A 57,245-nucleotide genomic window follows, 5' to 3' on the forward strand; every position below is an offset into this window, starting at 1 on the left:
ACCCATTACCCAACGGGTATGAAATAAACTTTACCCGTACCCATACCCGTTTATCTAACGAAAAAAAAATTGTACCCATACCCATACCCAATAAACTAACGAAAAAAAACCTTACCCATACCCGTCTTATCGAATACGATACGGGTAGAGTAAACGGGTGTCATTGACACCCCTATCTACATCCGCTTTCCTAAAAATGATGAACTTTTTTTCATCTATTCGGTGTTCTGTTAAGAAATTGAGTAACATTCCTGTTGTTAACAAAATAACAAAACATGCTCACAATCTAAATAAATTTATTTACATATGCAAACACTTCTGCATCCATTATAGACATAATTCTACTTTCTATTTTATTTTTTAACAAAACTATTTTTTTTGTAGGCAAACAGTAGGCAAACAAAACTATTCTTATAATTCTCTATAAATAAACAATAAGCATGACAAAATACAAAAGACGCAACAAAGGATGTGACACCGTCCACACGAGTGATACCACAATATAGACAATTCCCCGAAATTTTCATTAATAGCATAAAAAAAAAACCTCTATCTCAATTAAAGGGGTCTGCATAGCTAATATGTGGTCCAAGATTGGAGTCCCCAGAGCTAATTTGCAGCCCCAACTATTTTTTTAAGAACATTTATGAATAAAAAAACAAAAAACTTTGGTTTTTGTAACCTTCAGCCTGGGGATGAATGTGAAACGCAATCTTCCAAGCTTTTGATTTTTCAAACTTTGAGATATCTCAGAGGGTGGGAATTTCATGTAAAAAACCCACATAAAAAAAAAGTTGGCATCACAGATTGATTATGCAGACTCCAAGTCTGAAGTCACAGATTATCTGTGCATACTCCATTAATTAAGGTTGCAGACTAGCTCTACGGCTTGAGTATTCCTAAAATTCTCCCAAATTCATATTGTTTTTTTTTTCTCTTTTTATGCTATAAATAAAAATTTCGGGACAATTCCAATCAAATTCAGAGTTTCTCAGTATTCGAGAAATATAAATCTTTTGATTATGATCAAACAATCTAAATAATAATATGTTGTCGTTATAGTTATGTCGGTCAATTTAAATATCTAGTATATAAGAATTCAATAAAAATGTACAATAAATTAACAATAATATAATATAGCAGACATGGTTTAATATTAAAATTTCACGATCATCCAAATATTTTTTATGGAAAAGGAACATGTTAGTAGAAACTATCCTCAATTTCGTTTAAATATGCATATATTGCCGCTGAAATTTTAAGAGGGTGTTAGTAGGCATAAGAGAGAGGGCGAGAGAAAAATTTTAATTTAGTAAAAAGTAGTAAAAGAGAAATAGCTGCTTGCATGGCTGAAGGCCCAGAGACTAAAGCTCATAACAGCAAAATTAGTGGTTAAGTTCTACTGCAAGAAGTAAAAGTACGACGGAACTAGAAAATTTTGATAGAGATTGAAAATAAACAATGTAATGAGTGAGATTTATACTCAAATTATATTAATTATAAAATAAAACTCAAACTACTAAACTACAAATAAAAAAACCAACGCCTAATATGTGTCCATTAGAGCTCTATTTTGTTACAAAATTGAAACCTTTTATTTTTCTTGTTGATACAGACTTCTCAAGATTGAGGTCATGGTGTTATGCAATGTGCAACTTTGTTAGTGACATGAATCTATAACTATATTTTCAAAATTTAAACAGTTAATTCAAACTATCTCACATAAACTTCATTCATATGAAAATGTATCTACCAATAAAATTTTAAATTCTCTTCTTAACTATTTTTCAAACAGTTAAAAAAATCACCATTTTTGGATGGTCCAAAATCATTAGATCATTGAGGTAAGTTTCTATCTATTTAAAAAAAAAATAGCAAAAAAATTCAAAGAATATACAAATTTTGCCTCCAAGTATATTTTTGTATTAAGATTATATTGAAAAATTTAGATTGATTATTTGAACTTTATCAACGAAGATATAAATTTATAATACGGTCATGTATGCATTGTAAAGCAACAGAGCCTAACTTTTCTTGTCAATTAAATTTACTCTGTAACAACTGTTCTACATATTTTGCTTCCTTATAGTTGCTTATCTCTAGAGTGGAAAGAAATATCCCGTGTTGTGTTGTGACTAATACGTCGTGATTTTGATTTTGTGTCGTGATTAAGTTAATTTTTTATCTACTGTATTGTGACTAAAATATCAAGTGGTGGTCACTGCACGCAAATGATAATGCCACATGAGTCACGCTGTGATCAAATGTGAATCGCATGATTATTTGATCATAATTTATGTTAGTTTTTTCAATAATGATTATTTGATCAAGATCTACCGGTTCTATACATGACCACGTGCCATACCGTGACTAGATCTTTCGCGTAACGTGTCATGCCGTGTCAAATTTTCAAAAAATAATCATAATTTTGAACACGCGAATCACATTACATAATCAACACGCATGCTATACTGTTCAATAATAGAACCGACTCAACCGTGTCATTTTTCCACTCTACTTAATATTTCACCATCCATTTGTCGGAAAACCTCACATGACACGAGGAATGATGGAAAGAGGTACCACATGAGGGATTCAAATCTGCTCATTTTCTTAAGAAAAGGAGCATCCTCCTATTCCTCCATTCGAGCCGTTCAAAATTGATCGGACGGCTTCAATTATTTTTTCATTTATATCAATATAATATATTAAAATAAATCAGATGTAATTGAAGCCGTATGATCGATTTTGAACGGTTCAGATGAGGAATAGGAGGGTGCTCCTTTTGAAAAGAAAATGAGCAGATTTGAATCGCCACGTGAGTACTTCATAACTACTTTTATGGCTCATAAAAAACCAATAAAAATATGAAAAGTTAAGAGGGCCACATGGGTTCATGGGCATGAGAAGGAAGAAAAATGAAGAGGAGGATCAATTAGAAAAAGACAATCCAGAAGGAGATCAGAGATTGGGACCCACCATGTGACGTCGTTCGACATTCTCCCCTCGTGTGTTCGCCTCTATTTCCAAATTTTAATTTTATCCATTTATTCGTTCTGAATTCTGATATTCTAATGTCCATACTTGTATTAAACCATCATCCGCATAGAAAGACGGTGATGGTAACGTAACGTGCTCCTCTCTCTTTTAAATCTCTGTCAATCATCCATCCATCATAGTTGGCCTTCTTCCACGAAGCTACAGTAACCGCTCTTTTTTTAAATTGAAAGTACACACTATTTTTGCATCTACCTTTGGTAAGTACGGTCAAATCTTGATTCACCATTAATCGGTCAAACACAGAGTAAAAACTATAATTTACACTAGGAATCGAGTGAGGCTATGGTAATATAGGTTATAGTCAATCAGGATATTTAAAATATGATCTTCATATGCATAATAAAAAATATAATTAAGACCGAATTATATATTTTTTTTAGATAGCAAAACAAGTTACTGCTTTCAAATAGCTAGTCTATTTTTTTTTAAATCAAGTGATTTTTTTATTCACTAAAAAGCAATTCAAATCGACTGTTCAGACTTCAAAGAGAAAATATAAATTCATAACACAGACCACTCTATGTTTCCTCTTATATTAAGCATGTTAAGATAAAAAAAATCTCCAATTGTGATTTTATTCGGCAATGCATTGGCATTAATTGTGTTGAAATATACATTTAGTTTTATGAATACTCGCTATAGTAATTTTCTCCTGACAATTTCTTCAAATAAATGTTGTCATAAAAGCATTAATTGATGACATTTCTTTCTTTCAATATATGTTACTGATTACAACAAAATAAGAAAGTAATTAGCATTACCTGATAGTCACTATCGGGGTCACCAAAAAAAAAGTAATTAATATGTTTACTCCTTAAATATTTATTGCCTTCCTATTTAACAGAGCGATAAAAACAAAATAGTTCATTTTATTATCGAATAAAGAAAAATTATAAAAAAAATATTATTAAAGATGAAAATATATAATCTGATTTGCTTCTATTTTTTTATTTTCTCTTTGAATTTTGAATCCGTTATGTTTGCTACAGACAAAATAAATGTTATTTATCATAACCTCACTCAGAAAATCTTACTTCATAAAATTTAATAGATATAAAAAGTTAATTCAAAAAAACTTGCGAGACTGATTTAGAACCCTCTTGTGTGATACTTGTGGCATGTTTATGTACTGTTCTAGTTCTCTTTCAATCATATAATCTGTGAATCCGTGATATCTTTAATTATTTGTAACATAAATCCTTATCTTAATAGAATGTCTACGGTTTTTTCGATCCGAATTTGCTGTAATCTGAGACCAGTGAACAGTGATTCTGAAATATTTACCGTTCAAATTCAACCGTCGAACTGTTTTGAAATATGGGCACGGAAAAATCATATATTTCGAAATGTGTTTAAGAAAAAAATTCAACCGCTATATTCGAAATTGTAGAGATTTCAGGAAATTGTTTGCAGCATATCTATTTTCCGGTTTTTTTGCCAAATAAAAACGAGTCAGACCTATTCACCTTGCTACTAGCCTACGACACCTCCTCGCGTTATTTTAACAATATTTTGTTTTCTCTAAAAAATAAAAATGAATTAAAAATGAATATTTTATTCAATCTATTCCAGCCCGTCATCGCTTTTTTCAAGTTCATTTTGTCAAGCCCTCTCTCTCTATGACTCTTATTTTGTAGTCATTCATCTTTTCTTTTTCTTTTTCTTAATTTTAAGTACTGTACGCAGATCTCAAACTACCCTACTTAATTTGATAATATAAAATGTTTATATATACTTTAGGACACCTAGTTACTGTGTCGTATATATCTAGATCCTTTTCTTCTATAGGTTTTACATGTTACATTACACCAACAAATGCATACAACGTAGTTGATTTAAATTGTTTTCCTTGTGGTTTTTCATAATTAATTTAATCAGGGCAGTTTCAAGATTTTTATCAGGAGTTTATTTGGGTTAAGAAAATAATGAATCAGGTTAAAAAAAAACTGAATGGATTGAAATTCATTAACTAATCGGATATTAAATAAAAAATAAGAGAAGAATTAAAGAAATTTATTCTAATTATATGTTTATACTTTAACTTCTAATCAGAATTATCAATCAGAATTAAATAAATTTATTCTAATTTAAACTTAAAATTTAACCCAAATTACAAATAAAATTCCAGAAGAAGACAAAGTTGATCACAATTTATAAATCTTCATAAAAACTCAAAATTCAGAAGAGGGGCAACTCCATAAAAACACAAAATCTAAAAGGGTCCGCTCAATGTAGGTTCGTCGTTGAATATAAATATCAATTATATTATCAAATTAAACTCATTTAATGTTTAGGTACATTTTTATTTTTTCAACCTAACTTTTGATATTTTTAAACTTGAATTTGAAATAAATGATTCAATTACTTCAAATTGTTCCATAAAAATGAGTCCGATGTCGTTATCACGGACAACGAGAGGAAGAGCCTAAGGAAGGCTAGCTGCATGCCATCCCCCTCGAAAGATTGAAAAATAAGGATCCCAATCTACTGCTATTCTAATGAGAATAGCAGCATCCTGTTATTCATTTCCTCTCTATCTCTCTCTTTAAAGAAGAGAAGAGAGAGAAAGAAGATCACGTGAGAGAGAGAGTAAGAGGAGAGAGATAGAGAGAATAGTATGGAAAGAATAACACTGGATCTCATTCCGAAAAATAATACCTCGTTTTCCATTAAATGTCGTGACATTTGCAACTGCAAGTACTATCAGCCGCCCTTATAAGATTAAAAAAATACATATCATCTCACTCTTTCAGCCTCCTTATTTTAACCATCAGGCTTTGTCTAAATAAGAAGCTATGTTTACCTAAATAAATATATTATATAATGCGACATTTGATTATTAATTGGATATCTCGGGATTAAATACTTTTAGTTTGTTAAGTCATAATGATTATTACATTGATGTCCTCAAAATAAACTTTCATTTTCCATAGGTTTGTTGCGTCATTTTTAGCGCTCATCAGCTTTTGGGCTGAAAAAAGTAAAAAAAAATATGAGATGAAATCGCCGTCTGTGGGGATCGAACCCACGACCACGTGGTTAAAAGCCACGCGCTCTACCACTGAGCTAAGACGGCTTTCATGAGTTTTAAATAGCAACTTTTTTATTAGCTACTAACCAAAATTAAAAAATGACTTTCCGTTGGGTCTATTTCTCTATGACCAGTTTTGATCAGATTGATATAGATGTTTTATTATTCACTAAATTTGATTGCTGGGCTACTTATTATTCCAACAACACATCTGTGTTACAAATATATATTAGTTTGTACTTTTCAACTTCAATTATTCAGAAACACTGTTATTAAATTTATTTAACAATAAATAAATTTAATGCATTCTAAATTTCTAATTAACGGATATTGCGGAAAAAAAATGTACTGTTTTTTTTTTTTTATAAAAAGGCCGGGGCTTCTTTCATATATTGAAATCAGTTAATTAAATTTAGAAGAATATTTTGTAAAAGAGAAAATCCCGCGCATAAATCCGTGGATACATTTGATGACATTATCAGGTGATATGTTCGTTTCATATATTGAAACTTTATATAAATATCAAGTTTTATGAGATTATAAATTCTTATAATGAAAATTGAAAATTAAATATAAGAATGAAAAACTATACGGTAGGGGAAAATAACGAAGGGGAGAAATCGTGAGAATTGAGTTAATGAGATCACAAGGATATTTTGTTCAAATACTTAAAAGGAAGAGATTTTATTCCAGCTTTTGTCGTAGAAAAATATTTTGTAAAATTCCTCACATAAATCCGAGGATACATTTGATGGCATGCTTGGATTTTAATAGAGGTGGGAGTACTTTCTTTTTTTTTAAATAAAAATTAGAGATCAAGTTATTTAATTATTTAATATCTATAAAAGATTATTCTTTTAGGATTTTTAACTTATGATCTTTAACGTAAAAAATATTATCTTTTTTGCTAGACTAAAGTAGTGTTTGGTAAACGGGCCGGACCGGGCGGTCTGGGCAAAACCCGGGCACGGGCACAGGCGTCACGGGCACACGGGCAAAACGGGCCGGGCATCACGGGTTTTTTTTTCAAAAATCTTGCCCTGCCCGTTTAATACCCGTGCCCGTCACGGGTTCGGGGGCAAGACGGTCCGGGTACGGGAGGCCGGGCGGTCCGGTCCGATCCGTGTCCGGATCCGGTTTTTTTTTTTTTTTTTTTCTGTTTTTCTTATTTCTGTTTTTTATTTCTGTTTTTTTATTTCTATTTTTTTTATTTATGTTTTTCTTATTTCTTTTTTTTCTTTCTGTTTTTTATTTCTGTTTATCTTATTTCTTTTTTTCTTATTTAAAAAACAGAATTTAAAAAAACAGAAATAAAAAAATAGAAATTAAAAAAAAATAAGAAAAACAGAAATAAAATTCAGAAATAAGAAAAACAGAAATAAAAAACAGAAATATGAAAAACAGAAATAAAAAAACAGAAATGAGAAAAACAGAAATAAAAAAGAGAAGTAAAATAACATAATTTAAAAAACAGAAATAAAAAACAGAAATAAGAAAAACAAAATTTAAAAAACAGAAATTAAAAAACAGTATTTAAAAAACAGAAATGGAGGGAATTTGGGTTTAAATTTTTAATTTTAAACCAAAAGTAAAAAAAAAAAAAAAAAAATCTGCCTCGGGCTCACGGGGACGGGCGCACGGGTTCACAGGTTCACGGGCACGGGCGTCACGGGTACGGGTACGGGGGTCCGGGTTCTCACGGGTATTTTTCCAAAAAACCGGGTCCGGCCCGTTTAATACCCGTGCTCGTGTACCCGTGCATACCCGTGGCACGGGCACAGACGGACCGGTCCGGGTTGGGCCCGGGGGCATTTACCAAACACTAGACTAAAGACTGGTTCGAAGTGAGAGAGGTTGTTGTCTCTATTTTTTTATGTGATTTTATACTATTAAAATGGGCATAATTACATAAATTGTTCATATCAGACATTGTGGAATCATATTTCCTAAATATTTTCTTAATTTATACATACAAAATTTAATAAATAATGCAATCTTTCAAAATATTTTATTATATATGTTGCAGGCTGCCGAAAGTTTAAAATTCAAAATTAATTGTGTTACGACAAAAATCCTAAGTCCAATCATTACTTAAAATAAATATATTTTTTATAACACACCGCTTCTTCCTGAATCCTGAATTGAACAAAACTCAGTCAACAAAATCAAGTCTTTCTCAAAAAAAAAAAAAAACAAAATCAAGTCAAAGATAAAATATATGAGCGAAGGACGTACGAAAAGAAGAGAAAAGAGCATTAACAAGCAAAGATTGGCTAATAAATGAGACGCATGAGGCTATAGGTACTGGACTACTGGCATATCTAGCACTAGCCTGCTACGTCCCTCTCTGCATGCCTATATAGCTGTATCCATCCACCTATAGCTATACTACGCGCATCATCAATTACAAGCATTTAAATAAAGAATAGCTTGCCAGCTTGGATGTAGCTTCTTCCATAACTCCATCTTCAATTTTAAGCAGAGCATCTCATCAAAAAAATAATAATAATAATAAGCAGAGCCCTAGTCCTACAATTGGAATTTACAAATCAATCCGTTACAGTTAGATGCTTCGATGGCAACAATTGAGGGAAAAACGGCTCAATGGGAATACATTTGCTTAAATTTGATGATTAATTTACCTTCAATTCAGACTTACATGCAATACTCTATTTATAATTTTTTTTTTTAGAACTCGCTAAATAATATTATGTGTTATATATGCTTAACTTTGCATTTAGTGTAAGAAGAATTTGATGTCACACAAGGGCGAAGTCAGACTTTTAATATATGACGGTCAAATATGAATGAAAGCAATTATATTTATAGAAACTTCCATATAACAATGAACTATGGGTGTTAAATTTTCTTCATAAGTGATTCATTTGTATGAAGTTTTGTAAAAAATTTAGTTCATTTCTAAAACATTAATTAGTAAAAAAAGAAACAACACTGAACTATTGTCTAATAGAACTAACGAATTTGCTCCGTTTCAGTAATAAAGTTACTCACATCCAGGTGCTGATTATATGAGCCATTATTCCTGGTAGCTTCTACCAGCATTTTTCAAAAAAAAAATATATATATTTGATGGAGTGAATTGAACCAATTAAAAATTTTGATAATTCAGCTAAAATATATTATAATTAATAGAAGTTTTAATTTAATAAAAAAATAATAATTTAGGGACTAACTAATTGAACTTGAAATAATAATTCAGCAGACTAAACCATACTTTTCTCTAATTTTATTTACTTGACCATAATTTTTAAAGAAAATCCTCCTACAATCTAATTAAAAATGGATTGTAGAGAAGAACTGCTAAAGTTTGTATAGATTTTGATGAAACCAGAATCAATAACATTTACCTCTCCTCTATCCCATCCCCTTCCAATTCCATGCATGCACACCTAAGTACCTACTACCTACCTACGTGTATTAACACACACACACACGCACACACACTCTCTCTCTCGCTCAGTAGTCGGCTAGTCGCTACTATCCAGATGAGGAGAGAGAGTGCCTGGGGAGGAGGAGTATGTCAAATCGCCGTCTAAAGAGATCTCTTTTGGAATGATCTAGCCTCTCTTGGTACACTAATAGGTCGCTATCTTTCCTTTGTGTTGTGTGCCCCATTTTATTTCAATATACACAGCGTGTCAGACCCTATCCCCCCTTCCCTACTTCTTAAACGCCCCCAAAGTCAAAAGGAACCTAGCTTGGCAGTCAATACCTTATAGATAATTTTGTAATCCCCGCTGCCGACTAACCTTCCTTCATGAAAAATTGTACGAGGCCTCGTGTATACAAGCTCTTGGGGTGAATATATTGACAGACTAGTTTTTGCTCCATGCAGGACACGGTGTCATATGCAGAGTTTCTTCTATTCTGTTGTTCGTGCACTGCATAAAGAAAAACTATTCTGTCAGTATTTTTTACCCATGTCCCCGGGATTATCTAGCTAGCTAGCTCACATGAAGTCATATGAATATAGAGGAGGGTTCAAATGCCTCCATTTTTTGTGCCTCCATCATGCCTCCATTTTTAAAAACTTTAATAACTCAAAATTTAAATCTTAAAATTCAAAATAAAACCGTTGGATATGAACTATATTATTTTATCTATGCACATGTAAAAAATTATGGCATTTCAACTTTGTTTTGATTGTCATCTTGAGCTTATAAAAATGTATACAAATGTGGATAATTTTTAGACGTTGATTTTTCAACTTATTGATTCATATAAAAGCAAAATCAAAATGTGATAATTTTTTATGGGCACATAGAGAAAATAACATAAATCACATCTAACGGTTTTATTTTGACGTTTAATTTTTAAACTTTGAGTTATTTAAGTTTTTAAAAATGGAGGCATGATGGAGGCACAAAAAATGGAGGCATTTGAACCCTCCTCATGAATATATAATGCATCTGCACGCTAGGCCTAACTTGTTAGCTTATAAATTAGGTACATATATATACTTTTTGTATATTATTGTTCTTTTAAAGAAAACAAAATATTTTTTGTCTTGTTAGTTGTTATAATAAGAAAATATATTAGTAAGGAAATTATTTACTATATATATATGTGTAATCTTCAAAACTATTTAGAAGAATTTAAATCGTAATCAGAGTAGATTTAATTTCAGCTGCCTCATAACTCGGAAAGAGACACATAACAATCTACAAATAATATTTTATGGCTGATATAGTACAATTTAATTAATTAGATTAGCTTATTAATTATTGCTTGGTATAGTCATTTGGACCACTTACTTTTTTTCGACCCAATCAGTTGCCTAAAATTTACCATCTTAGTTCTACCCCGGTTTAATTCATTAATTATTTGTTGGATTTACATGCCCAACGAGCTAATTACATATAAGTTTACAATTTTACATTAAATCGGATTAAGAGAAAAATTGATTAGACTACTGATGTGACGGTACCAACTTAATCATTAATGCATGTGCAATTATCATATTAAGTTAAGGGGAAAAACTGGAAATGACTACAATAATCTACTCAGTGAAAAAAAAAATAGAAACAATGCAAAAGCAAAAACATAAATGAACCAATTAAATAATACAAGAAATGGGACCGCACACATTAAATTAAATCCACCAACATGCATCCAAAGGTAGGGGATGACAGAGTATATTATCTGATTAGGAGATCTACTTGAGGTTGAGGAGGCATGTGATGTGATAAACTGACCTCCTTTTTATTTTTGTTGCTCCTATTGACATTACTCGGATTCCAACCTCCCCCTCATAATTTTCATCCAATAGAGAGATGCCCATGTGCTACCTTAACCAAGCAACCGAATCTCCTGTGGCACATGACATAAGGTTTCTTGTATGACTAGCGATATATTTGAGTCCATCTTATTTATGTCGCTTGAAAATAAGTAACAAGTATTAATGGCGGGAGGACTTTTATCAATGGCAATATAATAGTCTCAATTTCAAAGGAGTTGATCCAAAAAAACTAATTAATTTAAAATTTACAAGATACTTTTTTTAATTTTCTGTAAAATTATTTGATTTCGTCTTATTTATATAGCTAAAATCACTGAAAAGTAATATCTATATTGTCATAGTTATTGTATGTATAAACAACGTATAATATGATCAACATTCATATATGATTTAAGAAAAAATAATCTTGTTTTTTTTACAACAAGCGCAACTAAGCATTTAATAGTATATATGTGAGTTCTATAGTCACAAGATTCACGAATAATTCATTTTTTGGTGATGTCGAACCGAACGCTGAATTATTCAGTTAACCGAATTTTTCCCAAATTTACGAATTGCTAGCGAATTTTTCCCAGAACATTTATTCTTTTGTTATATTGCAGGACTAAGATCTCTAATCCGAATAATTCCTGAATTATATCCGAATTATTCCTGAATCACGAATTTTTGGCCTCACCTCATAGAACCCGAATTTTTGAGGTTCCTGGCATGACTAGTGATGCATTGAGTCCATCTTATTTATGTTGCTAGAAAATAATTGCTTGGGTTATCAACCTGCACAAGTCGCTACATCCTGTGCGCCGCAGAAGATTTAGATTCAATCTAAAATTGTACCCTACTTGTTTTGCTAATCATTTTGTTCTATCTTTGTAATAGTTGCCTCACGAATGATCAATAATCAATTAATCAATTATTATTGGCGGTAACTGAAAGAAACTTTTGTCCATGTATTATGTATAATACGTTCGTCAGACGAACATCTATGATTGGTAGAAAATAAGCAATTTATTGGGTGAAACGTTTTCGACGCAATTAGTAGAGTAGAACTCGGTGTTCTTAAGTTCACTAAGCTCTTTGATGAACTCAAATCAAAAATCTGTCAATTTGATTTCAAATGATAAATTCGGACTGTTGAAACTCATCCACCTTATGAGTGATGTATCTACATGTAAAAAATTTAGTTTTCAAATTAATTTTGCATATAATCGTAAGGTAAAAATAGTTCAAAAAAATGAATGCATTTAAATTAATTTATTAACCTTCTAATTTTGACCGCTTGACGTTATACTAAATTAATTCAAATGTTTAAAATTTTCACATGTAGACACATCACTCTTATAGTAGGCGGGTTTCAACAGTTTAGATTCGTCATTTAAAGTCAATTTGATGAATTTTAAACTGGAGTTCACCAAAAAACTTGGTGAACTTAAGAACACCCTAGTTCTACTCCAATTAGTATATAGTGATTTTACATTAAATTACTCCGCTTTCATATGGTCGTGGTGATTGTTTGAATTGAAATTTGTAAATCAGAAAAAAATTATCTAAGGTGGAAGTCTAAAAAACTCTGGTTAAAGAATTGCTAATACCTTTTTCTTTCACAAAGCTGCTTTAGGAGGTAAAAATATGATTCTATGTCTAATTATAGTTGAAACATAGTGTAATGATCTATCTTATGCAAAGGTTGAAAATAACTTTTATGAAATTCGATGCTATTGTCATATTACGTCATATTACGCCATAACGGAACGACTAAAAATTCAATGTTATTGCCATATTACGTCGCTATAGCGCTAATAGTACCATAACTTTTATGAAAACGTTACAGCACTGCTATATATTTAGAACTCTGATCTTATGAGAATCTCATGAATGGCCTTGAATTGACAAGTATAATCTGAATTTTGATATTTAAAGAGAGTAAGTTGCATAGGGGATTGTATAAGGTATCAGTCTGTTAACAGGTGCCGGTCAAAGAGTTGTTGTGACAATCTTTTTTTAGCTCAAAATAATAATTTTGATGCTGAGGTTTTAAATTGACCTTGAAAGGTTTAGACTTCTTGAGTTTTAAGGATATTTTTAAAATTGAGAGTTAAAAGTTTACTTATTTCATAATTCATATGGCCAATTCTTTGTCGGTATTAAATAGTTGGGTGGTTTATTTTTTTTTTTGCAAATGAGCCTGTAGGCATAAAATATTTTTTACTTAGTTGGAATTAATTCCTCTTAATCAACAATAAAAAAAAAGGTTGCAAATGTTATGTAATGTAAATTGGGTTCTCTTCCCGTTAAATGATTAATTATTTAGAGTTTCACATTTAATAAACATAGGGAAAATTAAAATATATTTTAAATTAAAATAGGATAGTTGAGTGATTAGATAAAATAAGACAAACTATAATATTTAATAAGTATACCCATAATTCACTCTAAAATATAACCATAAATTATATGTCAATACACATTCTTATATATATATTACATTGCATAATATGATAATTGTGTTAGACCTTCAAAATATATAAAAGATTCATTCAATGTAAACTTTTTAGATGAGTTACAAAAGCAAAACTAGGTGGTGTGATGGACTCATCAAGAGAGATTGGTAAGCACACCTCCAAATGACTATTGGATTGACTTCAAACTACAAATTTAAACCATTGAAATTCAAGTACTTTGTGAGTGATGTATATCCATGTAAAATTTTTAAAGTTTCGAATTCATTTAGTACATTGTTAAACGGTCAAGAAAATAATGAAAAATTAATACATAAAATAATTAAAAAGTTAACTTATAAAATGTTTATTGTTTTGACTGCTTGACCATGTGCTGAAAAATATTCGAAATTTGAAAATTTTTACATGTACATACATCACTCACGAATTACTTAAATTTAAACGGTTTGAATTTGTAATTCAAAATCAATCCGATGGTGTTTTAAAGGTGTGGATTAGTGAGTACATCACACTCTAGTTTTCCTCCAGTTCCAATTCTTCATTTTTATCTTGTAAATTCAGAGATTAGGTAACAACTTTGAAATTATGGCTAACAGTCACAGACCGACAACACCGATCCGGAATTTTAGCACATTTAAAATATATAAAAGATCCATTCGATGTACCAAACACGTTCAAACAGCAAACGGTACATGCGCACAGAAGCAGAGGATTCTTTAAAGAATTATATACATATAATATATATTAATAGTAACATTTTTTTTTTCAAGGGAATTTGTGGGGTTTGATTTGACAAAGCAGTACCCCTCGACCTGAAAAATCTCACAATCTTTGCTCTGTCTCTCAGTCTCCCCTCAAACTTGGTCAAAAACATTGCCTTGAAAAGGGGAGTCCAAGAAATATTTTAGATTTTTTAAATTACGGAACACATGGTAGGTTCTTTCACGAGAATATTTTTTCTAAGTAAAAAGTATATGCTGTCATTTCTATCGCTCCCTGAAATTCATTCCTCTGCCTTAGCTGCAGTATCACTGTTCAAAATAAATAATTTTCTCATTTCAGTAAAGCTAGCACCTCATCATCATTTTGGCGTTTACAACACTAAAAATAATCAAATTAGTTTTAAACGAACGAATTCAAACCTTTGTCAAAACGTTAAAATCGGTCTACTTTATGAGTAATGTGTGATTATACAAATTTTTTGAAACTTTTGAATTTATTTAGTACAAAGTGAAATGGTAAAACAAATGAAGTTTTATAAGTTATTTTAATGCCTTCATTTTGTATAAATTTTAAAATTATGCATGAACACGCACCACTCGTAAAGTATATCGATTTAAACAGTTTGAATTCATCAATTGAAACCAATATAATAGATTTTTAAAATCATGCTCATCAAGCATCACGCGCTAACTTTGTTCTAAATATTTTGTTGCCACACAAAGTTATAAATATCCCTCTCAACTGAATTTTTTTTATGACCCACAAACAAATGAAATACATGAAATTATTCATTCACTGGTTAAATAAAAATAAGATCACGATCGATTCAAGAGTGCTATAAAAATTATTAAGTTTTTCCTTTACATTTTATAGTTTTTATAAATGTTAATTGTTTTAAATCTTCTAATAAAATGAAATTCCACAACAATATCTTATTCAGTTATTCAATATTTTTTTTTTGCGCGGATTATGTAAACATTCAGACTCAAATTAGAAAAGATAGTATTCTACTTGTCTAACTTTAGAATGTGAAAATGTCAATATAGACACATTGAACCGAAATTTTTATTTATGCCATAATAAATGACTTTGATTACGTGCTACCCGAATAATGGCGTCTACATAACCATCAGGTTTCAACCAGACACTACCACACAGTAGTATCTATAGAACTTCGATCACGCACTACAGGTGGAAGCGCCTACATAATTGTCTGGTTTTAAGTTTAAGACTCAACATAAGCTACCTACAAGTAGCACATACAAGACTTAATCATGCGCTACTAAAAAATAAACCAAAACACTCTCGTTTGATCAGAACATAGACTTCCTGCGGCTCCAAGTTGAGATCCACAGAACCAATTTGCGACCCCAATTTTTTTTAAAGAAAATTTATTAACTAAAAAATAAAAAATGGCACATAAAATGATTATGCCGACTATTCTCTTCCAACGCTTTAATATTTGTCACAGAAAATGATTTGTTTTTTAGTTAATAAATTTTCTTAAAAAAATATGGAGCCGTAGATTGGTTCTGCGAATTCCAATCTGATGCCACAGAGAGCCTCTGGAGATTCCAGTATTTGAGTCCGCATAATAGTTTTGCGGCCTGAGTCATTTTAGAATTTTCTCAAAATCATTTTTTTTTATACTACAAATAAAAATTTCGGCACATTGAAACCCTTTAAAATTGGATGCGATTATTGCCAGCTTCACTATTTTGAAGCTGACAACGCCAACGTTCGTCCTATTTCTGTAAATAGTGTGTCCGAAACTCATTTATTTAATTATTTTTTTGTGCCATAAATATTTAAATTACTTTAATTTTAAAACATTGATATCTGGATATTGTATATACGATACATTTAATTCAAATTAAAGAAAAAATTATTTGACGTTTTTTAATTTTGATAAATTTTACCGTTATAAAAAAATATAGTTTAATGTTAAAATTCAAAATTATTAATATGATTTACACATTTTATATTTGATACCCATAAAAATATAATCTGATGCATCTCGTGATGTGTATCGCATACAAGTATTAATTAAACTTTGAGTAAGGCTCAGATGCTAAATATAGCATAAGGTCTTCCGTGCTGCGGCTTCAAAAATCTAGCGTATAAATTTCAAACTTCGATCTAAGTAGCATAATAAATTGGTTATATAATGAACTTGTAGAAGCCAATTTTTACTATTTTTGAAAAAAAATATTATTACTTTTTATGATTTATGAAAGATGACAAAAAATGACCTAAATTATTGACAAATTTTTATTTTATTTATAAGCTATTTTTTGTCATCTTTCATAAATCATAACAAATAATAAAAAATTCTAAAAAATAATAAAAATTAATATTCTACAAGTTCATTATATAACCAGTCTACTAAGTTATTTAGATCGAAATTTAAAATTTATACGTTAAATTTTTAAAACCGTAAGGTCCGTAACACAAAAAATCTTATATTTTTTTATAGCATGTAAGTCTCACTCTTAGACTATTTAATTTAGTAATTCTATATTTCGATTTTGCCGCATTTAAAGTGACTTGTTCCGTTATCCGGACTTTGAGAGGGTCTAAAGCCTAAACGACAACATTTTTTCAATTTTTTTTTTTTTTTTTGTTGTTGCAGAAAAGCGACAATACTTAAGGATGGAGATGGAAAACAATACAAACATAAATGTGATGGAAAATTAATAGACGATTGGAGGTCTGAGGTTGTAAATTGGGTTAGGAATGGGTACACCGTACACATTGATTGATACAGTACACAATTTGATTGTGCACGTTGTATCCAAATATTAATGCATTTTCCTTTTATTATTTTTTTTGCTTTCAATAGCACAAGTGATAAAAATACTAATCATTTGCAACACGGTTCTCTTTTTCATGATATCAATTCCAAGAAAAAGTAAAACAAAACTGTTATGCGGTTTGTTGATTGCAAGGTACCATTGTAGTGGGGTAGAAAATAAGAAGAAGATAATTAATATTATTTTTTTATTCTCAATCTATCTCGTTTTATTCTCTGAGAATTGATATTCACTTCACACAATATTTTATGTTATAAACACAACAATAATTATATTTTTTAACCGGTGCACAATTATAACTTTACTTAGTTGAATCTAAAAACAATAAAATCTATTTATTAGGGCCTGTTACAATTAGACGTCTAATATAAAAGCTTAATCTTTTATAATGATGTTGGAAAAAAAATATTGCAAACAACTGAGCATAATTAACAAAAAAAATCAAATGAATTAAATGAAATATCAAATAGTAAATAATTGTTAATTAATCAAACAAATTTCATAATACAAGAAATTAATTATACAAGCACAATTACAACAACAACAACAACCAAGCCTTTAGTCCCAAATAAGTTGGGGTAGTCTAGAGATGAAACCCAATCACAATCATAAAATAAAGATAAGTAGTAATAAAGTAGTAATAAAATAAAAATAAAAGTGAAAGTAAAAGTGAAAGTGATAGCAATAATACTAATACCAATATTAATATCAATTATATTCTATCTAAACTATCAATCGTAAAGATCAAAGTCCTAAACTTACATCCTTGACACCAAATTTCTAGATCCATAATACTATCCTTAAATAATCCCTAACTACCACTAGGTCATGGTTCTGATATGTGGATTGTTAGCTTCCACGTGCTCCCATCCGAAGCCCACTCCTGAGGTACATTCCACTCCTTCAAGTCCTTTTTTACTGCTTCGTTCCATGTCAATCGTGGCCGACCTCTGCCTCTCCTTGTGTTTTCGATATGCCTTATAATTTCAATATGCACCGGTGTTTCAGGAGGCCTCCTTTGGAGATATCCAAACCATCTCAAACGGTGTTGGATGATATTCTTTTTGATCGGTGCTACCCCAAGTCTGTCACATATATCATCATTTCTAATGCGATCCCGCATTGTATGACCATAACTCCACCACAACATACGCATCTCTACTACACTTATCTTCTGAACATGTTGTCTTTTAGTAGCCCAACATTATGCACCATATAACATCGCAGGTCTGATAGCCGTCATGTTTTTTTTTTTTTTTGATAAAAGGCTTAAAGCCCATTTCATTCAAGAAACCAAAATTCACATACTCGCAGACTTGAGAAAACAAAACAAAACATAACCGTCCCCCCTACTGGGTTATGCCAAAGCAAACAACAAAAAACATACTACTGATAGAAGGTTCTCATCTCTCCCTCACACATATATTGCAAAACAGGTGAATAAATCTAAGTAATCTAAATAGATGCATCAGGATTGATCAGTACTGCTGGAAGAGGAACCTTCGCCAGATGGTTGAAATAGTACCAATTAAGTGTCTTCTGGGTCCCATATCCTCAGTGGTGATAGCCGTCATGTAGAACTTGCCTTTGAGTTTTTGAATCAATCCTTGATATCAGTACACTTCGTATAGTTTGAGTTTAGAATTACATTGATACGGACTATGTCCTGATAGGACTTGAGGTCCGTAATGAGCTTTGTGACTCGGCATGTACGTATGTGTTACGGCCCGTCTCGGAGAGACGGTCCAGTATTTCTAAGTCGGGGTTTGGAACCCGAGGGTGTCTAAGTCGGGTTTTGAACCCGAGGGTGTCTAAGTCGAGGTTTGGAACTCGAGGGTAGTTGCGAGACACTATAACTCTACCCTATGCCGTGTCTTAAGTAGTGAAAGTGCCCCCTCTATTCAATGGAACTGTTCACCTTAAATAGCCTCCTCCAGCTTTGACATTCCGCGTTGTCAGAACTGCCAAAGGGGATCCTAAGTCGACTCTGGGCCAAGCCTTGGATCAGAATGCTCTCATCTCGGGTTGGGCCGTGTAAATAGTCCGCCTATATTTATTCCATCCTGGACCTTTTGTTTGTCCTTGGGTTGATCTCATTGAGGTGGCTTTCAACCCAAGTTCTCATTTGTGGCCCAAGATTGGTTCTATAAGAGCCTTGGCACATGGCCCTATCATACATATTCTATAAAAAAAAATGTAAAAAAAAATTTCTAACAAATTTTCTATGTATTTTCGGAACACTTACATTCTAAATTTTCTCATAGATTAAAAGATCTTGGAAATTCACAAATTGATATTCTCATTTTCAAATTCAAAAATTCTCATCCCCACGAAAAATCCCATTATCAGTGTTGTAAATAACAGTATGCGGTCGTTAGACAGATCGGATACTGCCAAGCGATTAATCGAAAATAATCGGCCAATTAGTTAGAAAATTTTATGACAGTTTGATCACTGTCAAACGATTAATCGGCCTAAATAGACGTTTTTTACAACACTGCCGAATAGGTCCTAAGTAATGTTGTATGAAGCGAAAACAATGTCACAGATATCTTTATCTTGACAAAATGGCTCTTCCAATTTTCTCTTTTGAATGGATAGAGTCAAGAGATAGAATCTTAGTCCATGGATGTAATTACAGCCGTAGAAGAATTGCAAATAAATCTGCTGTGATTCTAAAGGGATCGCAGGAACTGTGATTTCATATCTAACCTTTTATTTTTTTAAATACACAAATCTCTAGACAATTAAATGGATGGATTTGAAATAACAGGATCCTGCGATCCCTTAAGATTTACAGCAGATTTATTTCCAGAAGAATTAGATATGCTTGGACCTGAAAGAACCATGTTAATCAGACGGTGAGGATTTACCGCACGCAATCAAATTAAATTCTGCACATTAATTGGTCGCACACCCATCCAAAAGAGGATGTGAAGCCTTCATCACTCATCAGTGCAAGATTGTGACACACACACTCGTGCGCACCAAATTCAAATCTGATAAGTGATAATTATTTGGCTTCGTGTATGGTTTTTCTTTCGACACGTATGGTAAGAATGTTGAAATCTCAGCTTTTATTAGATTATAAATGCATTTGGGATTGTAGGTATCAAATTAATCACTTTTAAAAATAAATAAGAGGGCATATTTATCTGAACTAAGATATATCTGCAGAGATGAGAAATTTGGAATATATATTTTTCCTCCAATTTCATAGGAATACCAAAACCAAATTTGCTTCTCGTCTGTTTGCTGATATTTTATCTTTTACCGGTCTGATTTGGATATATGAATAGATAGCTTACTTGTATTAAATAGCAAGTTAAATGCTCAACTATATGTAAAAAAATTGGTGAAAACTTTCCTTTTATAAAAATTTGGTTTTTAAAAAAGAATTGAATATGAAAGTGCGTGTGAATGTGTTGATTTGATGGAAATTTTGGTTGAGTAATAAATATTTTAGATATTAATTAACTGTTAGATATAAATGTAACTATTGCTCCATCTATTCCCATGCAATTTCTCTCCATCGTTTGGAGTTAATTAATGATTAATAAATTGCATTAATTTCTGGATGAAGAAATGAAAAAGAAAGAAACCTTACCCACGTGGGCCCCTTCTCACTACGAGAGAGAGAGAGAGGAAGAAGACAAAAGAGGCGCTCGTGCGATCTTGATTTGATTGACAAGCCCTTTTACTCAACGCAAATTGCATTATTCACTAACTATATTTTTTATTTTTAGAAATAAAAATATAGAAATTATTAAAAACAATATTGATTATTTTTTATTGATGGAAAATAGAATCAAATATGGTTCAGTGATTCAGTCGAACTGAATTATGTACTTTACCATACTAATCATCCCACGGTATAAAAATAGAATTAATCTTATTTCTAATATTTTGATTTATTAATTTCTAAAAAAAAATTGCACCAATGACTTACGCCCTTAATTTTTTGTTTTGTTTTGCAAGCTAAAAAACATAAAAAAATTCGTATGATACATGAATATTGATATTTTTAACACAAATATGGTCAGATCAAATGAAAGAGACTAAATTCATTTAGCTATTTTGCAAAATCCTCACTTGTTTGAGATACCTAATTTGCAACCGACAAATATTTTTTTTTTCTGCTTATTCAAATTATTCTCGTTACGTTGGTTAGTTTAAGAATATTTTTTTCATGCAATTTTTTCTACAAATATTCTACAAGCTCTTCTATATTAGCAGTTAATTTCATTTCGAATTTATTTTCGTCTGTCTTTCGGACCTCGTATCATTTGAATTTTTAAGCATATTTAAAATTTTTTTTTTTAATGTAAATAAAGTGTGTATAGCACAGGTCAATCACACAATAACATACTAACATCCGATTTTCCTCCACCAGCACTTCCGTATTAATAAAGAATTGCAACATTGCAACCAATTAAATTGCAGAGATAGACAATGGGGATTCAACAGGCCTATATATAAAGGAGGCGTATACCATTCAAAGCAGAAAGAAAAGGTAGAGAAGAGGAAAGAGATAGAGGGAGAGAGCTCCACTACTCAATTCTGTCTCATCAGTAGAAGCTCTGTTTCTCTGTATACTAAACAGAGAACAAGTGGCACACAAGAGGGAGCAAAAATGGTGATTTTTGGAATCATAGTTGGTCTGATGTTTGGTATGTTGTTGCTTTGTACCTGTTTGCTAAGATGGAATGAGCTGAGATATCGAAAGAAGGGGTTGCCACCCGGTACAATGGGGTGGCCTCTGTTTGGAGAAACAACAGAGTTTCTCAAGCAAGGTCCTTCTTTTATGAAGGCAAGAAGACTTAGGTGAGAATCCATGTAAATGAATATTTGTGTAATATTATGAGTTTATTGGACTATTTTTCAATTTTTGCTATCCTCCGTTAAGAGCCTTTTCATGGCAAAAAATGAAACAGAAAAGGTTTTTACAAATGCTTTATAGTTCATTTTTGCAGGAAAATTACGTACATTTAAATTGAAGTAAATGCATGTGTAATTTCTAGTTACTTCTTTCCTTTTTTTCTTTATTTAATTTTCTTATGACTGGAATAAAATAAAAAGGGAATATATAAATTTGCAATAGTTTTAAATGGGATTATCATGGTCTTTTAGGTTGTCCCTCCATGTCAAATAATAGATAATCTGATCTAAAAGAAGTTTCTACTAATTTACTTTTATTTTTTTGCAATCGATGGTATTTGATTTGATGAAACAAATAAATATTTTTTGTTGAGCTGGAAAGGGTAGAGGCCAAAAGGTGTGCCTGGTTTAATAGAAAGGTTGTCTACCAAAAGCCCATCTTACCCCACTGTTCCAGCTTGGATACCTCTCTTCTTTTCTTCTCTTTTTACAATTTTAACCCCGTATCATTCATCAATTTAATCATTGACCCCTTTATCCATCATTCCCTTTTTTCAATGTGCTCTGTTTTTATCCTAGGAACCCCCCAATAATCAATCTTGCACATTATATTAATTATCCATGGTAACAGTGTTTTTTATATTTTTTTATTGGGTTCAAATGTTAAATTGAGAAACCATACATTTTGAGATTATTTCCTCATTCTAACAACCTTTTTAATACTACTGTTTGTTACAGGTATGGGAATCTATTCAAGTCACACATATTGGGTTGCCCAACTGTAGTATGCATGGATCCGGAGGTAAACCGGTACATACTGTTGAGTGAAGGTAAGGGGTTTGTACCGGGCTACCCACAATCAATGCTTAATATTTTGGGGAAGTGCAACATAGCTGCTGTGCATGGGCCCACACACAAGGCCATGAGAGGTGCCATGTTAGGTCTCGTAAACCCAACCATGATCCGAGACCAGCTCTTACCAAAGATAGATGAGTTCATGAGGTACCACGTCAGCAACTGGCATGGAAAAGTTATCGACATACAACAGAAAACTAAGGAGGTACTTCTGTTATATGACTTTTTTTTTTCAAAGAATATTCTTCTGAGACATGGCGAATACAAGTACAACGAGGATGGTTGAGATAGTAAACAGAACACTGTTTGCTCTGTTTAGTTAGCACAGGTCAGACCATAGAAACAATGAGAACCAATTAAAAATAGAGAATCTCTGGTGTGAAGAAACAATTGAGGAACTGATTGAACTAACACCTGTTCTCGGCAGAGAGGGTACTAGGTGTAGTACTATAGGTTTTGTACTTCTGTGTTGTCAATGATGTAATACCAGAACAGAGAGTACTATTTTCACTGTTTTAATTGAACCAATCTTTATTGATTTTGGAAATAACAAATATGCTTTTTGTAGATGGCAATGCTATCAGCACTTAAGCAAATAGCTGGAATAGAGGCTGGCCCTTTGTCTGATGCACTAAAAGCAGAGCTATTCAAATTAGTACTCGGTACACTATCTCTGCCCTTCAATTTCCCTGGTACTAACTACCACCAGGGGTTTGAGGTAATTAAATATTAAAAATGATAATAACATTTTTTTTCTCTTAATTTTATTTGATTATTATGAGTATTCACTTTTACTTTTTTTAAATGGTAGGCAAGGAAGAAGCTTGTGGGGATGTTGAGAGAGATAATTGAAGAGAGAAGGGCTTCTAACTGCCCCAAAAATGATATGCTTGATTCCCTTTTGGAAATTGACGACAATTCAAAGGCAAAATTGACTGATGAGCAGATAATTGACCTCATAGTTGCTCTTGTTTACTCTGGTTATGAGACCGTTTCTACTACTTCTATGATGGCTGTAAAATATCTCTCAGATTACCCAAGCGTTTTACAAGAACTCAGGGTACATATTGCTTAATTACCATTTTAACTTCTTTTGTATATATGATTGTATAAACAATTCAATGTGTTGAAGATTTTTTTTTTAATTATTTTTCAGAGGGAGCATTTGGAAATCAGGAAACAAAAAACCACTGATAGCAGAATTAACTGGGAGGATTACAAGTCGATGCGATTTACTCGTGCCGTTATTTTTGAGACTCTTAGGATGGCCACTGTTGTCAATGGAGTTCTTAGAAAAACAACCAAAGATGTAGAAATAAATGGTTAGTAATTAACACACTGTTTACTTTTACATCTTTTAAATGTTAAGGTGAATATTATGAATTGCATTGATCGTTTGCAATTGTTTTCAGGTTATGTGATTCCGAAAGGTTGGAGAATATATGTGTACACAAGGGAGATAAACTATGATCCTTATCTGTACCATGAACCTCTTGCCTTCAATCCATGGAGGTGGCTGGTATGCATAAAAAGTTTACCAAGTAAATATTTTGTTACCTTCAGTTTTATTTGATGCTTTAGTGATCTAATGAATTTTTATTTTACTAAATTATAAAGGGTAAAAATGTCGAGTCGCATCCCCATTTCATGTTGTTCGGTGGAGGGGGACGGCTGTGTCCCGGAAAGGAGCTCGGTATAGTCGAGATCGTAACATTTCTGCACCACTTCATCACCCAGTATAGGTTTGCTTTTTCTTTTTTTTTGTGCCTATATATGTCTTTTATCATTTTATAACAAATATTGAAATTGTGCAAATTTGCTGAATTATTATCTCTCTTTTTTTAATGCAGATGGGAGGAGGTTGGAAAGAATGAGATAATGAAATTTCCAAGAGTGGAAGCTCCAAATGGGCTCCACATAAAAGTATGGGAGAATTAGAGAAGGAATTTTGTTGGGTATTTTGTACATAGGTTTAGAATTTAGATAGGAGCTTACGTACTAACAATGATAGAGCAAGCATGGTGATGGTGGATGGCATCTTATAGGTGCCTTTTTGTAAGAATTATTAATGTCTCAGCATTTCTTGCTTTCCCTTTTTGTAAAGATGTGATTTCTAAGAAATTCATGTGCCAATGGAAAGCAAGTATTAAGTTCACCAACCGTTTAATTAAATTTTAATTTGCAAAAATCTTTGTACTTGGTACATATATACCATATCATGTACGGTCATCAGCAATGCTTCTAATCGAATATTAGTAAATATTGTAATCTGATGGGGTCAATTCGAAGTTTCAGCTGGCAACACACGTGCACGACACTTATCTTAATGCAGGAAAGCTGTTCGATGAAATGCCCTTTAAAGTATCTGCGGACCCGTAAACCATGGGCAACACCTTAGCAGGGAGGGGGTCACCACCGACCTCTTCTCCTCATTGGACGCCTACAGTACTATTGATGTTGTCAATGGTTACATATCAAAGCATGGAAAAACCATGCGCACGAGGTGCTCGATGAAATACCTCTGAGACCAATGGCAATACTTACTCCATGTGCCCGCACGACCTTACGCTGACAGTGATGCGACGGACCAGAGCCGTCTCAGTCTCTGGCACGGCTTCGTTGGCTTGGGCCATGACAAAGAAAATCATATCTAGTTAGATATTTTTTATTTTATTTGTATTATCAAAATATTATTAAGTTGGAAGAATATTTATTTTGATTTTGTTTAGGACTTCTTAAATTAGTGAAAATGAGTTTACTTTATTTCCTTGAGGAAAATTAATTTTCTCTTTTTCAATTCTCTCTATCTATTTTTTCCCACAATCATCCCACCAGATCTAAAGTGCATATCTGTTCTTTTTTGGTCAATACCTCATTTTTATTCTCTTGTTACTAAAAAGGATATAAAAAATAGAGTGAGTCTATGTCACTATGCATATCATGGGCTGGTTCGTAATACGGATCAATATTTTGAAAATTATGTTGGATGGTTTGGATCGACCAATAAAATTGTGAAAACGAAAATATTAATCCGTATTACAAAACCAAATCATAATACGCATAGTACCATAGACTTCACTCTAAAAAAATATATGTCACCACATTTCCATCCTTTATTATTTGCTGAGACAAATACCTCGTTGACAATTCATATCGTCTATTTTTTTTAATTGCCATGTATCATGGGAAGCGTATCCTCTGTGGAGTTTTTCCGTACAGAGCTTTTAATGTGGTCTGTTCGTTTCGAATCGGACGGACCAGATCAGATATTGTCTGAATTGAAAAAAAAATCAAAATTTGCGGAACTTTTAATCGGGTCCGTCCGATCCGAAACGAACGGACCAGATTAAAAGCTCCGCACGAAAAAAACTCCGCAGAGGATACGCTTCCATGTATCATGATGGTGAGAATACTATTGAGATGTCTCAATAGTCAATACTATGTGCAATATATATCAATTTTCACAAACCACTTGAATTGCAGTCTCATATTAAGTTTTAATAACATTGAATTTTGGATGGATGTATTGGGAATTTTTTGCATGCAGCCTGTAATACAGATCATATATACCAGACCAGATCAGATCGGGGGGAGCAGTACCGGTGGTCCGGTACAAAGGAGCCCAGAGACAGCTACTGAGACCATTGTTTGATAATGATGTAGATGTCATTGATGACTTGTTACCGAGGCTGGAGACAATTTCCTTTTATCTTTATCTCTAATTATCTTAGAAGTTAGAACCGACGAAAATACTTTCAACAAAATCGGCTAAAACCAAGTAATCTCACACGTTTGATAGGATGCATCTTTGGATTGTTCTTTTTTTTTATTATTTATTTATTATTATTATTATTATTATCAGCATCATTGTTTAATTTACCAATAAGTTTTAGTGCCGAAACTTTTATTCATAACATCTCCATTCCATTATTAAGCACGTTGGGTGTCCAATCCGCCGACGGCTACGATTGAAAGATGAAATTTCGGATTTAATCTCAACCCTCCAATTATTTTATCTGTCTTATTTTGATTAAATGCATTTGAATAATATGTAGAAATCTAAATTTAGTTAAAAGCATACTCGCCACATGTAATGACATACGATACGTTACAATTGAAATTGAGTATATTCCGAAAATTTAGCAATATATTTCTTATTTCCTTATTTCTTACTTTCCTTACTTCTTCTTTTCTATACAGATCACTTAACAACATAATGAATTCCATTCGATTTTTTATTTGTTTCCTTTTTCTCCTTCTTTGTTTGATTGCCATGGAAAATCTAGAATATACTAGTATAGTGTCCGTGCGTTGCAACGGGATATTATAAGAGAAAAAATATTTATTCTCATATAAAATAATATATTTTAATAATAAAATAGACAACAAAAATAATAACTGAACAATATCTATAAATAAAATTAAAATAGATTCATTTTAATCCAAATTATAGATAAAGACAAAAAATGAAAACAATTTTTCTTTGCTTTGGCCCAAAGTCAAAAGGACAACAAAAAAAAACAAAAAAAATAAAAATAAATCAATATTAGAACAATAATCACTCCGATCAAACCAATATTGCATATTGTTAGTATTCAGAAACCCTCTATATTATGAAGTATTTAACATTGGCTGGACAAAATATAGATTGTCTCCATATTGAATAAAAATCTTTTAATTTCAAGAGATCAAGGACAATAGCCTCGGCAAAGAATCAAAGAACAACTTGCAATAGAGTTGAAGTACCCTGAGCAACCTTTGCAATGCTAACTCCAATATCACAACTGTCTTGTTCATGCCAGCACAAAACTCAGGCTCTATGTTGTGTCCGGCTTAAACACCCTCTCTACATCCTACTCTATCACCTATGTCAACCTCATACACAACAGCGCACTGACAAACCAGCCATGAACCATCATTTTTTGGGCTCCTCAAAATGGGGAAGGAACCATACCGAAACCGGGTCGGCCTCACCCAACGCAATGCCATGACAAGGGAACCAAATCCAAAATCCAATTCCACTTGAAATGGCAAGAATGAATTAATCACAACAGTCAAGGTTCCTAATCCGACCTCTAATGTTTCGATCTATTTACCAGCAGGCGCAGTAGCTATATGTTCTTCCATCCAATCCACCAGCTGCTATCAAGAAAGAATAACATGTGAAGAACAGTTCGAGCGTTTTTTGACATTTTTCTTGCTAATAATTTGTGACTCGTATTTTATTTGCGTTTTTTTCGCGAATAAAACATATTATACGTTTTTTTACATTTTATTTAGAGTTCGGTTCGAAAACATTAAAAAAATAAACGTGAATTATTCACAAATTATTTGCGTATAATGTTAATATGCTCCTATATGATCAGGATCCACATCAAGATTCTGAGAGACACTTGATCCCATCGTGAATTTTTATGTTGATCGAAAGGCACAAACCGAACATTGAACCGCCTCCCATTCGAGAGGCTCTGCTCTGGATTAATCTAGGCATGCTCCGCCCTTTGTAATTCACATCCTTTCCGTTGGGCCTAAAAAAGGCTTGATTGTTTACTGAACTCCGACCAAGGCTTTCTATTTACTATACTAATGGAATTGAAATTTTATCCAGAGATTTTCCCGTGATAGAACTTGTTTCGTTATATACTTATATATAAAGGGCATCAACATTTGACCTGAAGGAGGCTCTTTGGGCTGAATAGACCGCAGTGAAGTAATTCGCTTGGAAAGAAATTCCAAGTTGCCTGAATTAATCATAATAAACAAGATATCATACTTAAATTAAGTTGATTTGGTGGCCCAGTACTAATTTTCAGTACCCGGATAGAAATAAAAGCCTAGGACGAACATACAATTGAAAGCATGACATACAAAATCTTCAATAACTTATCTGTATTTTAACATATTTTTATTTTGAGAACTGAAGAGAGTTCAAATAATTCATGTTTTTCTGTACAAAATAACAATTTTGTATTCATTTGAAAAAATAATAAAAACGTTTAAAAAAATATATAATATTTGGTTCCCAAATACATTTCAATATGGAGATCATGTTAGTCAGTTTAGATTGACTATTTGAATTTTAAAAATAAAAATAAAACACATGAGGGACAATGACTCAATGATGAATGGAAGTCATCCGATTCATATTTGTATTAATTAAATATCCAATATATATATCATTATCTTTTTAATATTTGATCCTTGTTCATATTAGAATAATTAAAGCGAATACATATAATAATTTTATCACTATACGGTCTGTATTTGATCCCTTTGCATCCCTGGCTACTATGCATGCTCTGATGGAGATGACTTGTTAAGGGAACATGCATATACTATTTTTTTTTTAATATTTCTAATGAAGAAAAAAAATGGTAGCGTTAGATTTAAGCTCATCCGACGGTCAACCCTTAGTCTTCTTCAACTACCCAAATTATATATACTTCCATATGTTTAGAGGTTACTTGTGCGTTGAGCCTAAGCTACGCGGCTTATCCTTAATCACACTCTATATAAACACTGCCCTATCTTTGCCTAAACCATCGCTTTTCTGGAAAAAGAAAAAGGAATATTCTTCATTTCAGAGCAGGAGAATATCTGGATCAAAAATATGTATACTGGTAATTTCTCTCTCTTTTGTCAATCTTAAATGTTTTTCTTCCGAGCCGTTCAATGAATTAAACGATTAAGTTGGATTCAAATAAAATTGAAGAGTTAAGTTATATAATTTAAGTGGTATTTATTATAGACACCACTTTGGATGGAAAAGGAAGTTATTATACAATCACATAATAGGAGGAACTACATTGTTTAATACAATTTGTTTTACTTACTGTGGTGAAATACCATCAAGAATACTTTGTTTCTCTTCCTTTTCAGTTTTTTTAGTTTGTAGTAGATGAAACTTACTTTATGTTTGCATTGTTTTTTTGATGGTTAGCGGGCATGCCCGCTAAGAAATATATTTCATTATAAAAGAAGTATTACATTACCGCTACTGTTGTTAAGTGACAAAGATAGCAGTTCCTAGTTCAAAGAAATAGTTACAAATATTTACATAATTACAATCCACCACCGTTACTCGTTGAAATAAACTCTATAAATGCCTCCCCCCGCCCCCCTCCTCTAACTATTTGGTTATAGGAACAGGGTCCAATTATGTACATTTGTAGCTGCTACATTTATAAGGATGTACTCCACCATCCTTTTTTGCGCAAAAATTATCCTTTTTCTCTCCTTTCAGATTGCCCATGAGCCAGTAGCCCACGCGATATCCCAGAGCCTTTTTCCTTGATCCAATAGTCTCCTTCTTTCCTCCCACCATCCTTCAATTGGATCATTATTCGTCATTGCCGGAAGGTTTAGTTACGCCCCTAAACTTGTCCAGAATCTTGTAGAATATGCACATGTTGCCATATGGTGATCCCTGGTTTCTAATACACCGTTGTTGCAAGGCGCACATCCTGTTGTTACTGCACATCCCCTGTTTGTTAATGGTTCTTGAGTGAGGATACTATCCGATATCATTAGCCATAGGAAAATTCTCACCTTTATCGGTACTTTCAGTTTCTACAACACCTTGTGATATCTTAATTTAATACTGGTTTCGTGTAAGATATGATATGCCGATGCTACTGTGAATAATCCCGTGTTGGTCCATTTCTATCGAATTTCCTGAGTTATCGGTGTTGCTTCCATGGAGCAAGCAAACAATGGCACCAGTTGCGATAATTCTTTTAGGAAGAAAGACGGTTGTTGTGTGTTTTGCAGTTGTGTCGCCTCCGTGTATCCATGCAGTTGTCGTATCGTATTTGCCCATAGACCCCTGTCATCATGTTGTAACTGCCACATAGCGGTGTCAATGATATCCTTTTAGTCGTTTACCCGACCCGTACCGTATTCGATAAGGCGGGTATGGATAAGATATTTTTTTCGTTAGCTTATTGGGTATGGATAAGGATTTTTTTTCGTTAGCTAAACGGGTAAGGGTACGGGTAAAGGCTATTTAGTACCCGTTACCCTATACGGTGATTATATAAAATATAATAATATGATAATTTTTTAGCAATAATTAGTGAGTACTATTGTTATTTAGTGTATTGTTTTTGTTGTAAGAAAAATATTAAACATATTGTTTTTATTTATATGTCTGGTTGTTTAATTAAATAATTAAATTTGCTGGAAGGTATATTTTTGTTTTTGAATTCTCTTGTTTTATAAAAAATACAATATAGTTGAAATTGATTGTACATTTATTTTTATTTTTTATTAGTAATATTATTGCATATGTGAGAAATAAATGAGTTTTGATGTTCTATTTGTAAAATATAATAAAACTAATTATTATAGTAGTATTATTCGTTATTCACCCGCTACCGTTTCGTTACCCGATAATTTTAACGGGTAAGGGTAGGGTAGGGTAAGATCAAATATTAATGGGCAAGGGTAGAGTATGGATAAAGTCGTTCTTAATGGGTATGGGTATAAAAATGCTTCTACCCTACCTAGGGGTGATTAATGAGCGAGCATGAGCGAGTTAGGGTATGCTCATGCTCGCTCATTAAGTAAATGAGCGAGTTGTTAATGAGCGAGTTTAAATGAGCGGATAAATGAGCAAGTTATGACTTATGACTCATAACAAAATTATATAGTGTGTCCACGCATAACGAAATTTGTTAAAAGTTATCATAATAAAATCCAACAAATTGTTATAATTCATTTAAATGAGCGAGTTGTTATGACTATTACTTGTTTTGGACTTTTGGCGGAGGTTTTGGTTCTACCGATTTACAAAAAAAATGAATATGAAACTATGAATATTAGTATATTACACAGAATTAAATGTTACATTGTACTCATTATATTACACATAATTAAATATGAAACTATGCTCACTATCTATCAATGTTAATGAGGCAAGGTTGATGTTATATAGAATTACATAGGATTAAATGTGGCAGGGATTAGGTGTGGAAAATTCTTAATGAGCGAGTTATGAGCGAGTTGGGTCATGCTCATGCTCGCTCATTAAGTAAATGAGCGAGTTTAAATGAGCGGATAAATGAGCGAATTTAGATGAGCTTTTAATGAGCGAGTTATGAGCGATTTACTCACCCCTATCGCCACAACCATTTTGCTAGGAGAGCTTGGTTTTGGCTCTCCATTGAAATTACTCCCATAGCCCCCATTTTCCTTTAGGTTGCATATTGTTTCCCAATTTACTAGACAGTTGATTCCCTTGCACGGTCCATTGAAATCTTTGCTATTTCCGACACAATTTGTCGGTGCACTAGTCGACTTTGTCAGTTTTGCTACTCAGCAAATTGTTATTGTACTCATTAAAAACATCTAAATATCTAACTTTTTAGTCAAAATTTGAAAAATTCTTATTTCTCCACTGAAAATAAATATCATTTATAATTTTTCCTTTCTTTAATCCAATTTTATACTATTATTTTGATTGAATAATCAGTTTTCAAACTTTTAAACTGCTTACCCATTTTTTTCATTATTATAAGTCCAGTAGTTAAATTTGCACATTAGCATTTAATATTTAATTGATTATAATGCAAAAGAATATTGATCGTGGTTGGATAATAATAATGTTTTCGTCTGAAGAGAAGGGTAAGTTAGTCCTTTTATTTTAAAATAAAAGATTAATAATAAGCACAAATAGTGTGGGCAAGCAATTTTTATGTTTTGATGGAGATTCGATATTTAGAAGGTTTTTATCGGTGTGACAACATTTATTCTATAATTTAAAATGCGAAAATGAGAATTTTAAGTATTTTGATGGAATAATAGACAATTTAGAATATTTCACTGAATATACCAACAATTCTTTCTAAAAATTATACAGTACTATAAAAGCCTAATTGATGCGGACCGTTTGATCAATATTAGGAGATCCATATTGTATCTCGATTGTAATAGGGTAGTTTTATTTTGAATCTCTCGATTTTGATCGTACAATTAAAGTGCAATTTTGGTATGTTGATACTATTAGGTCTGTTCGGCCAGATCACTATTCACGTGGGAAAAAAAAAATTCAGTTCAACTGATTTTTTTTTTTGTGTTTTTTAATTCAAATCCCGTGCCCGCGCCCATTCCCATTTGTCGGCCGAACAGGCCCTTAAGTTTATTCTTGCGTCACCAAAACAAAGTATAAATTGGATGCGATCATTTATACATACAGCTATTCTTTCATAGAGAGAAACGAAAAGGGATTGAGACTGAGGCAATTAAGAGATACAAAAATGTTAATGGACCTCTCCAGTTCTTTCTCCTTCCAAGACAATATATTCGCCGGAGAAATGACGCCGATGCCTATGTGGTCACTTTCTCCGGAGGTGAATTTCGATCTAACCGGGTTTGAATTCTTACCCAACCCGGTTGAGCCGCCTAGTGTGGTTTGTCGTAGTGCATTTGAGAACTATATCAGACCGAGCGGAGGCGTCCAATCGGTTTTTGGCAGTAAATGTGGAAATAATATACATATGCGTGTTATTGTAATGTTGAGAAACATGAAGAAAGATACGAAGGAGAATCAAGCAGTTGAGTCGAGCCGCGGGTATAGACATATGATTAGAGAGAGACAGAGGAGAGAGAAACTAAGTCAGAGCTATGGTAATTTGTATGATGTTCTCTCATCCAGATCAAAAGTGAGTTCTTGCTTAATTCCAGATTATACCAAAAAAAAAAAAGCTTGATCGATGAATTACATTCAATTAATTGTTGGATTTTTTTTATTTTGATAGGGAGATAAGAACTCGATTGTGCAATCCGCCGCAATATACATTCGCGAACTGAAAGGAGTAAAGGATGAACTGCAACGAAAAAACGAAGAGATAAAGGCGAAGATACTCGGCATTGATGGTTGCACCGACGGGATCAAGGTGAAATTCGAGGTAGCGAATCCCGACTCAGGTCTGGATTCCATGATTGCTGCCCTTAGGCGCTTGAAAAACATGGATGTGAAGGCGAAAGCAATCAGATCCAATCTTTCGCACAGCGGTTTGTCGATCACCATGACCATTCAAACGAAGGTATATATATATATATATAATCAACCAACATATTTATCCTCTTCTTGCAACTTTTTAGCAGCTGATTTGAAATATTTTCTCATAAATATGAATATGCATTTAATTTTTGCTGCGGTACTGGGCCCATGCCAACTGGTTTTTTTGAATCCGTATCAACCCAGGTTGAGGTGCAAGTGTTAAATTTGGATCGTTCTTTTTACCTGACACGAATCTCAAAGCAGACCCGTATAGCTTCAATAGACACCGGATCTAATTTGAATCAGCTGAGATTAATTTGGATCGTCTGTTTTTTTGGATTGTACCTCAGGTGCTTGAAGGGAAGCGGACTCGGTTTTTTTTAAAAAAAATTTAAACAGTCATAACTTTGGCTAGGAAAGTCGGATTTGCGCGTATAACTCCAATTTGGAAAGGAGGGATGAGACGGTCGGGACCTTGCCTGGCGAATCATTCTTGAGCACCTGACGGAATCATAATTGCAAAAAAAACTTCGTTTAGTGTCTCAAAAATTAAGTTTTAAGTTGTTTATCAACGATAGACATACAACGACCGATATTAGTTTTTTTAAAGAGGAGGGTTAAAATGCACCCTCCTCTTTTTGTGCTCCTAACGTGCACCCTCCTCTCATATCTTTATTTTCAAAGTTTTAATAGTCGATTCGAACCTTCCAATGTGTTCTTCATATTAAAATGTGCTTGGAGACCAAATTTTATAATTTTTTTACTATTTTTTCAGAATTTTTGATTAAACTAAACAATAATAAAAAATTCAGCAAAGTGATGATTTTCAAAAATTCTGAAAAAATAGTAAATAATTTCCAAAAAATGTAAAATTTGGTTTCCAAGCACATTTTAATATGAAGAACACGTTGGAAGGTTCGAATCGACTATTTGAACTTTAGAAATGAAGATATGACGGAAGGGTGCACGCTAGGTGCACAAAAGGGAGGATGCATTTTAACCCTCTTTTTTTTTTTTTCAAAAGCCTAAGAAATTATTCAAGAATTACCCACATAATTATTTTAAAATGCGTTTACTATTTATTATGTGTGTATGCTTATTTTTTTAATGAATTATAATTACATTTATTATTCAAAGATCATTGAAATTATCTATTATTGTTCAATATATGTCCTTTAAATATAATATATATATTTTTTTTCAAAATTCAAAGATATATATCAAGAATTACGTATTGAAGTTTTGGATCTTGCAGCGTGGTATGTATTTTTTGACAAAAAAATGATTATTTTTTGTCATCTAGTTAATAAATGTTTCTTTTAAAAAAAAAGTGGGGCCACAGAGCAATCTGGGGCCTGAGTAAAGATGTAATTCTGATCAAACGGGGTGTTTTCTTTTTATCATGGTATATAAAAAAATCTCGGTTATAATTCATTGCAAAAAAAGAAAAAAAAACTTCATCAGACACATAATGACATTTTCTGTAATTTCACGATCAACCAAGGCTAATTGTACATAAATCAATCAAAGGCTAATTGGATTAAATTATATGGGTCACTGCTGGAGATTAAAAAAAGGTCCCATTTTATTGGAATTAGGTCATACTATTCAACGGGGCATGCATTCTGCTAGATAATTCAGCTGAAATAATATATTTTGAAATTGTTTGAATGTGATGTTATGTTTTTTAATTTGCACTATTTTAATGTTCTGAAGTGTATTTAGGTCGTGTAAGTTACATCGAAAACCGGTGGATTTTTTATGCAACTATAATTTCAAAACAAAATTGAAAAATATTTGAGAGTAATAATTGCTGTAATTAGTATGAAAAACATTATGAGGCCAATAGTTACCTTTTACAAGACCATACTTGTACTCGTTGCAAAATTAATATTTTAATATAAAAGAAAATACACATCTTTGAGAATTTGAGTGGAGACTATTCGATGGGCATATCCGATCAAAACCGTTCAATTGACATCAAAATTAATGTACATTTGATCGCGCAAATCTTAACATAGATCGAACGACTTTGATTGAACATCAGACCAAATTCAATCCAATGTTTATCAGACTGTGCCCTCGATTTTCTTGAAAATAGTTGAAGCGTGAGTTGAAAGAAGAGTTATTTGCTCAAAAGCTTTGAGGCAGAACTTTTACATTTACATGCTCTTTTCCCAATTTCAAAATCTGATGATTACTTGTGCAAAAAAGAATGTTTAAAATATATTTATTCCAAAATAAAAAAATTGTCTTTGAAACATATTATCGGTTGGCTTACACTTTACACAATACCTTTTTTTTTTCAATTTCTCTTTTGTGTAAGGTGTGATAATATTGGATGCTGTCAATATTGGCCCAACATCATATTGATAATTTAGATATTGTAGTTAATTATAAGAGATTTCCAATTATTTTCTTGGATGCTTCTATCATGGCTAAATTTTGAAGGCATGATTTCATGATCATATAGCAAAGGAAGTTGATAAGGTAGAAAAATAAATCATATATAATTTAATTTAATTTATTCGTATCTTATTAGATTACCAAAATTTACTATTAAGTTTTCAAAATAGATTTTTTTGTTAGATTTAATTTAGTAGGAATCAATCATGATATTGTTTAAGTGTATGGATAATACTGTAGCATGGTTTATTACTTTGTTTTAATGAAAAAAAATCATGTGTTCCAATTTATAATAAATATGTTTTCTTTCTCTCTTTCTGTATATATATCTTTTTGGAAGTCTCTCTCTTTCTTGATATTATTTTCCAATATTTCTTTTCTACATCTCATAAATATATTTTTTTAGCCGAAATTTTGCTTGCATCATTTATATTAAAAAAGAAAATAAATAAAATTAACCAAAACAAAAAGTTGGATATGCATTGACAACTAATTAATTTATTCGACAATCTTGATATCCATAAAAAAAAAAATCCTAATTTGAAATTTTCACTGCTACAATGTAATCTATTTATCACGTACATCATGGCCGTAAACAACGATGAAGTTTCATGCAAGTTTTATCGTAAATCAAATGGTCCATTACACAAGCAACTATTCGATGAAATATCATATGACAGAATGGCACTTATATTTAATTAGACAAAAATCATGCCTACAAATATTTTTACCTGATTTGGGAAAAAAGTATTGTTAAATTATGTAAATTAAGCCGTAAATTAATTAATTTACATCCCAAAAGAAGTTAACTTATATCATGACAATACTTGTTACATCATCCCTGCTCTCCTATGGATCCGTATCTTCCTAGGTATCTGACTGAATTTAACCGAAACGGACGGCTCATATTTAGTCTCAGACGGTGATTAATAGGAATGGCGTAGGGGCAGTATTATTTATGCTTTGAGATTCGTGTCAGGTACATTGGACGATACGGATTCCTCTCCCATCTAGTCAGGATCCACATCAAGATTCTGAGAGACACTTGATCCCTTAAATTATTTGGTTCATCCTCGTGATTTTTATGTTGATCGAACGGTTCCAATCGGACATTGAACCGCCTCCCATTCGACAGGCTCTCCTCTGATTTAATCCAGGCATGCTCCACCCCTCCTGTAATTCACATCTTTTCCGTTGGGCCGAAAAAAGGCTTGTACTCAACTCCGACCGAGGCTTTCTATTTACTATACTAATGGAATTGAAATTTTATCCAGAGATTTTTCCCGTGATAGAACTTGTTTCGTTATATATGAAGGGCTTCAACATGTGACCTGATGGAGGCTCTTTGGGCTGAATAGACCATAGTGAAGTAATTCACTTGGAAAGAAATTCCAAGTTGCCTGAATTAATCATAATAAACAAGATATCATACTTAAATTAAGTTGATTTGGTGGCCCAGTACTAATTTTCAGTACCCGGATAGAAATAAAAGCCTAGGACGAACATACAATTGAAAGCATGACATGCAAAATCTTCAATAACTTATCTGTATTTTAACATATTTTTATTTTGAGAACTGAAGAGAGTTCAAATAATTCATGTTTTTCTGTACAAAATAACAATTTTGTATTCATTTGAAAAAATAATAAAAACGTTTAAAAAAATATATAATATTTGGTTCCCAAATACATTTCAATATGGAGATCATGTTAGTCAGTTTAGATTGACTATTTGAACTTTAAAAATAAAAATAAAACACATGAGGGACAATGACTCAATGATGAATGGAAGTCATCCGATTCATATTTGTATTAATTAAATATCCAATATATATATCATTATCTTTTTAATATTTGATCCTTGTTCATATTAGAATAATTAAAGCGAATACATATAATAATTTTATCACTATACGGTCTGTATTTGATCCCTTTGCATCCCTGGCTACTATGCATGCTCTGATGGAGATGACTTGTTTAAGGGAACATGCATATACTATTTTTTTTTTAATATTTCTAATGAAGAAAAAAATGGTAGCGTTAGATTTAAGCTCATCCGACGGTCAACCCTTAGTCTTCTTCAACTACACAAATTATATATACTTCCATATGTTTAGAGGTTACTTGTGCGTTGAGCCTAAGCTACGCGGCTTATCCTTAATCACACTCTATATAAACACTGCCCTATCTTTGCCAAAACCATCGCTTTTCTGGAAAAAGAAAAAGCAATATTCTTCATTTCAGAGCAGGAGAATATCTGGATCAAAAATATGTATACTGGTAATTTCTCTCTCTTTTGTCAATCTTAAATGTTTTTCTTCCGAGCCGTTCAATGAATTAAACGATTAAGTTGGATTCAAATAAAATTGAAGAGTTAAGTTATATAATTTAAGTGGTATTTATTATAGACACCACTTTGGATGGAAAAGGAAGTTATTATACAATCACATAACAGGAGGAACTACATTGTTTAATACAATTTGTTTTACTTACTGTGGTGAAATGCCATCAAGAATACTTTGTTTCTCTTCCTTTTCAGTTTTTTTAGTTTGTAGTAGATGAAACTTACTTTATGTTTGCATTTTTTTTTTGATGGTTAGCGGGCATGCCCGCTAAGAAATATATTTCATTATAAAAGAAGTATTACATTACCGCTACTGTTGTTAAGTGACAAAGATAGCAGTTCCTAGATCAAAGAAATAGTTACAAATATTTACATAATTACAATCCACCACCGTTACTCGTTGAAATAAACTCTATAAATGCCTCCCCCCCCCCCTCCTCTAACTATTTGGTTATAGGAACAGGGTCCAATTATGTACATCTGTGGCTGCTACATTTATAAGGATGTACTCCACCATCCTTTTTTGCGCAAAAATTCTCCTTTTTCTCTCCTTCCAGATTGCCCATGAGCCAGTCGCCCACGCGATATCCCAGCGCCTTTTTCCTTGATCCAATAGTCTCCTTCTTTCCTCCCACCATCCTTCAATTGGATCATTATTCGTCATTGCCGGAAGGTTTAGTTACGCCCCTAAACTTGTCCAGAATCTTGTAGAATATGCACATGTTGCCATATGGTGATCCCTGGTTTCTAATACACCGTTGTTGCAAGGCGCACATCCTGTTGTTACTGCACATCCCCTGTTTGTTAATGGTTCTTGAGTGAGGATACTATCCGATATCATTAGCCATAGGAAAATTCTCACCTTTATCGGCACTTTCAGTTTCTACAACACCTTGTGATATCTTAATTTAATACTGGTTTCGTGTAAGATATGATATGCCGATGCTACTGTGAATAATCCCGTGTTGGTCCATTTCTATCGAATTTCCTGAGTTATCGGTGTTGCTTCCATGGAGCAAGCAAACAATGGCACCAGTTGCGATAATTCTTTTAGGAAGAAAGACGGTTGTTGTGTGTTTTGCAGTTGTGTCGCCTCCGTGTATCCATACAGTTGTCGTATCGTATTTGCCCATAGACCCCTGTCATCATGTTGTAACTGCCACATAGCGGTGTCAATGATATCCTTTTAGTCGTTTACCCGACCCGTACCGTATTCGATAAGGCGGGTATGGATAAGATATTTTTTTCGTTAGCTTATTGGGTATGGATAAGGATTTTTTTTCGTTAGCTAAACGGGTAAGGGTACGGGTAAAGGCTATTTAGTACCCGTTACCCTATACGGTGATTATATAAAATATAATAATATGATAATTTTTTAGCAATAATTAGTGAGTACTATTGTTATTTAGTGTATTGTTTTTGTTGTAAGAAAAATATTAAACATATTGTTTTTATTTATATGTCTGGTTGTTTAATTAAATAATTAAATTTGTTGGAAGGTATATTTTTGTTTTTGAATTCTCTTGTTTTATAAAAAATACAATATAGTTGAAATTGATTGTACATTTATTTTTATTTTTTATTAGTAATATTATTGCATATGTGAGAAATAAATGAGTTTTGATGTTCTATTTGTAAAATATAATAAAACTAATTATTATAGTAGTATTATTCGTTATTCACCCGCTACCGTTTCGTTATCCGATAATTTTAACGGGTAAGGGTAGGGTAGGGTAAGATCAAATATTAATGGGCAAGGGTAGAGTATGGATAAAGTCGTTCTTAATGGGTATGGGTATAAAAATGCTTCTACCCTACCTAGGGGTGATTAATGAGCGAGCATGAGCGAGTTAGGGTATGCTCATGCTCGCTCATTAAGTAAATGAGCGAGTTGTTAATGAGCGAGTTTAAATGAGCGAGTTATGACTTATGACTCATAACAAAATTATATAGTGTGTCCACGCATAACGAAATTTGTTAAAAGTCATCATAATAAAATCCAACAAATTGTTATAATTCATTTAAATGAGCGAGTTGTTATGACTATTACTTGTTTTGGACTTTTGGCAGAGGTTTTGGTTCTACCGATTTACAAAAAAAATGAATATGAAACTATGAATATTAGTATATTACACAGGATTAAATGTTACATTGTACTCATTATATTACACATAATTAAATATGAAACTATGCTCACTATCTATCAATCTTAATGAGGCAAGGTTGATGTTATACAGAATTACATAGGATTAAATGTGGCAGGGATTAGGTGTGGAAAATTCTTAATGAGCGAGTTATGAGCGAGTTGGGTCATGCTCATGCTCGCTCATTAAGTAAATGAGCGAGTTTAAATGAGCGGATAAATGAGCGAATTTAGATGAGCTTTTAATGAGCGAGTTATGAGCGATTTACTCACCCCTATCGCCACAACCATTTTGCTAGGAGAGCTTGGTTTTGGCTCTCCATTGAAATTACTCCCATAGCCCCCATTTTCCTTTAGGTTGCATATTGTTTCCCAATTTACTAGACAGTTGATTCCCTTGCACGGTCCATTCCCTCGTCATAGGAAGTTTCTGCGCAACCTGTCAATCTGCCGTATCACTCCCTTCGGTAGGATCGTTGCCTGCATGAAGTGTAGGGGAATTGCTGAGAGAACCGCCTTTACCAGAATGACTCGACCTCCATAAGACATTCTTTTTTTTTTAAAGTAGATATATGTTATGTTATCATAAGTACAGATCTAAATATGTGTGACGTGTATTAAAGTTAGATTTATATGTGACGTGTTGTGATTAAATTTAAAATGATGATCATAATCATAACTGATTATATTGATCACAATTAATTAATTTTTTTAATAATTTAAATTAGTTTATTCAAGATTAACTATTCGATCAAGACATAATTGTTCTAATTATACGTGACTCGCGTGAACACATATCATACCATGCCGTGACTAGATCTTTCGCGTGACAACGTGCCGTACAATGCCAAATTTTCAAAAAGTTCTTACATACGTCACATAAATGATCAAAACACAAAACATGTGAGTCACAACACGTAACCGACATACGTGACGTACCCACTTTTTTCGATCCCTAAATTTATACCCTATAATCTTTGCTATTTCCGAAACAATTTGTCGGTGCACTAGTCGACTTTGTCAGTTTTGCTACTCAGCAAATTGTTATTGTACTCATTAAAAACATCTAAATATCTAACTTTTTAATCAAAATTTGAAAAATTCTTATTTCGCCACTGAAAATAAATATCATTTATAATTTTTCCTTTCTTTAATCCAATTTTATACTATTATTTTGATTGAATAATCAGTTTTCAAACTTTTAAACTGCTTACCCAATTTTTTTCATTATTATAAGTCCAGTAGTTAAATTTGCACATTAGCATTTAATATTTAATTGATTATAATGCAAAAGAATATTGATCGTGGTTGGATAATAATAATGTTTTCGTCTGAAGAGAAGGGTAAGTTAGTCCTTTTATTTTAAAATAAAAGATTAATAATAAGCACAAATAGTGTGGGCAAGCAATTTTTATGTTTTGATGGAGATTCGATATTTAGAAGGTTTTTATCGGTGTGACAACATTTATTCTATAATTTAAAATGCGAAAATGAGAATTTTAAGTATTTTGATGGAATAATAGACAATTTAGAATATTTCACTGAATATACCAACAATTCTTTCTAAAAATTATACAGTACTATAAAAGCCTAATTGATGCGGACCGTTTGATCAATATTAGGAGATCCATATTGTATCTCGATTGTAATAGGATAGTTTTATTTTGAATCTCTCGATTTTGATCGTACAATTAAAGTGCAATTTTGGTATGTTAATACTATTAGGCCTGTTCGGCCAGATCACTATTCACGTGGGAAAAAAAAAATTCAGTTCAACTGAATTTTTTTTTTCCCACAGGAACAGTGTTTTTTAATTCAAATCCCGTGCCTGCGCCCATTCCCATTTGTCGGCCGAACAGGCCCTTAAGTTTATTCTTGCGTCACCAAAACAAAGTATAAATTGGATGCGATCATTTATACATACAGCTATTCTTTCATAGAGAGAAACGAAAAGGGATTGAGACTGAGGCAATTAAGAGATACAAACATGTTAATGGACCTCTCCAGTTCTTTCTCCTTCCAAGACAATATATTCGCCGGAGAAATGACGCCGATGCCTATGTGGTCACTTTCTCCGGAGGTGAATTTCGATCTAACCGGGTTTGAATTCTTACCCAACCCGGTTGAGCCGCCTAGTGTGGTTTGTCGTAGTGCATTTGAGAACTATATCAGACCGAGCGGAGGCGTCCAATCGGTTTTTGGCAGTAAATGTGGAAATAATATACATATGCGTGTTATTGTAATGTTGAGAAACATGAAGAAAGATACGAAGGAGAATCAAGCAGTTGAGTCGAGCCGCGGGTATAGACATATGATTAGAGAGAGACAGAGGAGAGAGAAACTAAGTCAGAGCTATGGTAATTTGTATGATGTTCTCTCATCCAGATCAAAAGTGAGTTCTTGCTTAATTCCAGATTATACCAAAAAAAAAAAAGCTTGATCGATGAATTACATTCAATTAATTGTTGGATTTTTTTTATTTTGATAGGGAGATAAGAACTCGATTGTGCAATCCGCCGCAATATACATTCGCGAACTGAAAGGAGTAAAGGATGAACTGCAACGAAAAAACGAAGAGATAAAGGCGAAGATACTCGGCATTGATGGTTGCACCGACGGGATCAAGGTGAAATTCGAGGTAGCGAATCCCGACTCAGGTCTGGATTCCATGATTGCTGCCCTTAGGCGCTTGAAAAACATGGATGTGAAGGCGAAAGCAATCAGATCCAATCTTTCGCACAGCGGTTTGTCGATCACCATGACCATTCAAACGAAGGTATATATATATATATATAATCAACCAACATATTTATCCTCTTCTTGCAACTTTTTAGCAGCTGATTTGAAATATTTTCTCATAAATATGAATATGCATTTAATTTTTGCTGCGGTACTGGGCCCATGCCAACTGGTTTTTTTGAATCCGTATCAACCCAGGTTGAGGTGCAAGTGTTAAATTTGGATCGTTCTTTTTACCTGACACGAATCTCAAAGCAGACCCGTATAGCTTCAATAGACACCGGATCTAATTTGAATCAGCTGAGATTAATTTGGATCGTCTGTTTTTTTGGATTGTACCTCAGGTGCTTGAAGGGAAGCGGACTCGGTTGTTTTTTTTAAAACTTTAAACAGTCATAATTTTGACTTGGAAAGTCGGATTTGGAAAGGGGGGACGAGACGGTCGGGACCTTGCCTGGCGAATCATTCTCGAGCACCTAACGGAATCATAATTGCAAAAAAAACTTTGTTTAGTGTCTCAAAAATTAAGTTTTAAGTTTTTTTATCAACGATAGACATACAACGACTGATATTAGTTTTTTTAAAGAGGAGGGTTAAAATGCACCCTCCTCTTTTTGTGCTCCTAACGTGCATCCTCCCCTCATATCTTCATTTTCAAAGTTTTGATAGTCGATTCGAATCTTCCAACGTGTTCTTCATATTAAAATGTGCTTGGAGACCAAATTTTATATTTTTTTACTATTTTTTCAGAATTTTTTATTAAACTAAACAATAATAAAAAATTCAGCCAAGTGATGATTTTCAAAAATTCTGAAAAAATAGTAAATAATTTCCAAAAAATGTAAAATTTGGTTTCCAAGCACATTTTAATATGAAGAACACGTTGGAAGGTTCGAATCGACTATTTGAACTTTAGAAATGAAGATATGAGGGAATGGTGCACGCTAGGTGCACAAAAGGGACGGTGCATTTTAACCCTCTTTTTTTTCAAAAGCCTAAGAAATTATTCAAGAATTACCCACATAATTATTTTGAAATGCATTTACTATTTATTGTGTGTGTATGCTTATTTTTTTAATGAATTACAATTACATTTATTATTCAAAGATCATTGAAATTATCTAGTATTGTTCAATATATGTCCTTTAAATATAATATATATATTTTTTTTCAAAATTCAAAACCGTTCAATTGACATCAAAATTAATGTACATTTGATCGCGCAAATCTTAACACAGATCGAACGACTTTGATTGAACATCAGACCAAATTCAATCCAATGTTTATCAGACTGTGCCCTCGATTTTCTTGAAAATAGTTGAAGCGTGCGTTGAAAGAAGAGTTATTTGCTCAAAGCTTTGAGGCAGAACTTTTACATTTACATGCTCTTTTCCCAATTTCAAAATCTGATGATTACTTGTGCAAAAAAGAATGTTTAAAATATATTTATTCCAAAATAAAAAAATTGTCTTTGAAACATATTATCGGTTGGCTTACACTTTACACAGTACCTTTTTTTTCAATTTCTCTTTTGTGTAAGGTGTGATAATATTGGATGCTGTCAATATTGGCCCAACATCATATTGATAATTTAGATATTGTAGTTAATTATAAGAGATTTCCAATTATTTTCTTGGATGCTTCTATCATGGCTAAATTTTGAAGGCATGATTTCATGATCATATAGCAAAGGAAGTTGATAAGGTAGAAAAATAAATCATATATAATTTAATTTAATTTATTCGTATCTTATTAGATTACCAAAATTTACTATTAAGTTTTCAAAATATATTTTTTTGTTAGATTTAATTTAGTAGGAATCAATCATGATATTGTTTAAGTGTATGGATAATACTGTAGCATGGTTTATTACTTTGTTTTAATGAAAAAAAATCATGTGTTCCAATTTATAATAAATATGTTTTCTTTCTCTCTTTCTGTATATATATCTTTTTGGAAGTCTCTCTCTTTCTTGATATTATTTTCCAATATTTCTTTTCTACATCTCATAAATATATATTTTTTAGCCGAAATTTTGCTTGCATCATTTATATTAAAAAAGAAAATAAATAAAATTAACCAAAACAAAAAGTTGGATATGCATTGACAACTAATTAATTTATTCGACAATCTTGATATCCATAAAAAAAAAATCCTAATTTGAAATTTTCACTGCTATAATGTAATCTATTTATCACGTACATCATGGCCGTAAACAACGATGAAGTTTCATGCAAGTTTTATCGTAAATCAAATGGTCCATTACACAAGCAACTATTCGATGAAATATCATATGACAGAATGGCACTTATATTTAATTAGACAAAAATCATGCCTACAAATATTTTTACCTGATTTGGGAAAAAAGTATTGTTAAATTATGTAAATTAAGCCGTAAATTAATTAATTTACATCCCAAAAGAAGTTAACTTATATCATGACAATACTTGTTACATCATCCCTGCTCTCCTATGGATCCATATCTTCCCAGGTATCTGACTGAATTTAACCGAAACGGACGGCTCATATTTAGTCTCAGACGGTGATTAATAGGAATGGCGTAGGGGCAGTATTATTTATGCTTTGAGATTCGTGTCAGGTACATTGGACGATACGGATTCCTCTCCCATCTAGTCAGGATCCACATCAAGATTCTGAGAGACACTTGATCCCTTAAATTATTTGGTTCATCCTCGTGATTTTTATGTTGATCGAACGGTTCCAATCGGACATTGAACCGCCTCCCATTCGACAGGCTCTCCTCTGATTTAATCTAGGCATGCTCCCCCCCCTCCTGTAATTCACATCTTTTCCGTTGGGCCGAAAAAAGGCTTGATTGTCTACTCAACTCCGACCGAGGCTTTCTATTTACTATACTAATGGAATTGAAATTTTATCCAGAGATTTTTCCCGTGATAGAACTTGTTTCGTTATATATGAAGGGCTTCAACATGTGACCTGATGGAGGCTCTTTGGGCTGAATAGACCATAGTGAAGTAATTCACTTGGAAAGAAATTCCAAGTTGCCTGAATTAATCATAATAAACAAGATATCATACTTAAATTAAGTTGATTTGGTGGCCCAGTACTAATTTTCAGTACCCGGATAGAAATAAAAGCCTAGGACGAACATACAATTGAAAGCATGACATGCAAAATCTTCAATAACTTATCTGTATTTTAACATATTTTTATTTTGAGAACTGAAGAGAGTTCAAATAATTCATGTTTTTCTGTACAAAATAACAATTTTGTATTCATTTGAAAAAATAATAAAAACGTTTAAAAAAATATATAATATTTGGTTCCCAAATACATTTCAATATGGAGATCATGTTAGTCAGTTTAGATTGACTATTTGAACTTTAAAAATAAAAATAAAACACATGAGGGACAATGACTCAATGATGAATGGAAGTCATCCGATTCATATTTGTATTAATTAAATATCCAATATATATATCATTATCTTTTTAATATTTGATCCTTGTTCATATTAGAATAATTAAAGCGAATACATATAATAATTTTATCACTATACGGTCTGTATTTGATCCCTTTGCATCCCTGGCTACTATGCATGCTCTGATGGAGATGACTTGTTAAGGGAACATGCATAGGGGTGTCAATGGCACCCTTTTACCCGTTTACCCGACCCGTATCGTATCCGAAAACACGGGTAAGGGTAAGATTTTTATTCCGTTAGCTAATCGGGTACGGGTAAGGGTAATGATTTTTTTTCGTTATCTTACCCGTTTTAGTATAAAATAATTTTAAAAAAATAAAATTACATATATAAATATATATTTGTATGAAAATGATACATGATACAATAAAATTTTTGTATTTTATTAAATTTTCATAATACAAATTAGTTGTATTCATTATTATTTTTTCTTATTTTAAAAATTATTTTATTGAAAACACAAATTGAAATGTTAATGACGTTTTTTTATCCGTTTACCCGACCCGTACCGTATTCGAAAATATGGGTAAAGGTAAAGATTTTTTTTCGTTATCATAACGGGTACGGGTATGAAAATGTCTCCACCCGACCCTTATCGTACCCGTTGACACCCCTAAACATGCATATACTATTTTTTTTTTTAATATTTCTAATGAAGAAAAAAAATGGTAGCGTTAGATTTAAGCTCATCCGACGGTCAACCCTTAGTCTTCTTCAACTACCCAAATTATATATACTTCCATATGTTTAGAGGTTACTTGTGCGTTGAGCCTAAGCTACGCGGCTTATCCTTAATCACACTCTATATAAACACTGCCCTATCTTTGCCTAAACCATCGCTTTTCTGGAAAAAGAAAAAGCAATATTCTTCATTTCAGAGCAGGAGAATATCTGGATCAAAAATATGTATACTGGTAATTTCTCTCTCTTTTGTCAATCTTAAATGTTTTTCTTCCGAGCCGTTCGATTAATTAAACGATTAAGTTACAATCAAATAAAATTGAAGAGTTAAGTTATATAATTTAAGTGGTATTTATTATAGACAACACTTTGGATGGAAAAGGAAGTTATTATACAATCACATAATAGGAGGAACTACATTGTTGAAAACAATTTGTTTTACTTACTGTGGTGAAATACCATCAAGAATACTTTGTTTCTCTTCCTTTTCAGTATTTTTAGTTTGTAGTTGACGAAACTTACTTTATGTCTGCATTTCTTTTCTTTTCTTTTTCAAGTAGATATCCGTTCTCAACTACAGATCTAAATAGTGTGATGTGATGTATTCAACTTAGAATTATATGTGACGTGTCGTGTTGTGATTAAATTTGGAAGATTGATTATAGCATATTAGTTATGTCGTGACTGGTTATATTGGCCACGTTTAATTTTTCTTTTTTTTTAATAATTTAAGTTAGTTTATTTAAGATTCACTATTCAATCAAAGATATAACTGTCATAATTAATTACACGTGACTCGCGTGACCATTACGTATCATATCATACCATAACTAAATCTTTTGTGTGACCACGTACTTTATTGTGTTAAATTTTGAAAAAATGGTTACGTTACACAAATAGTCGCAATACAGGACACGCGAATCACAACACGTAACCAGCGTATGTACCCAGCGTACGTATGTGACATACCGCGTGTCGTGATGCACTTTTTTGGATCCCTAAATTTATAACCCCATAATCTTTGCTATTTCCGACAATTTTATTATTCCGAACAACACTTACCGTATATAAGACAACACGAAATTAAGTGTCCGTACCTTATTTTTCCTTGGAAAAATCTAGTAGTCAATTTTCCTTCGAAAATTATAAGTGACTAAAATAAATTACCGGCTGAAAAGAAAAATTGAGGCCTTAGTGGACTAATAGACAATTTAGAATACTAAATACTTTGTCAGTGCACTATATTATTTTTGTATGATACGTATACAGTATACGAAATACTTTGTCAGTTTTGCAACTCAGTAAATTATTATCCTACTCATCAAATACTTCTAGATATCTAATTTTTCAATCAAAATTTGAAAAATTCTTATTTCTCCACTGAAAACAAATATCATGTATAATTTTTCCTTTCTTTAGTCCAATTTTAAACTATTATTTTAATTTATTAGAATAATCAGTTTTTTTAACTTTTATCTAATTTAACCTTGTAAACTGCTTACCCAATTTTTTTCATTAATATAAATCCAATAGTTAAATTTACACATTGGCATTTAATATTTGATTGATTACGATGCAAAAGAATATTGATCGTGGTTGGACAATAATAATATTTTCGTCTGAAGAGAAGAGTAAGTTAGTCCTTTTATTTTAAAATAAAAGATTAATAATAAGCACAAATAAATGTTTAAAATTAGATTAAAGAACAGAAAAAATGTGATTATTTATTTTTAGGGGGGAAATTAATAAGCATTTTTTATGTTTTGATGGATATTGGATATTTAGAAGTTTTTTTATCGGTGTGACAACAATTATTCTATAATTTAAAATGAGAAAATGTGAATTTTAAGTATTTTGATGGAATAATAGACAATTTAGAATATTTCAATGAATATACCAGCAATCCATTCTAAAAATTATAGAGCACTATAAAAGCCATAATTAATGCGGACCGTTTGATCAATATTAGAAGATTCATATTGTACCTCGATTGTAGAAGGATAGTTTTATTTTGAATCTCTCAATTTTGACCGTACAATTAAAGTGCAAGTGCAATTTTGGTATGTTGATACTAAATAATTCCATAGCAACGGCCCAACAAATTCCGCTTTAATTAATTATGTTATTTTTTCAGGTTTCGGAGCACCCACCTCTCCATTTAGTTCGTCCAGTGGTGTCTCCAGCTCTCCATGTAATACACCAGCATCTGGTGCTTTCAGTTATCCTCCAACCAAGACACCGATGTTTGGCTCTTCAAGACCTACCTTACTTGGTGCTCCAAGTATACCAGCATCTCCTGCTTCCATATCTCCACTGTTTGGTGCACCTTGTACGGATGCTTCCAAGTCTCCATTATTTGGTGCGCCCAAATTACCAGCATCCAGTTCTCTATTATTTAGTGCACCTAATACGCCGGCACCTGGTGTTTCGAGCTCTCCATTATTTGGTGCACCTAATACACAGGCACATGGTGCTTCTACCTCTCCAGTATTTGGTACACCTAATACACTGGCACCTGGTGCTTCTGACTCTCCATTGTTCGGTGAAAATAAGACACCGGTGTCCGACACTTCTAGCTCTCCACTGTTTGGTGCATCTAGTACACCTGCATTTGGCGCTTCCAGCTCTCAATTATTTGGTGCTTCAATCTCTCCCTTATTCGGTTCTTCTAATAAGCCGACATTTGGTGCTTCATGCTCTCCATTATTCAATACATTTGGCACTCCATATGAAGTTTCGAATAAGTCAGCATTTGGTGCATCTAGTAACCCATTTGTGGTTCCCAATAAGCCAGCTTTCCCATCTTGCTCCCGTACATTCGGGGCCTTTAGTTACCCGGGATATGCGGCATCTGGGTCTTGCAGTAATCTGACTTACAATGCTTCTAACCCAAAATTTACTATATCCACACCATTTCCACTTCAACAATCCAATGGTCCTGCTTTCAACGCTTTTGGCTCTCCGTTTGGTGTATCCGGTACTCCGTCATCTGGTGCATGTACTGGTACAACTGCTACAGGATTTGGTTCCTCTACTAAACCAGCAGTTAGCTTGTGTAACTCTCCATTTAGTGGTTTTGGCACACGTCCATTTGAAGGGGTAAGTGGTCCATGTTTTGGAGCGACAAGTTCTTCATTTCACGGATGTGGTCAACATTTATCTGGTGGGTTTACTTCATGGTCTCCATTTTGGAAGGATCCAGTACGACTGGCCTCATTTCCTTTAACGTTAGCAAAATTGGGGTGTCAGATGGAAGGGAGTCCAGCGGTTGCTTACAAGCCACTGTACAATTATGAAGATGAGAATAATCAGCACATTGTATACATGTCGATAAGTGCAGTGCTAGCAAAAAACAACATTAACATGAGCCATGATGAACTGAGATGGATTGAGTATTGTCGACGAAATGATGAAGGTATGCATGCAGTAATATATTAATTGATCTTTTATGTTTTTTTACTTATTTTAAAAGTCTACCCTTAAATTTGCCAACAAATAGTTTCTTCATTATTTAGAGATATTTTGACAAGCTATATACTTTCAAAATGACATGCACACCAACCACTATACATATTTAATATTTTTCATATATAGTTTTGTATTGGATAATATTATAATTGCTTGCTCTAAAACTGTAGGTGCTGCGTTCAACAAGTCAGCAGGTGTCTTTCAGACTAAGAGTGCCAACGCCGAATCGGATATGATTTCCATCAAAATCGAAGTTCCTTCCCGAGTTGTATATGTCATTCGACAGCTGCTTCTATGTCTTCTAATTCTTTTTCTATTTTTTTGTATTTTCAGCAATCACTACTAGAATCTGGGTTTGTTGCATGGATAAAAATAATTGTTGCATGGTTAAGTAGTGTCCATGCAACAAGTATTGGCATTTCTGACACAATTAAATTTGTTGCATGGACAGTCCCATGCAACTGTTACTCATGCAACAAATGTAATAGTTAACCATGCAACTGTTTCTTATTTATCCATGCAACAAATATTTGATGACCCATGACCCATCAGCAGAAATAGAAAGTATATTTTAATGAATGTCCATGCAACAACTCATTTCATATCCATGCAACAAGTCTCCCAAATTTAGACTAAACTGTTGCATGGGTAACCCATGCAACAATTATTTGAGAACTATTTGTTGCATGGACTTGTCCATGCAACAAATCTCTAAAATCTAGACTAAACAATTGCATGAGTAACTCATGCAACAAGTCTGGAGGATTATTTGCGAACTATTTGTTGCATGGATTATCCATGCAACAAGTTTTGACGATTTTTTTGAACTATTTGTTGCATGGGCCTACCCATGCAACAATTATTAAATTTCTGGACAGTGACTTTTCTATATATATTTGATCTCCTTTCAAATTGAATATATTCTTATAAATTACAACAATTGATACATTACAGCAGTATATTAATTTCTTCACATCCTACTTAATATTGTTCAAATTTAGAAGGAAATTTGATCTCTCCTTTTAAATTGAATATATTTTGTAAATCATAGCAAAAAGAATTAGAGCAGTATATTACAAAAATAAAAGAGATACACAAATAATTCGGAAACTTAATTTGTAGAATCTTGAAATTTTGGTCTTGAGAGTAAACATTAGAAAGTTATTGAGATACATAATAATTCACCAAATTGCAAGACAACACATTACACAAGATTAACCAATTAATAGCCATCTTCATCAGATTCATCGTCGAGGGTAAACCAACCATTTAGTATAAAGTTCCTACAAATTGAATTTGCAATCCTTACAAAATATATATGACAGTTGCTATATAAAGATCATTCGCACATGTCTATGTATGGATGAAATTTCATCATTGAATTGGTCTATCATGTGGACCATGTTTGCTACTACAACAACATTCTCATACATGTAAATTTGATCTCAATGGTAATTGTTTATACAATGCTAATTTATCAAGGCCTGTGAAAATATAGTTCTTGCTACTATATACAAAACTGGTACCAGCCTAAACAAATGATAATATAGTATAAATAAATAAAAATTTACAGTTTGCCTTACCTTCCAATTGCCAACTCAATTTGTGCATCAACAGCACATAAGTATACATAAGTATGCCTCAGGCAGCATGAAAAATTTGAATGAACTTGGTACCTTTGACTCAAGCGCATCAGCTCTCGTGATTGTTTCCTTGACTTGGTCAACTTTACCCAGCCTAAGAAGCATCTCAGCCCTAAATACCAGGATCTGAAATTAAGGATGTCGATCTGTGAAATTTTAAATTAAGGGATGTAATTTCTGACTTGGGAGGACCCTTCATTGCCTTGGAAATACAAACCCACATGGAAACCACATGGTTATAATAATGAATTATTTCTCAAATCTAAAGTAATTAAATTCAAACACAAAAAAATAACAGCAATTTTGTATTTAAACCCGATCCAGATCACTGCCGAAGAGTGGTACAGGTAAAAGTTCTAAGGTCAACGATCTCATCTTGAGATGACAACGGTTTTGTACTTGATTTCTAAGGTTAATGATCTCATCTTGAGATGATTGCCTCAAGTTTTTTTCATTCTCGAGCATGTTTCTCACCTCTAATAGCTCATTTGATTTTGTTTCTGTCTAAATTTGTAGAGAAGGACCCATGTAAGAATTGTATGAGCACTTCAGATTTTTGAACCTCAAAGGCAAAACAGAAGTTAACAATTAATACTAATCTCCCGTTTAGTTCGGGTTTTCTCAATAAATTGTTGGTTTAATTGAGCTTGCAATTTGTTGCTTTAATTGAAAGCATACAAAATATGAGCTTGCAATTTGTTGCTTTAATTGAAAGCATGAAGAAGGGGAAAAAAATATCCTACAAAGTATGCATCCAGAAATACTAAGTGAGCAAATGCCAAAAATAAAACAGTAATTATAACAGTTGGTGGTCCAGATCAATCACCGCCTCCATTGCCTTTTCTTCTGGATTTACCATCAATTATAGTTGGTGGTCCAGCATGGTTAACTGCAATATCAAAAGTTTAAATAATTAAATAACTAGCACCCAAATATAACATAGCCTGCAAGTTGTTCGAGTAAATGCCTCACTGAAAATTCATCTAACAAGAAAACTTGGATTGTTAATTAGTGAGATTAACTACCTCGAGAAGCTCAGAGTTGACGGAAAGCTGAATCGCACCAGAATTGCATAGCTGCGCACGGGTCTCGCCTTGAATCGCGTTGGCCGAGCTCGTAGGACTCCACCTCTTTTTGTAACGGAGAGTGTTTCTCAGAGACGTAGGGTTTTAGGGTATTAGAGGGAATCAAAATTTAGGAGGGAAAAGAAAACTTTCTAGAGGGAAATGAAGGAGGGAAGTGAAATTTTCGTCTTAGAGATCTTTCAAGTGAAATTTCAGAAGAAAAAAAACACCAAAGTCCAGAGAAGAAAGATGGAAGGGAGATCTGTCCACAATATACTCTAAGGTAACATAATATTTGTGTTTAAATCAGAACTGTTGATCATCATTATGCACGACTGTTAAAGAATCTAGTGTATCACCTAGGACCAAATATAAACAGAAATATTATGTTACTGCAGAGAATATAGACTCCCTTTTCCTAGGAGGAATCTTCTCTGGATGCCATAGGGGACAAAAAATATTGGCCAAATGCATATTTTAACAGAGCAATTTTAGCTTCAAGAAGTTTGTTAAATATATTGGACGTTCTTCAAGTTATATAGGATGTCTGTTGCATACAATTAAAACTGCTCTGTTAATAAAATCGCTCAAATGAAGACATCAGGACTTTTAATTGTTTATCGGACGGTTGAGAGCTTGATATTTACTAATTAGATGATGCATGTACAATAAATAATATGAAAATAATTAAAAAAAATTGTTTACATCTTTTATGGACGAATCATACTTTAATTGTCAATTTTAAATAATTTCATGATTATTTGTCCCTTCGAATTTAGTAAATATTTGTGAACCGTTCATTTTCACGTGAGTGATCGACTATCGATCTGAAATGAAATGATTCCAAATTTATTTTGAAATGATCAAGGGAAAACGTTGAACGTAACCAACATAAAAGTTTTGAAGTTTTATTGTGTCCGAGCTTCGATCCAACATAAATCATTTATAGCCCTTCGATTTTAAATATTCCGTCGTCTCGATGGACATGTAAATAAAAAAGAAATTTTCGTTAGACTTTGATGCAAGAAAATAAATGTAATGCTCTTTAATTCTAACGGTTCCGATCGACAAACCGATGACATATTTCCGTTCGTCTTCATTGACTCACAAACTAGAGTTTATGTTTCATAAGACATAAACTCTTGTTTTGTGAGTCAATGAAGACGAACGGAAATATGTCATCGGTTTGTCGATCGGAACCGTTAGAATTAAAGAGCATTACATTTATTTTCTTGCATCAAAGTCTAACGAAAATTTCTTTTTTATTTACATGTCCATCGAGACGACGGAATATTTAAAATCGAAGGGCTATAAATGATTTATGTTGGATCGAAGCTCGGACACAATAAAACTTCAAAACTTTTATGTTGGTTACGTTCAACGTTTTCCCTTGATCATTTCAAGATAAATTTGGAATCATTTCATTTTAGATCGATCGTCGATCGCTCACGTGAAAATGAACGGTTCACAAATATTTACTAAATTCGAAGGGACAAATAATCATGAAATTATTTAAAATTGACAATTATAAGTGTAATATGGTCATAAAAACTGCATCAAATTTAAATATTTTTTTTTGAATTTTTTTTCATATTATTTTTTGTAAATTCATTAACGATTTGTAAATATGTAAATCTGATCCGTTCGATTGAAAATGTGTTGTCCTGATGTCTTCATTTAGGAGATTGTGGGCAGGGAGTCTCTATTCTCTGTGGTAGCATAATATTTTTGTTTAGATCCGAACATAGATGATGCACATGATCCTTTAATACTCATGTGTAATTATGATCAAACGGCTCCGATCAAAACATAAATATTATATTACCTCAGTGACCATGAATTGGTGGTTAAATCTCCTAGCACAATACGAAGCCCCTTCTCCTCTCAACCTCTCTGGACTTGGCATTTTTTTTTCATATGAACGAGCCTCCAATTATTTTTTCTCTTCCCGCTAATTTACGCCAAAACCCTAACTTTCTTTTTGTTCCCTCCCATTCTACACTACTCGCCCAAATTCCCTCATCCCACTAATTACCAAAAATCTCCCCTCCTATCCTCTCTCTTGTGGTCTCTCAGACCCGCCTCTCTCTCGCCCAAATCCAATCTGAGTCGCCATGGAGTCCTCCAGCCCTTTGCTTTGTTCCAAGAGAAACCCCTTGCTACCTTGTCAGCTCAATCGCTTTCACCTCTCTGACCTTGTGTAAGCGACTGGTGGCCGTTATAGGCGGTGGCGCCTCCTAGGACCCTGATTCTAGGTTTGAGATGGTCTTTATCGATTTTGTATTGCATATCTCAATAATTTTAACTTAGATTGGATATGTGAAATCGTTTAGACTTATTAATTAAATGCATGTGATCAATTTCAGGTTTCATTCAAAGTTTAGGGACACCTCTTGAATCAAACACTCCCGGTCACGGTTTAAGAGAGTCTTTTATCGATTCTTTAAAATTTAATTTGTTATTGTAGCTCAATCTCAATCTTTGATCTTGTTTTAAGTATGCTGATTGTATATGGGTATTCAATTTAATGTCAGGTCAAGTTTGGGCATGACTTTCTGTAACACAGCAAGTTTCAATTCATTTTGGTGGGTTAATGTTTGCCTTCCATCATGATCGAATTTAGGTAATAAGCATTTCACATCCCTATTGTTGTTCTTAAGTCCATTATGAGCATTTTTGGAAAAGCATATTTCAACTTAACATATGAATCCACTGTACCCAATTAATTATATGCTTTCAATTCAAATTATTAGAAATTTTGTGATTTCTTAGGCAACAAAGAAGCACCTTTATTTTGTCAATTCAAATAAAATCTGACTGTACCTTTATTTTCAAGGTTTCTGTATTTGATTCCATCTTTCTTGTTTTCTAAATGTTTATATTTTTCTAAGGAGACTGTATTTCTAATGATGCAGGCTTTTCTATAATCAAATGACAAGATGTAATTTTTTTATTTTGATGTAATGAGCAGCTACATAAAAATAATTACTTGTAGGTGTATATATGCATGAATGAAATCATGATGCACACTAGTACGAATTTACTTGTAAGTGTAAATTTTCTGCAATGGTTAAAATAGTTAATTGAATAAACTAAATATGGATTTCTAAACTAATCTTGATGCACTCTAGTATGAATTTATGTTCATGACTTGAAAATGTTTAATGTTCTCAGGTTGCTGGCAAGTTCAGAAACAGTGGCCAAACATGTGCAT

General features: G+C 32.6%; 4 protein-coding genes and 1 non-coding gene across 5 annotated transcripts; 4 read left to right on the forward strand and 1 right to left on the reverse strand.

Annotated features, from left to right (window-relative positions):
- Nucleotides 1–6,064: 6,064 nt before the first annotated feature.
- TRNAK-UUU (transfer RNA lysine (anticodon UUU)) lies at nucleotides 6,065–6,136 on the reverse strand. The gene has a single exon. It is a non-coding gene; the product is annotated as a tRNA-Lys (tRNA).
- A 15,621-nt stretch (nucleotides 6,137–21,757) lies between these two features.
- On the forward strand, nucleotides 21,758–25,243 carry LOC144572294 (cytochrome P450 85A1-like). The gene is made up of 8 exons (XM_078321806.1): nucleotides 21,758–22,167; nucleotides 22,960–23,281; nucleotides 23,645–23,794; nucleotides 23,888–24,136; nucleotides 24,233–24,398; nucleotides 24,489–24,595; nucleotides 24,694–24,818; nucleotides 24,927–25,243. The coding sequence occupies exons 1-8, from the start codon at nucleotides 21,977–21,979 to the stop codon at nucleotides 25,012–25,014; spliced, it is 1,398 nt and encodes a 465-aa protein (XP_078177932.1). The 5' UTR covers nucleotides 21,758–21,976; the 3' UTR covers nucleotides 25,015–25,243.
- Nucleotides 25,244–33,252: 8,009 nt separating this feature from the next.
- LOC144572817 (transcription factor bHLH92-like) lies at nucleotides 33,253–34,301 on the forward strand. The gene is made up of 2 exons (XM_078322490.1): nucleotides 33,253–33,737; nucleotides 33,834–34,301. The coding sequence occupies exons 1-2, from the start codon at nucleotides 33,333–33,335 to the stop codon at nucleotides 34,299–34,301; spliced, it is 873 nt and encodes a 290-aa protein (XP_078178616.1). The 5' UTR covers nucleotides 33,253–33,332.
- Nucleotides 34,302–42,872: 8,571 nt separating this feature from the next.
- Nucleotides 42,873–44,113, forward strand: LOC144572488 (transcription factor BHLH148-like). Its single transcript, XM_078322080.1, has 3 exons — nucleotides 42,873–43,362; nucleotides 43,459–43,746; nucleotides 44,054–44,113. Exons 1-3 carry the CDS (start codon nucleotides 42,958–42,960, stop codon nucleotides 44,096–44,098), a joined length of 738 nt encoding a protein of 245 aa, XP_078178206.1. The 5' UTR covers nucleotides 42,873–42,957; the 3' UTR covers nucleotides 44,099–44,113.
- Nucleotides 44,114–47,986: 3,873 nt separating this feature from the next.
- Nucleotides 47,987–52,008, forward strand: LOC144572580 (uncharacterized). The gene is made up of 3 exons (XM_078322207.1): nucleotides 47,987–48,089; nucleotides 49,991–51,271; nucleotides 51,495–52,008. Exons 1-3 carry the CDS (start codon nucleotides 48,080–48,082, stop codon nucleotides 51,668–51,670), a joined length of 1,467 nt encoding a protein of 488 aa, XP_078178333.1. The 5' UTR covers nucleotides 47,987–48,079; the 3' UTR covers nucleotides 51,671–52,008.
- The last annotated feature ends 5,237 nt before the right edge of the window (nucleotides 52,009–57,245 follow it).

The sequence above is a fragment of the Carex rostrata genome, chromosome 20, assembly GCF_964058835.1.
Source record: "Carex rostrata chromosome 20, lpCarRost1.2, whole genome shotgun sequence".
Classification (NCBI taxonomy): Eukaryota; Viridiplantae; Streptophyta; class Magnoliopsida; order Poales; family Cyperaceae; genus Carex; species Carex rostrata.

Excerpts from the sequence above, each read along its gene's own strand:
- LOC144572488 (XM_078322080.1), top strand. The coding sequence starts at position 42,958 with ATGTTAATGGACCTCTCCAGTTCTTTCTCCTTCCAAGACAATATATTC. Across the intron at positions 43,363-43,458 it reads TTCTCTCATCCAGATCAAAA|GGAGATAAGAACTCGATTGT; the intron begins GTGAGTTCTTGC and ends TTATTTTGATAG. Across the intron at positions 43,747-44,053 it reads CCATGACCATTCAAACGAAG|GTGCTTGAAGGGAAGCGGAC; the intron begins GTATATATATAT and ends ATTGTACCTCAG.
- LOC144572294 (XM_078321806.1), top strand. The coding sequence starts at position 21,977 with ATGGTGATTTTTGGAATCATAGTTGGTCTGATGTTTGGTATGTTGTTG. Across the intron at positions 24,137-24,232 it reads GCGTTTTACAAGAACTCAGG|AGGGAGCATTTGGAAATCAG; the intron begins GTACATATTGCT and ends ATTATTTTTCAG. Across the intron at positions 24,596-24,693 it reads TCAATCCATGGAGGTGGCTG|GGTAAAAATGTCGAGTCGCA; the intron begins GTATGCATAAAA and ends TAAATTATAAAG.
- LOC144572580 (XM_078322207.1), top strand. Across the intron at positions 51,272-51,494 it reads TTGTCGACGAAATGATGAAG|GTGCTGCGTTCAACAAGTCA; the intron begins GTATGCATGCAG and ends CTAAAACTGTAG.
- LOC144572817 (XM_078322490.1), top strand. The coding sequence starts at position 33,333 with ATGTTAATGGACCTCTCCAGTTCTTTCTCCTTCCAAGACAATATATTC. Across the intron at positions 33,738-33,833 it reads TTCTCTCATCCAGATCAAAA|GGAGATAAGAACTCGATTGT; the intron begins GTGAGTTCTTGC and ends TTATTTTGATAG.